At 34.8% G+C, this 70,610-nt stretch overlaps 8 protein-coding genes across 12 annotated transcripts in view; 6 read left to right on the top strand and 2 right to left on the bottom strand.

Moving 5' to 3' along the window:
• The window catches only part of LOC144567438 (RNA helicase family protein), a 10,865-nt gene extending 5,240 nt beyond the window's left edge, over window positions 1–5,625 (top strand). Inside the window, exons 10-16 of the mRNA XM_078317575.1 lie at window positions 185–399; window positions 1,245–1,404; window positions 2,434–2,707; window positions 3,464–3,656; window positions 4,150–4,336; window positions 4,708–5,076; window positions 5,253–5,625. Coding sequence (XP_078173701.1) covers window positions 185–399; window positions 1,245–1,404; window positions 2,434–2,707; window positions 3,464–3,656; window positions 4,150–4,336; window positions 4,708–5,076; window positions 5,253–5,384 — 1,530 coding nt within the window. The 3' untranslated portion in view covers window positions 5,385–5,625. The remainder of the gene's footprint in view (window positions 1–184; window positions 400–1,244; window positions 1,405–2,433; window positions 2,708–3,463; window positions 3,657–4,149; window positions 4,337–4,707; window positions 5,077–5,252) is intronic.
• Window positions 5,626–5,904: 279 nt separating this feature from the next.
• On the bottom strand, window positions 5,905–7,020 carry CYN (cyanase). Its single transcript, XM_078317576.1, has 4 exons — window positions 6,648–7,020; window positions 6,450–6,521; window positions 6,244–6,352; window positions 5,905–6,115 (listed from the first exon to the last, which is right to left on the bottom strand). The coding sequence occupies exons 1-4, from the start codon at window positions 6,914–6,916 to the stop codon at window positions 6,071–6,073; spliced, it is 495 nt and encodes a 164-aa protein (XP_078173702.1). The 5' UTR covers window positions 6,917–7,020; the 3' UTR covers window positions 5,905–6,070.
• A 9,710-nt stretch (window positions 7,021–16,730) lies between these two features.
• Window positions 16,731–19,494, top strand: LOC144567437 (uncharacterized). Its single transcript, XM_078317574.1, has 2 exons — window positions 16,731–17,267; window positions 19,126–19,494. The coding sequence occupies exons 1-2, from the start codon at window positions 17,020–17,022 to the stop codon at window positions 19,196–19,198; spliced, it is 321 nt and encodes a 106-aa protein (XP_078173700.1). The 5' UTR covers window positions 16,731–17,019; the 3' UTR covers window positions 19,199–19,494.
• Window positions 19,495–31,676: 12,182 nt separating this feature from the next.
• LOC144567436 (very-long-chain aldehyde decarbonylase GL1-5-like) lies at window positions 31,677–39,225 on the top strand. The gene is made up of 10 exons (XM_078317573.1): window positions 31,677–31,763; window positions 32,346–32,569; window positions 35,073–35,305; window positions 35,949–36,168; window positions 36,877–37,252; window positions 37,336–37,443; window positions 37,872–38,072; window positions 38,151–38,249; window positions 38,511–38,684; window positions 38,837–39,225. The coding sequence occupies exons 1-10, from the start codon at window positions 31,704–31,706 to the stop codon at window positions 38,996–38,998; spliced, it is 1,857 nt and encodes a 618-aa protein (XP_078173699.1). The 5' UTR covers window positions 31,677–31,703; the 3' UTR covers window positions 38,999–39,225.
• Window positions 39,226–39,803: 578 nt separating this feature from the next.
• Window positions 39,804–43,301, top strand: LOC144567396 (uncharacterized). 3 transcript variants are annotated; one of them, XM_078317521.1, is made up of 4 exons: window positions 39,804–40,165; window positions 40,863–41,194; window positions 41,475–42,397; window positions 43,001–43,301. In XM_078317521.1, the coding sequence occupies exons 1-3, from the start codon at window positions 40,070–40,072 to the stop codon at window positions 42,358–42,360; spliced, it is 1,314 nt and encodes a 437-aa protein (XP_078173647.1). In that variant the 5' UTR covers window positions 39,804–40,069; the 3' UTR covers window positions 42,361–42,397; window positions 43,001–43,301. The 3 variants fall into 3 exon arrangements, with proteins under 3 accessions (XP_078173647.1, XP_078173648.1, XP_078173649.1); XM_078317522.1 differs by having other exon boundaries at window positions 39,824–40,165; window positions 41,475–42,387; XM_078317523.1 differs by lacking the exon at window positions 43,001–43,301 and adding an exon at window positions 42,420–42,901 and having other exon boundaries at window positions 39,824–40,165; window positions 41,475–42,387.
• Window positions 43,302–45,900: 2,599 nt separating this feature from the next.
• Window positions 45,901–51,951, top strand: LOC144567395 (protein unc-13 homolog). Its single transcript, XM_078317520.1, has 7 exons — window positions 45,901–46,671; window positions 46,849–47,382; window positions 48,011–48,373; window positions 49,054–49,524; window positions 50,085–50,271; window positions 50,548–50,918; window positions 51,064–51,951. Exons 1-7 carry the CDS (start codon window positions 45,976–45,978, stop codon window positions 51,709–51,711), a joined length of 3,270 nt encoding a protein of 1,089 aa, XP_078173646.1. The 5' UTR covers window positions 45,901–45,975; the 3' UTR covers window positions 51,712–51,951.
• A 300-nt stretch (window positions 51,952–52,251) lies between these two features.
• On the top strand, window positions 52,252–54,522 carry LOC144567591 (uncharacterized). Its single transcript, XM_078317754.1, has one exon. It carries the CDS (start codon window positions 52,285–52,287, stop codon window positions 54,406–54,408), a length of 2,124 nt encoding a protein of 707 aa, XP_078173880.1. The 5' UTR covers window positions 52,252–52,284; the 3' UTR covers window positions 54,409–54,522.
• Window positions 54,523–58,457: 3,935 nt separating this feature from the next.
• Window positions 58,458–62,689, bottom strand: LOC144567435 (RNA-binding (RRM/RBD/RNP motifs) family protein). Of its 3 annotated transcripts, XR_013515410.1 has the most exons (5): window positions 62,274–62,689; window positions 60,618–61,637; window positions 59,771–59,860; window positions 58,580–58,891; window positions 58,458–58,531 (listed from the first exon to the last, which is right to left on the bottom strand). XR_013515410.1 is itself a non-coding variant. In XM_078317572.1 (3 exons), exons 1-2 carry the CDS (start codon window positions 62,493–62,495, stop codon window positions 60,618–60,620), a joined length of 1,242 nt encoding a protein of 413 aa, XP_078173698.1. In that variant the 5' UTR covers window positions 62,496–62,689; the 3' UTR covers window positions 58,458–59,860. The 3 variants fall into 3 exon arrangements, 1 of the variants encoding a protein (XP_078173698.1); XR_013515409.1 differs by having other exon boundaries at window positions 58,580–59,860; XM_078317572.1 differs by having other exon boundaries at window positions 58,458–59,860.
• Window positions 62,690–70,610: the final 7,921 nt, after the last annotated feature.

The following is a 70,610-nucleotide window of genomic DNA, read 5'->3' as shown; positions in this document are numbered from 1 at the left end:
AATTTCAAACATTTTTTTTTTGAAACACCGAGAACAGCTGTATTTTATGATGCAAACAAGTATCAGAGGTTTTCTTCTGGTATTCCTTTTTTAAAAAAAAATATTTTAATGGTATAATGAAGATGTACCACCTATCCTTTACATGAAAAAAAATCATTTATTATTTATAATGTGAAATTGTCAGGTGGAAAGTACGATTGAATATATATGTCGTAATGAAGGTGACGGTGCAATTCTTGTTTTTTTGACTGGCTGGGATGAAATATCAAAGCTTTTTGACATGATGAAATCAAACAATTTTCTTGGAAACCCTAGTAAATTCCTGGTTCTTCCTTTGCATGGTTCAATGCCTACTGTCAACCAGCGTGAAATTTTTGACAGACCACCAAATGGCATGAGGTAAGTGATATTATCTTTACTTCTACTCTTTATTTTTCCTGACATGTGTATATACTTGGTATGGTTAGCCTATCTTTGCAAAATGTTATTTTTATGTTGCTAAGAAAGTTTATTCAACTTAAGTTATTAAACAGAACTGGCGATGAATTTGAGGCACTTTTGGGTTTTGGCAATGCAAATGACCTGGACAGGAAACATCTCTCACCGAGAGAGAATTTTTATGTTAAATTTTTTGTCATTTTTTACATTTCAGAAGCATCACAAAACATGTTATTTGAAAATTTTGAATATTCTATAATGAGTTACAAATTTTTTTGTGCCTTTGATTGTCACTTGGTGAAAGCTTATTTTGGAGTATAATACTTGTTCATGAGCTTCTACATATCGTGTTGTATTACCGCTACATCTCACTTTATCGTCCTTTGGAGTGTACCGCATGAAATATACAAATTTAACAGTTTTTGCCAAATAGAGGAATATAGGGGTTTTTCTCTCTTCAGTTTTGGCTCTCTTATACCAATTATTGTCTTTATCTTTCATTTCATCTCAGAATCAGTAAAAGAAAGCATATCTTTGTGTCCTTTTCTAATGCTGTTATAACGAATTTATGATGGTAGGATTGATATATAATATTATTTATCATAGTTTGTAGTGTTTAACATGAAAGAAGTTGATTTAGAATTCGTGCAGGTACTATGGTTTATCAATTGTTTTATTGTTACTAAGCCACTAAATGCTAAATGACTCGCTAAAGCTTGGTCCATATCTGACTTAGTGAATTTTGAATGTAATTAATTTTTCTAACTTGTGCAATTAAATTTTTAATATATTCTTTTTAATGATAGGAAAATTGTTTTAGCAACAAATATTGCTGAAAGTAGCATAACAGTAGATGATGTCGTGTATGTTATTGATTGTGGACAAGCGAAAGAGACAAGTTATGATGCCTTGAATAAACTTGCATGTTTACTCCCTTCATGGATATCTAAGGCTTCTGCACATCAGGTACATGCACTATTTCAGATTGTTACCTTTTATGCATTGTTGAAGTGATAGTTCAGTGCTTTTAGTTGCATTTGATGGAATATATATGACATGAGGAATCTTGAGACTGATGAGGTTTTATTGTAGAATAATTTCATGTGTAATTGTGTACCACTACTGGACACGGTCTATTATGTCCGTGTACAGTGAGGAATATCTTATATACGAAAAAAATGGTAAATAACATTGCTAATGTTCCCATCCAATTTTCTTTAAAATTAAAAATAGCCAAGAAATAAAGAGTGAGGGACGTGAATGTGCTGCAGTATTTTCCTACTTTTTGGGGGATGGTGGATTTTTTTAGAAGAAAGCATAATTATCATGTTTTAAGGGGTATAATGGGTATAGTCTATGCTTTATAGGGGTACACATGATATCTTTATTTGGGACATATACATGATATGTGATATTTTGCAGGGTATGCATTAACTTGTGTTTAAAATAATTAAGGAAATCGTCTCTTTCTAAGCATCTTGATATAGATCCATAAAAAATAAACAATAAACAAATTAATTTCGTGCTTTTAGATGGTAAAAAAATTAGGTTCGTTGCTTTGCTTTCTGTTCAGAAAGTTGCTTTGCAGAGGGTTAATCTGCCACCAGCATACCTGTTCTTCACAATTTCACTCCACCGCCACGGCCTACTCTTTATAATAAACTCTTCTTTAAAGTAACTCCTGCAGTTAGCTCAACATTATAGTAGAAGCCAATAATTAGAAACCTTAGTTTTCTCAGTATATTACTTAATTTATGGTTGCAGCTAGTGTGAATTGATATGTTTTTCTAACTATGAATATTTCTAAAGTCAATATGAGAGAAAAAAATTTGAGGTCCTTTGAAGGAAAACGGACATATTCCTTTTTAAGGTCAATATTAGAGGATATGTTGAGTCTTCTATTGAGTTTTAACTTTCTGTTGGTTATCTGCTAATTTTGTTGCCTTATTTGTTGAGATCGATGTAGATTTGATAAAGTAATTTATTTTTAAACAGAGGCGAGGCCGTGCGGGTCGGGTTCAGCCAGGAGTCTGTTACAGATTGTACCCAAAAGTAATACATGACTCTATGCCACAATACCAACTGCCAGAAATCCTTCGGACTCCTCTGCAGGAGCTGTGCCTCAATATTAAAAGTCTCCAGCTTGGTGCAGTGGGCACCTTTCTGGCTAAGGCTTTACAACCGCCTGACCCATTATCTGTCCAAAATGCGATTGAGTTGTTGAAAACTATTGGTGCATTGGATAACATGGAGGAGCTCACTCCACTCGGTACGTGCTTTGACGCAACATGAGATTTTTGGTTGGTACAGTACCTAGAGGTGGTAAGTGGCGAGAACATGTTAGGCAGGTTCTGGTTTGTCGAGGTTTTTTAGGTTTGAGTCAGAATAAATTAATTTTAATCAAATTCCCCATCTTGCCTAGCCAAATACAAATTGATGCAAGTAAATCTTACTGGTTCTGGTGAGAATTTTTTTATTTATAGATATTATTTATTAAATAATAAAGGGAAACAGAAAGAGTGCTGGGGTTTTTTGAAGGCATAGATGGATCCGGAAAAAACAAATCGGATTCAAACTTTGTGGAGCAGAAATTATTTTTCGGATCCGAAATGTTTTCTGTTTCAGAAAGAATTCTAGCCACTCTTTCTGTTTCAAAAAAAAATCCCAGCACTTTTTCGGTAAAAAAACCCAGCCACTCTTCCAGAAAAAAAAAGAAACACTTCAGATCCGAAAAAAAAATAGGTTCCAAAGTTTGGATCCGAATTTTTTTTTTTTTCAGATCCATCTATGCCATCGAAAAACTCCAGCACTTTTTCTGTTTCCCTTTATTATTTAATGATAATTTGTATAAATAAAAAATTCTCATTGTTATAGAAGTGTTTGACCTGACTGTTAATAATGACGCACTTCTCAACCAAAAATTTGGACCATGGAACTAAGCCAAATAGAGATTATTAAACAGACCAAAATTAATAAATTGAATAGAAGGGTCTCATGCTTTTCTATAATATTAATTAATTTGCAGGTCGACATCTCTGTAAGCTTCCATTGGATCCGAATATGGGAAAGATGTTGCTAATCGGGTCCATTTTTCAGTGCTTAGACCCAGCTTTGACAATAGCTGCTGCCCTGGCTTACCGGAGCCCGTTTGTTCTCCCTTTAAATATGAAGGAAGAAGCCGATGCTGTTAAAAGATCCTTTGCCGGTGATTCTTGCAGGCAAACTTTTAGTTTAACCCAAAGAGTTCTATTAGGTTTGCTTATTAATGTGTAGTAAATGCAAATGCATGACAAGCAAGGTCATCGAATGATGTAGTATGTACAACATTAGTGTCTAGCACATGTCGGTAATAGTATGTATAAGCACTCCCCAATTTTACCTGACCTGACTGATATGTTGTGTTCATTAAGAGTAAAACCTGGTACATGGTCTTGGAAAATTTGGTAATTTTAGAAGAAAATTAGAAAGCTTTGGTAGACTTTCAAAGTGCCCGGATTCAAACCTTAAGTTAATTAATTAGAAAGAAACCAATAAAGTGAAGAAACTGTACCTTTTTGCAACCTAAAATTTCAGAAATGTCTCAGCATAATTACCAAGATGACCCTAGATAGTTTTAGAAACTTCAGCTCTGAAATTATGGGCATAAGACGGTAAGAACTTTAAATGGCTAATTAATTGAGTCAGGTTTTGTTTATTTAATCAATATTTCAGTGATCATATAGCTCTGCTGAAAGCTTTTGAGGCGTGGAAGCAAGCAAGGAGAAATGGGAGAGAGAGGTCATTTTGCTGGGAGAATTATCTTTCTCCTATCACACTTCAAATGATTGATGACATGCGAAACCAATTCATTGATTTGTTATGTGGTATTGGCTTCATTAGCAAGGGCAAGGGTGTTAAGGTAAATTATATATAGTACCAGATTGGTGCTGGCTAGATCATAATTGTATCTTTATTGGCTTGCCTAAAACTTCTTGGTAGCATGCCACTTGTGTTTAGTATTGGTGTATATTGGTGGATCTAGGAATGGTGATATATATCTAATTATACGGGGAAGAATCACTAATGTCCCTCCAAAACACTGCAAGTATTTATGTGATGCTTGATTAATTTTTATCTGTTTTCAAGTTCGAATAGACATTTAGCCCTGAAGATGTCAATAAAGTCAACAAAATAAAAAAAATAAAAAAACTGGACAATCACCTTAATATGCAACCAGTACCGGCAAGTATGACATGGTATTTCTCAAATTCTACAACTTTGATTTTTCAGGCGTACAACCAATTCGGAAACGATCTTGAAATGATAAGTGCTGTATTGTGCGCTGGTCTCTATCCGAATGTCATCCAGTGCAAGAGGCGTGGTAAAAGGACTTTTTTTCACAGCAAGGATGTTGGTAAAGTTGATCTCCACCCTTCATCAGTCAATGCCGGGACCTACCTCTTTCCCTTGCCATACATGGTGTATAGTGAGAAGGTGAAGACGACAGCTATTTTTGTAAGGGATTCGACAAACATTTCGGATTATGCATTATTGCTGTTTGGTGGAGCCTTACTGCAAAGTAAGAATGGTGAAGGAATCGAGATGTTAGGCGGGTACCTTCACTTTTCTGCACCAAAGACAGTTATTCAACTGATACAGGTATTGCTTTTTTTCTAATTACACAAGACCTTATACCTCTTGCAACAACTGCAGCAATTGCACAATTCTCGTAATTATCAGTTAATTTTGTGAAAATGTTTATATTATTACAACTTAAAAGACTCATTTGATTGGTTAATTTTTTTTTTTTTTTTTTTCTATAAAATTTCTAATAGAGGTTGAGAGGAGAGTTGGATAATCTACTACAGAGAAAAATCGAAGACCCAACACTCGATGTGTTCACTGAAGGAAAAGGTGTTGTAGCAGCAGCTCTGGAGTTGTTGCACAGCTCAAATGTGTACCAATAGATGTCTGATTAACTATTTCTTCAAAATTTCCATATTTTTATTTATTATTTCTCTTTTTACGTTCTTAAATGTGTTACACTTGGGGCAGAAAGGGGACCAAAATGTTGTTCTAATAGGTCTTGTATTGTGTACAATGAAACTAAACTATTTAAAAGGTTTAGAAAGTACAGAAAACTAGTTTAATATATTTAAAAGGTAGAGCAAGTCCAGAAAACCAGACTAATAATCTCTTATATCTGAACTTTATCCAATTGACTTTCAACTTTTTTATTTCAATTGTTCAATGCGGTGCTTGCGGAAAAGGTTGAGTTTTTTTTTTTTAATTTCAATTGTTCCATGTGGTGCTTATGTCTGCACTCTACAGGCATATGTTGCAGTAGTTAATACTTTGTTAAACAAACAATTCCATGTTGTGTTGAACAATTATTTCAGATAATGAGTTCAGTAGATATCACATGCCAATCACAATATATAGCATTACAAACAAAGAAACTGAATTCAATAGACATGGTGTGAGCACTGAACAAACTGAAGCACACTGGAATATATATATTACAAGCATACAAAGAAACTAGAAAGGACTTTATTTCTTGTCTGGCATGCCCCTAACTAGTTCTGTCATTTGCGTGTCTGCCACTGGCAGCACTGCTTTATTAGGTACTAGCATTACACATAATCCAAATTCTTCAAGGGGCTTCACGTCGCAATTTTGACACCATATTATCAGATTTCTGCACCAAAAGGGAAATTAATGTGAATAAAGGGATAATTACGGTACTAAGGCTTTTGTTTCCAGTCAAAAACCTGAACTCAATCACAAAAAAGTTACATGCTGGTACAAATTCCTACAAGCACATACCTGCTCAGTGTGAGATAGATACTTCCCGTCGAAGGTAACAACCACACGCGCATTTCCGTCTACACCTTTAACTTTGTCAACTGAGCAAAAGAAGTCGATGCCTGACATGCTTAAAAAAAAAAATTTACCAAAGGAAAGTGGTTAATCTATGATCATAATAATTAATAGAATGGGAATTAAGTTGTAAAATTTGAGAAGATCCTTACATGCCATCACCAAACTCTTCATTTATAATTTCTTTAATGCTCTCTCCAAAGTGCAACACAGCTTCATTTAACCTGCATGTTTTACTCATTAATAATTTAATGCAAAAACTTTATAAACCACATTGGCATATTCCGACATGATTCCTCCCAAATCAATAATCAAGCAATAAATATTAAATACCGAAAGAATAAATTTACCGATAAATGGCTGGCTCCTGTATAATATCAGGATGAAAGGACCTAAACGGTGGCGCCATCATGAGTTCTACTAACTCATCGGACAGAGCAGGAATGGCCTTGCGCAGCTTCGGTGCAGTATCGGGTTTGAGCTGGGCCTGGCGACGGAGCAATTGCGCCACATAGACATTTGTCAGACCCGTCTCAGCGGCAATCTCAGTGTAGCTCTTCCCGCTGAGCTCTTTCGCCTCTGCTAGGCGCCTTACAACCGACACTTTGAGGGTTTCCATTGGTGAAATGCTTCTCAGTACTTGTGACGTCTGTGGAGGAAAGAATTCACTGAGAGGGAGTAATAAAGGGAAGAGATGGGAGACGATACTTCTTGAATGCGTGGTCTGGATGGATAGCAGATTAGCAGCCGGCTGCTGCAATCCGAATTCATAGCACGAATGTAACATAATATTTCAGTTTAGATCCGGTCCATCCCAACCGTTCGATCATAATTCGCACGAATATTGAAGGCTTTTGTGGATTTCATCTCAGACTGGATTGATACGGATTCTAATTGGACGGTCCACATCTAAAAAGAAAGTTTTTGTTACCTCCGAATTTATGGTTTAGGGTTTAGGGTTTAGGGACAGGATAATATCCGAATTTATCACTATGGTAACGTAATATTTCTGTTTAGATCCTGACCGTCCGAATAAAATTTGCATGAATATTAAAGATTCCAGTGTATTTTACCTTGGACCGGATAGTTCGGATCTAAACAAAAAAATTCTATTACCTCAGAGATATGGACTCGTAATTCCCTCATCGCTTGCAGGTGCAGGGTTCCTTTCTTTCGTGGCTTTTTGTTAGTTGTACGTCTTTTCGTATTTTTGTGTCGGCTAAAATATATTTATTAAGTCATCTTTTTTTTTTTTTTTTGAGGAGATTATTAAGTTAACTGAAACACGGAACATATTGTTTTTGTTAATTGTTATTAAGTTTAAAGTTGATTCTATTCCAAAATATACTAAAAACAGGATTTTGTTTCAAATTTTATAAATTTATTCTGATTTTAATTTTTGTTGGTTAAAAATATTTTGGTATGCAAATGGAGTGTAAGGTTGTGACATGCATGTTGTGCAAGGGTTATCAACGAGCCCAACCGAGCTACACATAGCTCGAACTCGACTCATGTCAGAACGAACCAAGTCGAGTCTTATTTTACACAAGTTAAGTTGAGCTAGCTCATTAATAACTCTTTAGAATTGTGAGATTTGTAATAAAGAGTAGTTTTTGTTAATTTGATGTTGTGATTTGTCCACAAATCACAAGTCAAAAAAAAAAAAAATCATTTTTTTTTTCAACGAGCTATTCGCTCATTGTGGGCACAAAAAAAGATATTGAAAATGTCAAAAAATAATTTGACCTACTTCTCACAACAAGCTTAGAAACGATCTGAGTCAGAATTGAAGGAGCTAATTATGCATTTTTTGCTACAAATATTTGCCTCCTACAAACGAGACGGTTGAAATTGCATGAGCTCTCAATCTAGTGCAGGTCCGATGACTTTATGTCAACATCTCCACTCCATATCGTGGTCCTTGGGAGCCATACGCCTCGACATCTGTGTCGAACGGGGTCAGCTCATCCACGGAAAAACTGGGATTGACATTCCAACGAGGTGCTCCATCCTAGATTAAAATAATGTTAGTTTTGCTACATACAAAGAACTCTGCAATAAATAATAAAAAACAGTGTCTGACCGTGCCAAGCTCTACTGGAACTCCGTATTTATTTCTATAAGCATCCCACCCTTGGGTATTCAACACCCAGTCGTGGAACGCCCAACCTGAGTCATCAACTGCATAATTGGAAGTTAACTGAGTTAGAACGAACAATTCAACAAAAATAAGAATATTGTGTGTGTCGTACTTTTAATATTAACTTGTAATTACCTACAGGGGGTGGCGGCATATCGTGACCGTAGATGGCCTCTAGTTGGTAGTCCGGATTTCGCGGTGCAGACTTTATCTCCCGCCAATTGATGTTCTCCCCAGCATCGCGCAGCATACCAACGAGGCGGCCTTCAAAACTGCCTGTCTCCACGATTGGTGCAGTGTGCTCGAGCATCTGGCGTCCTATATATCGCCAAGCATCATTCGCCATGCACACCAAGCTGTGTCCAACTCCTCTCATAGCGGTCAACAGCTGCACACAACATGATTATGCCAACAGTAAGTAATTAAAATTTGCAATTTTAAATTAAAGTATGTTTTGGTTGTACTTACCGCATGAGCATTGATCGGACCCCAAGGCATATAATTGCTGGATGAATCCATCAGTCTACGTCGAAGGGTCTCGCCATAATGGCCCGTCAGGTAGACTGACGGCATGCTCCATCTCTGGTACCATACGACATATCTCAGATCCCCGGGACCAGCACCCAACGATGCAGTATATGGCGGGCTCCATAAGTGCTGCTCCACCCCAGTTCCATCTCGATTCTTTCTCCAGGTCCCTCAGCAGGGAGAGATACATCATCGGAACCGCGTCACCGCTGGAATCCTCGAACATGACAGCACCGCACAAATCCAGCACATACGCCCTAGTATACCTGCAATATAAAATAATTAATGTAAATAATTGAGATTGTTGAGGAACTACTAAGTTAATTTAAAGAGTGTAATAGTACCTCCTGACCGCCTCAATGTCAGCAGTCTCAGGAAATATCTGATTCTGGAAGAAGTGAAACCGGAGTGCCTTTAGAGAAATACAGTACCCGGAATAGCGGAACTCCTCCTCCTCCCCCTTCTTCTTCTTATATTTCTTCTACAGAGTCTTCGGATCACACCCTAACAACTCCGGTATCATCCTTTGCAGCTTTGGATGGTATGAGATGCCACCTATGGGGTCGCCATCAATACGTAAACCCCATAAGGCGCTCACATCACCAAGGGTGACTGTCATCTCCCCGACCGGGAGATGAAATGTATGAGTCTCAGGTCGCCATCTCTTCCTTTAGACCATGCATCAGAGACACATCGATCTTACTCTGCGGCATGGTGGCAAGCTGATACAACCCGAGGTTCAAGATATATCGCTGCATTTCTTTATGGGGAACGAATAGAATCTCAGACCTGCGGTGCCTCACCGTAAGCATGACATCATCATGTATTTATTATCAATTTGTCAGACTCAAAATCGTGCCATTTTTTTAGTAACTCAACAGATGTCATTTTTTAAGTATAAAAATCACGTACCTCAACAAATGCCAATGAGACGCAGTGCTTAACATGATGGGTCCATAGAAGATGACTAAATGTGTCAGGATCATGCACACCATCTGGAAAACCGGCCTGAGACGACGGATCCGCTCCAGTCGGATCCTCAAAACCCCTGCCAGTTGTATCATCATATGACGATGGGCCCTTTCCAGTCGAATCCACCGAGGACGTGCACGCTCCACTCGGACCCACAACATCTGCACCCACTACTGTCGAACCCGCTGCAGGCTCAGCTCGTACTCCCCATCATCTAACTCTAGGCATACTACATTTACCAAAAATTCATTCGCAATTTTAAACAATTTCTTAATATTTGCTACCAATTATTCAAACCCTAATAATTATTTAATATATTAAGAATAATTATTCAAATCCTAATAATTATTTAATATATTAAGAATAATTATTCAAACCCTAATAATTATTTAAAAATTATTCAATAATTATACAATAACTATAGTATATTATTTAATATATTAAGAATATAACATATTAATTAAATAATTATATATTAATAACTATTACTAATTATAACACATACTAATTGTATAATTATAATTTACCAATAATTATTAATCAAAACATACAATTTATATAATATTTTTATAATAAGTATTTAATATATTAATAATATATAATTATTTAATTAGAGTGAGTCTATGGTACTATGCATATCACGGGTTGGTACGTGCTACGGCACAATATTCGAGTTTTCAAAATTCTAATGGTCGATCCGAACCGTTCATATTGTTCTCCATATTAATATGTGTTTGGAGACCAATTTTTATATTTTTTGAAATTTTTTGACTATTTTTTTAGATTTATTGAAAATCACTGTTTTTGGATGGTCCAGAATTTTCAGATCAAGTAATTTTCTAAATATCTAAAAAAATAGTAAAAAAATTACAAAAATATAATATTTGGTCTCCAAACACATATTAATATGGAGAATCAGATGAATGGTTCGGATCGACCATTAGGATTTTGAAAACTCGAATATTGAATCGTAGCACGGACCAACCTGTGATATGCATATTTTTAAATCATAAACCCTAAATTTTTAAACATTTCAACCAATTGAACCACAAATTATAACCGTAAATTGAACCATAAACCCTAAATTTTTAAGTAATTCACAATTCACAACCATAAACCCTAAATTTAACTATAAATCCTAAAATTTTAAAGCAATTCACAATTCATAACCATAAACCCTAAATTGAACCATATCACATTCAAGCAATTTTACCATAAATCATAATCCTAAATTTGAGCAATTGAACCAATTCAAACAATTCAAGCATCCCACAATTTAATCCCGCAATTCCCACAATTTCCACAATTTAATAGTATTTATAAATAACCCGCAATTCTCACAATTCGTGAAATTTGACCAATTCGACCAATTCAACTAATTACTCACATTTAACCCTAAACATCGAATCGAATCAAACCCGAATCACATTAGACAATTTACTCACATTTAACCCTAAACATCGAATCGAATCAAACCGAATCACATTTAACCCAAACCCTAAACCCTAATCAAATAAAAAAAAGAAAACTCACTTGTTGATTGAGAGAGAAGCGAATCAAGGCGTGAGGTAGTGACGAACGTGGTGCGAGGCAGAGAGGGGACGGCCGGCAGATCTAGGGCGTTTTTCTTCTTTCTTTTTTTTTTTTTTTTTTTTTTTTTTTTGCTTTGGATGAAGGCAGAGAGGGGGAAGAAAGGGGTCTTCACGGGTTAATTTAGTGGGTAGTGGGTAGTGGGGCGCCCGTCCCTGGGGCGCTTCACTCTGCTCATGGGCCGCCACACTGTGGGGCGCTTCATGATATATATGGGCCGCCCATGAGAGTGGCGCCTCACAGGGTTTTTGGGCCGCCCGAAGCCCAGGCGGTCAGGGCAAAAATAAAAAAAAATGGTAGATATGGGCATTGGTAAAATTTTCATTTTTTAAGGGATATTAATAAAAATGGCCGCTCGAGGCGCAACATAATTAATAGTTTTGAAATGAACAAAAAAAAAAGAATCCAATCATCTTGTGTTTCTAAATATTGGTTATAAATCGAATAAATCTTCATTTAGTTGCTCTGCTTAAAGACTCCAACATAAATAACTTTAAAATTTAATATGGTTATAGATATGAATGCCGATTTTTTTATTTATATCTAAAAAATAAATCAAATTACAAAAAATAACCACTTCGGCGTTGAATTTCGAAAAATATACAATCCGGTTTTCCAGTAACCGGATTTTTATTTTTTTTCCGTTACCCAATTCCCGGATTAGTGAAATGGGTCCGGTTATTGGTTAACCGGAAATGAGCAAAAAGTTTGGTATGCTATATGTCCGGTTAATGGTGCACCGGTTTTGTGTGTTTTTTTTAAAAAAACAGAAATTATTATTATTTTTTATATTTTGTATTAAAATATTAGAAATGTTGAATATATTTCTTTGAAAATAGATGAAATACAATATAATTTGATTTATTAGAAAGACTGCAACAAATAATCCGGATCAATATTTTTCAGGTCGGATTTTTCGCGGCTGTAAGAAAAATTAATATATTTCTTTATGTGTTATTGGAAAAAAATAAAAATGCTTAGATTCCGAGTTATTGATCCCGGTTCAAAAATCACTTCTAGGTGATCTAGAAAATATTATGATCTTTCTAGTACATTTAATTTATTAAAAGTTGTATCTATTTTCTTTGTATTAGAGATGTCACCATAATCCAACTTCTCATACAAAAAATGTAACAGTCAACATTAAAAAGAAGAATCTAAATTCAATGCACGGAGAGGTTGCTTTTGTTGTTCTATCTCCATCTAGGGTTATTATCATTAGCAACTCCACATTTCTCTGATCTATCATCTATCTCATATTCTCATCCACATAATTTTCTGTTAAAAGTGATATTAAAAAATTAAGTATTATGTGTTGGCGCTGTCTACTTTGTATTATCAGGCTCTGAAACCTATAGCAAAAGGGCTAGTGTAAAATGGATCTTATTGCCTTTGCCAACCTTATGGTTACAATTTTATTATTTTAGTCTAAAAATAGACAAAAATGCCTCAACACCTATATATTTGAATGAGATCTTACTCCGATTTTTTTTTTTTTCCAGTAACATAAAAAAGAAAATATTAAACCGATAACATCAAAATTGGAAGTTTATAAATTTAGCACGACTGCTGCAGTTTGCAGTGGCTTCTAAACTGTTTTCAAACCGTTATTGTATAATTTAAATATTAAATACATTTTTATGATATTTTTGAGGAAAATATATAAACAAAAGTTTATTTTTGAAAAAAAAAAAATCGAGCCAGAAGATATAAGCATCATAGCTCGATATATATATAGTTGTTGTAGTCTGTAGCAATTTAGAAGCACTATAGACTACAACAATCAGGTGCAAAGTTAAACTTTCGAGCTATGAGGATTAAAATGAAATATAACTTAAATAATAATTTTAGAATATAAAAACAATTCAACAATACTATTCGTGATTTGCATATTAAAAGGGTATAATTTAAGAATAGTTTCTATTTTTGTAATATTTTATATACTAACATGTTATTACTTTTAGAAAGGAAACAAAAAGTACTCGTTCGATCGAAAAGGCCCCAGAAAATTTATTTCGGATATCATTCGTAAAATTCATAAGATTAATAAATAATACAGGTATTAAAATGATTTATTTACGAATTATGTTTGCTTAGTTCGTCTATTTGTTTCTCCTGCTCCTACTTTGAAAACACTATTACTATAATCAAATGTTATGAATGTAAAAATGAAAAAGGAAAAAGAAAAAAACAGAGAGAAAATATTATTAGATCGTGTAAGAAGACGATATTGATATACGTACCTATCTGATTTTTAAAACTAAAATATAATAAACAAAAAATAAAATAAACATACCTCTTAATTTTATAGTTTATACAATGCATTTAAGTGTGCCATATGATTTATATTATTTTCTGAGTCGAAAGTCTTTAACTAAATTTTGAACCATGCATTTTTATCAGTTATTTACTATTGAAAAACTTGGAAGAATAACTCTTTCCGATTTTTAAATTTGTTTAGCGAATTATTTGGCCTCACAATTTCTCTCACAAAATTTGCTCCTCATTTTGAAGTGCATAATCATGAAAAAGATTTAAAAAAAAATTCATGTACAATATACACTCCACGCCACATCACGCCAAGGAAGAAGAAAACAGTTATAAATAAGTGCTCTAATTTGTCACATCAGAATTCAGATCATGCCATATTTATCTGTTGGAGATGATGTTAAATGCCGAATATATTCAAATTATTAGGTCGGAAAATTATAAACAACTTAGTGCGCGCAGAGGATGTAATCCATCGAGAGGCCGCGGAGGACATACAGAATGATGGAATGCTTGGTATCGATCTACTGTTGCTTTTGATGCTATGTGAGCATGTTGTTAGATATTCTATGTGACTTTTCTTGCTTTGTGAGCATGTTTATTATTTCAGTACATGTATGTCGTTTTCATGATATTTGTATGTCTTTTGTAAGTTGTTACTAGCTTCCTTTTTGGAGTTGGTACCAGCATAACTTCTATTCGTTTCAATGGAAACTGGTGGGATTTTTTTTCCCACTTTATCAAAAAAAAAAGAGATGATGGTGGCGCCGTTAGTGCATGATTTTTACACATTCTTGGTAATTGTTTCTCTACTTGTGCACTTAATAATATTAGTTCTATTGTTTTGTAATCATCAAACATTTTTTATTACGACACTGGATCATTTTTGTTATGATTTTAGCAATAATTTCTTCTTGAAAGCAAACAAATTTAATCAAAGGAGGACTCAAATTAATTTATTACATACATATATAGTATTTCGACGAAAAAGATTCTAGTAAAAATAAATATAAAATGCTATAAACCTTTATATGAAAAAGATGATGCATATCATATACGATTCATGTTGTTATTTAAATTATTGAAGTTTTAAGTTTTAAAGATGTAAATATATATAAGATAGATGCGAAAAATAAAAACATATAAAGATTCTTTTGTTGATGGATAATGCACTACATCTAGTGGTGTCTATTATCTAAACAGTTGAATTTATTTGTTTTGATTTAACCCAATCAAATTTATTTAGGATATAGTGGTATCTATTGTGTAAACAGTTCATTTTGTTTAATTTATTTAATTTGAGTCGGTTTAAAATTATAATACTTCGATTTTTTTATTTACTTTAACTATTAAAAATAAAATAAACTGAATAAATTAAATGAATAAAAGTATCAGTAAATATTGTCTAAGTATTATAATATCATACATACTAATATGTAAATTATCAAGCTAATACTTATGCTATTACTTATAACTTAAAACACCCATACTAATTCAGCTTAACATGATATCTACGTTAAAATGTACTTAGAGATCAAACTTTATATTTTTTGAATTTTTTTTTTGCTATATTTTAAGACAGATACAAAATTACAGTTTTTAAATGGTCCACAATTTTTTTAAAAATATTAATTTTGTACCTATCTTAAAAAAATAGTGAAAGTTCCAAGAAATTTAAAATTTGATCTCTAAATACATTTTAACGTGGATATCATATTGAGTGGTTCAGATATTTTGTTTGAACTTTGAAATCAAAGATAAAGATGTTGAAGTATAATTGGAGTATAAAGCAATGAGGCATTTGAGCTCTCCTCTTAATTTTATTTGATTGATTAAATTATTTGGTGATTTCATCAGTTTGATATAGTGGTTTGCTAACGGGTTACCCGTGATCCATTCTGGGTAACCCGTTAGGGGTAACGGGTAAGGCGGGTAGGACGGGTACGGGTACAACCCGCAATGGGTAGACGGGTAGTTTTCCCAAAACCACTACCCTACCCGTTTATTACCCGTACCCGTTGCGGGTTGACGGGTACGGGTATTCCGGGTACGGATCCGGGTATCCGGATACGGGTCCGGTCCGCCCGGTTTTTTTTTTTTTTTCTTTCTGTTTTTCCCTTTTTTTCTGTTTTTTTCAAAAAAATTCAAATTTTTTTGAAGTGAAACGGGTCGGGTACGGGTAACGGGTACGGGTATGCGGGTAGATGGGTACGGGTAACGGGTACGGGTATGCGGGTAGATGGGTACGGGTAGGCGGGTACGGGTAGACGGGTAGACGGGTATGGGTATAACGGGTTTTTTTTCAAATTAGATTGTCCGGTCCGTTTATTACCCGTACCCGTCTACCCGTCTACCCGTTTGTACCCGGGCAACGGGTACGGGTACCACGGGTAACGGGTACGGGCCGGGCAAAACGGGTTCTACCCGTTCCGGGTTTAGCAAATGCCTAGTTTGATATATACTTAAACAAACTTAAATAAAAAATTAATTCATTCCATTTGCTCTTTTGCCTCTTGCTAACCGTCATCAGCTGTTGCATTTGCTCCAGTGTGAAATTAAACCATGCACCGTAATCCGAGATATTTTCTTTAATTTTTTAAGTCGAAAAGCAACTTCAAATACTTGGTCAAATATAACAAATACATCATTAACTATATTGAATAGTAAATACAGTACAAATTTAAAACTAAACCGTGTTTATTGATCTTCCATGAAAGTTAAGAACCATTAAACGGTGTGGCAATTCTCTGAAATACTCCGACATGAATCACCACACGGTCTCTTCTCAATTCACCGCCACAGGAAATCTACAGTTATTGGGGTAGCATATTAGCATCACATGGCCTGGGCTACGATCTGACTTGGTAACACGGGTCTACCTAACTTTTATTAAATACATAAATAGCAGATGCCGTTGCCGTTACTATCCCAGCCTCTCTCAATCGCATTCCCTTTCTTTCTCTAATCTCTCTTACAATTCAATCCACAAAATGATACAAAAATTGTGAAACTTTTTTTCCCAAATTAGCTTTCTTTTCGGGTTCGTTGAACATTTTAGTTGTGGGTGTTCTCCAATTCAGGGTTCTTTTGGATTATTTTTCGTCATCTATTCTATCCCCAATTTTATTGGGAATTTATTTCGAACTCTATTGGATTCTAGAGAGAAGGGAATAGAATCCAATAGAGGAAAAATTGAATTCCCCTTTTGAAATTCAGATGCAACCATGGATTGGAACAAATTGAAAAACAAGAGCTTAATTCCGAAAACTGAGAAGGCTTCTTCTCAGATTGTTCTACAACCAAGCCAAAATTCTAGTGAAGAAAATGAGGTGAAACAATCTCTTTTAGCAATATGTGAGAAAGGTTGTCTTGTGAAAAATGTTGATAGAAAGAGAGGCGATTCAAGCCGGAGAGTTCGGTGGAAGGATGATTATGGCAATTTGCTTGTTCAGGTCAAGATTTACCAGCCCGAGTATGTTTCTCTGTTCTATCCTCTTCGTTTTTATTAATCTTTCATAATTTTAAATTTTGAATTCTCTGTTGGTCATTTTAAGTTCAGGTCCCTGATATTTTGCATGTATTGTCGCATAAGTTTATTTAAAACATTACTTTTGATGATTTTCAATATCACGGAAGCTGGAAATTTTATTTTGAAATGGAGAAGGTGCAAGATACAATATTTGGATTTTCATTTGAGGTATTTTAAAACTGAAATGTTCAATTGCACCAAGTAATTAATTAACTTTACAAATAATTAATTAATGGAATAATGTACTTTTAACGTCTTTGTTTAATGTCCGTCTGTTACTTGAAAGATGAAACAAAATTATATGCTTGGGAATTAGAAAGCTGTTAATGATTGTGTCCACAGAGAAACAAAAGGTAAAAAAAAAAAAAAAAAAAAAAAAAAAAAAAATCAGAGAAAGAGATCATCCAATCCTGCAAATTATTTTTGATGTCCAATTTAAAACAAAAAAAGAGCTGTTGGAGCAGGGAGAACAATACTATAATACATCAAACTAATGTATAGTCGAGTTCGGCTAGTATGATATCAGTGTCATATGACACAATATCTCAAATTTATTGGATAGACTTGAAACGACTAATCCAAATCATTCAAACCGATTTACTTTATGAGTGATGCGTTTACATGCAAAAAAATATTTATTTTGAGCTATTTTAGTATCAAGTAAAGCAGTAAAAAACATTGAAAATAAATGCATTAAAATTAACTTAAAAACTTCCACATTTGACCATTTGACTTGATACTAAATAAATTCGAAAAATTATAAATTTTGCACGTAAACACACAACTAATGAAGTAACTTGGTTTGAATTCACTGTTTGAAGACAATATAGTCATAGTGTAGTATGTAACTATATACAAACTATATGGAAGGTGACCAAAAAGGTATACTATGAAAAAAAAAAAAAAAAAAAATCTGAAATGGTGGTTGTCCTTCTCCATATATATGTATATATAAAAAAAAGTGTTCTAATGTTAAAGATAAAGCACAACTCTTGAGTTTGGATTCCCAAAATAACTCAAAATGTTAGTTTAAATTCGGACTGTCTGATGAGCTTTAACACGAATATTTAAAGAGGCCCATAAACTTTCAACTTAGGCCGAATTAGTCTGAATTCTAAGCAAACGGTCCGAATTAAAATTCAAAATTTAAGTTACTTTCCGGATCCGGATCAGGATCCCAATGTCTCTTGGGTTAGGCTGTATAATCTAGATTTTGAAGGCCTCATATTGAGCTCAGATTAGACCTATAGTGAGCCCATATTGGCCCATATATGTTTTATTGTCGACAGACTCTACACATATAATTCAATCCCTGTAATTTCCCTTTGTTGCAACGTGTCTTTGTCACATAAATTTCAAAAACTACTAGAATTGAAACATTGATTTTGTCTCACTAGGAGTCCTGTCCTCTCTTTATTTTTCTGACCTCCATCCGGGTCCCATTGATTTTTCATACTGTGTAGTGTGGTAAATTGTGGAAATAAGTGGGGAACCATTGATTTAGTTCCAGTGGCCCAACCGAACCAAACTATTAATTAAGTGTAATTTATTTATGGAGAAAAAAGTTACCAATAAATTGATTTTTAAATTTCTAACACAGAAATCCGCTCGAATTACCCATTTAAACCATACTGGTACCAGTTGAAATTCAAATCAGGATGCTGCCTTTACTTGCTCAAAACCTGTTTTATTTGGAATGTGTCCCGAATACTATTTGTTTATAGTTCTGTTGATAGTTTTGTGTGGTCAATTATTATTTCTTTTAAAGTCCTTTAATGATAATGCTTCTTTTCTGGTGTAGTATTGATTTGTATGATGATTCATCAGACGACGATGTCGACTTCACAGATTTCTGCAACTGTAGGATCATGTGACTTCTTTAACACTCTTTGTATTCTTTTGCACATCCTGTCAATAGTTCTGATACTACACTCACACCTGCTATTTCAAAAGACATCAAAGAAGCACGGTAAATTTGTTAATCAAACCGAAAGGTGCACTTTGTGTTGAGACTAAAGGAGTTCTGGTAAAATGCATCTGGAAAGAAGACAACTGTATTTTTCTTGGTACAAACACAATACATTTTTGTTCTTTTTTGATACAGAGAAAGATACTTGTACTGCAATTAGCATACTTCATAAAGAAAATGGGTTATCAAATTTTCTATATATATATTTTTTGAAATAGAACTGTATATAACTGCAGATGATGCCTTTTCTTTTCTTAAAGAACATTAAAATTTCACATATATGTAATCACCAAATGAACGGCTAGGGTAAATTGTGATGGGTCTAATTGACGGCTTAGGTAAGATTAACGGGCAAAATTCTAAAAGTCAAACACACTGTTACCACTGTAAATAATTGACTATGATTTATCGTTTTTTAACTTACGATTATTGTTTCGAGTGTAATCGAATTGTTTTAATTTTTTTTAATACGAGTATAGTCTGAGTAAGGCAATGGTAATATGTATATTACGGATTGACTCATGCTATAGATCCATATATCTATTTTTAAAGTTTAAATAGTTGATTCAAACAATTAAACATGATCTCTATATAAAAATGTACTTGCATATCAAATTATATATTTTTTGAAATTTTTTATTATTTTTTTTAGATAGGTAGAAAATTATTGCTCTTGGATGGTCCAGAATTTGCAAATCAAGTGATTTCCATTCATCTTTCTAAAAAAAATAGTAAAAGAATTCTAAAAATGTAAAATTTGATTTTCAAGTATATTTTCATGTGAAAATCACATTGAACGGTTCAGATCTACTGCTTAGCCTTTAAAAATGAAAAAAAAATGAGTTCATGCGCAGGAGCGTGTAATATACATATTACCATAGCCTCAATTCATTATATTTTTGACTGAGAAAGACAACATTTTATCTCTGCATAAAAACGTCGTCAAATACAACGTTTGTGTTTTGTTTCAAATTTGTTTGATTTTAATAACATATATATTTTTTTTTAAAATCTACTTATAAATAAACTGATAATACCTCATTATTATTTCTCAGTGTGCCTCATAACTATTTCCAGCTGTCCACTGATTGGCCATTGATCTTACTCTGTTTTTCCTTCTCTTTCTGGCAAATATCTTACTCTGTTTCTGCTGGGTGCAGTGTGCTGTGTGCTGTCTGCTATTTTATATCCCTCTTTAAATGAATCCCAAAATCATTTGTTACCTCTTTCTGGTAACCAATTCTACTAGAAGACAATGATAGGGGGCCCCACAATACTCTTACTGGACCCTGGAAGGAACAAAAATGGTGAGGCCCACCAATCAGTGACCTGATACTTCTTCTAACGTAGGAATTCTCTCACAGAGAAACTGGACTCAGTGTCTCCTTATGAACTGAAAATAAACAGAAACAGGACTTAGTATGAAGTGAAGTCAAAGCACTACCTCTCCGGTCTTATCAACTCATGTGTATCATTGATTCGATCCCCAATTTTATTTATTTATGAAATACTATTATGATTGCTCAAAATTTTGATGTATAAATGATTTCTCGGATCCTATGTGGTCAAGTCAAGCTATGTGTGATGACTGATGACTGATGAATTTATTGGATATAAATAAAAAAAATTGACTCCAAAGAATAGAGCTGAATTTTTTCACAGTTCCAAACCTTAACTCACTGTAAAATTCTATAGTAATTCTATAAATAAAAATATATGTTCGATTTCTGTTATGAAATAAAATGATAATTTGTTTTTATTAAATTTCGAAATAAAAAATTCTGATCAAACGTGGCTCGTTACGAAACAGACATATTGTCCGACAAATCAACCATCTTTCTTCAAGTCATAATTATAAATGTCCCTTATAGTTTCTTCTACTTCTGTAACTCCACATCTGTACCCCTGAGATTAGACGAGAAGATGATTACTGATACTATCATTAAAATCTATTGTTTGTGTACTGATAGAAGTTGACAAATTGAGATTTGATGCAGAGGTGCTACTTTTACCCGATTACCCGAATCCGATTTGGAACCGAACCGGATCCGATTAATTTGAATAGGGTATGATTTAAAAAATATAACCGGTTAAATTATGAGTATGGTTACAAAATTAATAATTTAACATCCGATCCGGATCCGAACCGGAACCGATACTCTAATGGGTAGGATATGGGTTTCATTTAATTATCCGACCCATAACCAAACCCAACCCGATACCCGTATAAATGCCTGATAAAACATATATCAATAACTATTAATATATAAAAAATATAACTTTGCATATTAATTTCTGCATAAGCCGTGGTGAGTCTAGTATTTTTTTTTAATGTGAGAAAATAGATTACAGTCACATATTCACTATATTTATACACACAGATGTATGCCAAATTTATTCCTTCCATAATAGCCGCATTAATTTTTCAAATAAATTTTATTGCTATGAATACATCCTTCAATATTTGCCTTGATATCATTTGCATAATAATAAATTTTTTTGCTCTCATTGATATGTCATTTCTACAAATTATTAGTATTTCATTTATAGATTTTTTGAACCACAGAAAAGAAATTCGTCATCTCTAATATTTTATTTTCTAAAAGTTATATCTCTTCTTCAATATTTTTATTTTCAAAAGTTATTCTCTCTATCCTCCTGATTTTTTTTGTGACATATATCCGTTCCGGATCTGGAACCGCCCCGTATCCGAATCGGACCCGATAATCTACAAACAAGTTATGGGTATTTATCTACCCGGAACCGAAAGACTGGACCCGAAATATCTACGGGTAAGTAGGTATCCTGCTCCGAACCCGACCCGATTTGAAACAAATAAGTATATGAATCGAAATTCGGACCCGGACACTTTTAGGATACAGATCCAAATATAATAGTATCCGGGCCTGATCCGACCCGATAGCACCTCTAATTTGATGTTTACTGATACTATCATTCAAATTTACCGTTTGTGTACTTAATGAAGTTGACAGCTCATCAAATTTTATCCTACGTGTAATAGATTTTCCTTTTTTGTTTTAATTTGGGAAAAATAATGCTGAGCTGCTTTTAGAAACATGGTAAACTCAAATTAGGTTTTCTTATTTATTTTAATATTTTAGACTGCATTTTATTTTTATATCAAATTAATTTGATATCAAACAAATTTATTTAATTTAAAAAATATATAATTATAGATGTAGTTTTATTATATTAATAGTGTCTGTAGTATTTTTTATGGATGATAATTAATCAAATTCTCGATTGACTAGAAATTAATATATGCTCTAATTAATATTGAGGATTGCTAATAAATGCTCTTAAATCATAAAGAACACAATATTTACAAAATGGAAATAATTATTTGTGTAATTAATTAAACTTATCTAAGAAGAGAAAAAATTAAGTTCTTGAAAAGATTTTGCAATGGTTTTTAAGGCATGCATCCTACCGACATGAGCTAAAAAATAGCAAAATTTAAGGAATAAGGAATTTCCTAACACCTAATTAGAAAATTAAGTTTTTAATGCACTTTCATTCAGATCACGCCTTAACCGGCCATTTTTATTAATAACCAAAAAATAATATTTTTTTTACAAAAATACCCTCAAAATATGAGTTTTTTCAAATATAACCAAACCGCCCGGGACACGGGCGGTTTGCTCTTTTTTTTTTTTTTTTTTTGAGAGATCTGATTTTTTTCTTAATATTTTTATTTGTGAAGTTTTAGTTTTTGTTTAGGATATTTGCCAAAAAATAAAACATTTGATATATTTATAAGTGGTGTCGTAACTCTTTATAACTTTGATTTGATTTGCCAGTTGAATATCACAAATATAAAGATAACACTAATTAAGGACTAGACAAAGGTCCACTTATTTGATTTGTCAGTTAAATATCATCAAGAATCTTAACTCATATGAGAATTAAGAAAAATAAAAATCGAAGAGATTAAAGTGAAAACCCTCTGTACTATTCTTTTTCTTTTTCTTCTTTTTTTTTTTTACGGGAGAGAAGGTCCCTTAATTAAGGGTAATAACTTGTTGTTTCACTCAACACACACCACGTGCCACTGGCCATGTGGCCATTCTTCAATTTTATTTTATTATTTAAAGTTAGCATTTTTATAATTTTGACCTTAAACTTTTCAAACTTTATAAATCAGTCCAAAAACTTATAAAGAAGGATATTAATTATAACTAGGTGTTTATAATTGGAATTTCAAATTAATTTGTCTAACTGTCGAATATTAATTTGTCTGACTTTTGAATATTCAAATAGTTTGGAATTTCAAATTAACAACATATAACTGGACAAAGTAACTTAAATAGATGTTATGCTTAATAAAATGATACTTGACACTAAAATGCAATTTATTCTATAAAAATATCTTTAAGCATTTTGTATATTACCTTCAATCATTAATTCCATTTACATATTTTGCATAGTATTACAGAGTTAGTTCACCATAGTTCAAATTTTTTTTTTTATAAACTCATATACATACACATATATACACATAAACACGTATACATATACATATATACAATTTTTTTTTTATAAACTCATTTTTTTTATAATATATGTATATTATAAATATATACATATATTATATGTATAATATATAATATACACATATATACATGTAAAGTAAGGCTACGCTACTTCATGAATTAAACGGAGCATTTTAATTCGCGCTCATATCTCTAGTTTCGATGTCTAAATAGTCGATCCAAACCGTTAGATGTTTAATCTATATTAAAATGTGCTTGGAAACCAAATTTTACATTTTTTTTAATTTTTTTACTATTTATTAAGATGGTTTGAAAATCGCTGTTTTTTAATGCCTACCATCGAACGAAAACTTAAACTGGATTTTTGAGGCACTAAACGATATTTTTTTAAAATTTTGATGCTTCCGATGCCCGGTGTTTCACCGGGCAAAATCAGATCCGTCTTGTCTTCCCCTTTCCGAAGTGCTCATACGCATAAATTCGACTTTTCTAGCCAAAGTTATGGGTGTTTAAAGTTTTTTCGAAAATTAAACTTTGGAAATTCATAACTAACTGTAGAAAAATCCAAATAAGTTGAAATTTATATCAATTCTATGTATTTTTGAATGCTCTACATGCTGTATCAATCCATACTTGAACCCTTTATACATACAAAATTTTGTGTGTGCTGAGTGAAACAACAAGTTATTACAATATATCAAATGTTTTATTTTTTGGCAAATATCCTAAACAAAAAAAAAACTAAAACTTCACAAATGAAAATATTAAGAAAAAAATCAGATCTCTAAAAAAAAAAAGAAAAAAAAAGCAAACCGCCCGTGTTCCTGGCGGTCTGCTATAGAAGCAGACCGCCCATGTCCCGGGCGGTTTAGTTATATTTGAAAAAACTCATATTTTGAGGATATTTTTATAAAAAAAAACTTTTTTTTTTGGTTATTAATAAAAATGGCCGCGCCTTAACATCAAATAGGGACCTCTAAACAATATATAAATTAAATATGGATGTGATAGAACAATACTCTAGTTTGGGATTAAAAACACTTAATATTGTTTAAGAATAACTTAAAAGTACTATTTCCTATGATTAATGATGTTACTGATAGCAATGCACGCCGGGGCTCCATTGATTATATATTATATGCAAAATGGTCAGAAATATAAAAGTACGATGAACCCTATACAAATTTAAATTTGTACCAAGTTTACACTTACCCGGTGTGCTAACTCAAAAATAGCACTAATCCGGAGTACTGTATATTTCATGTTTGGACACGCTATACGAAGCGTTCTCACTCTTGAGTCAGATTAAAAATGCGGCCATGCGGTCCGAATATGCGGCCATGCGGACTGAAATATGCGGCCATGCAGTCCTTCCATGCGTTTTTGATAATTTGATTGTATTTTAATTAAAATTTATGTAAAAAAAGTAAAAAAAAAACTATTGTTGGTTATGTCATTATGTGAAAATAAATTCAAATATATAAATATGAAAATAAATTCAAATATACAAACAATATTGAAGAGAAAAATTATCGACAGAAGGGAAACTTACACAGAATTTCCCATAATTTTGAGTTAGTATGTAGCCTTCATCTTTGAAGAGCTCAAATAATGCAACTGCATCCTGTTTGTTATTTATGACTTCACTTAGCTTACAACCAAGTTTTAACCGACGATAAATGACAACTGCTGCATCCTTCGCTTCTGAGGACTATATCTCAGAATGGCCCTTTCACAGCACCAATAGAAAAAAAAAAATAAACAAAATCAACAATCATGTCAATATCTTGAGATACCAAAGAAAGTGTGAGATAGAAATGAATTCAAAAATGAGTAAATAACCATTGGGCAGCTAGTAATTTGTGCACAAGGTGCTCTGTAAGCAATGGTATATAATGAGGACAGCACAGAACCAAAATGAAAATAATTTCATTGTCACTAAAGGTAAGTAGTAAAGTGGGGATACCTTGTGTTGTAATAGGCATTTCCAACCCCGTAAAAAAAGAAAAAGAAAAAGAAAAAGAATAGCATGAAACTACAGGGTTCCTTTTCTATTCAATAAACCTTTCTGTCCAGCTAGCCATTTTAGTTGTAATGTATTTTTTTTTTCATCTCATACGCAGAAGTGCCTTATTATGCTACACAAATAAGGTATATTTCAGTGATCCATTTAACAATGATACTCACACAGTTACACAGTACTTTCCTCAGCTATCAGGAGCACATGAAAGTTGTGTAATACTCCAAGATATCCATATATCATATATGGATGAAATTAAGTTATTTCAGCTAATTAAGTGCCACGTGATCATGAGGAAATTAAGTTATTTCAGCTAATTGGAACTTCTTAAAATTCAAATGTATTTCACAGATTTATCTTCCTAATTGGTGAAGTGTTGCAATTGTTGAATTGGTGAAGTGTTAGTTGAATTGTTGCAATTGTGTTAGTTGAATTGTGTTAGTTGCATTGGTGCAATTGTGTTAGTTGAATTGGTGAAGTGTTGCTTTGAAATGGTTTAATTTAGTTGAATTGCATGAATTGCATGAATTGCTTGAATTGCGTTATTTGGAATTTGGTGTGGATATGTATGAGATGTAGATATTTTAAATGTGGTATATGAATTGCTAACTTGTTAGGGGCTATATTGCACAATTGCAAAATTGGATATCTTGGAGCCTTGACAAGTTGTATTGAATTGCTTGGATTGCATGAATTGAAATGTTTTATATGCATGGTTTATGCATATTGATATGCATAATTTGATGTGGTGAATTAAAATTGAATTGTCTTGCATGTTAGAGTTATGCCCTCAATCTTATTTTGTTTGTAAATTATCGTTGTTATATTGCTAAATTGAGGGGGAGTGCATAGTTTGAGGGGGAGCACTTTAAATTAGTGCTAATTTTTCACCCTTTCGTCGATTTCCAAAAGGGGGAGAAATTGGTACAAATGGCTTGATATGCAAAATCAAAATTGGATAAACTAATTTTTAAAATTTTTTGATTTATGCACTTACTCACATTGTATGTTTTTGCAAATCGCCAAAAGGGGGAGATTGTTGTTCGTACAATAATCTTTTACGTCTATTTGACTAATTTACAAAAACATACAATTATTGAATTTTACGATTTCTTCTATTTTGAGATTATGTAGGTCTAAGAAGAGTAAGAACTGCAGTATAATATGCTTGGACTGAAGAAATCACGAAGACTTTTATCAAAAATACAAATTGTAAAATCAAAAACTTGGTAAAGTATGTGTGAGGTTAATTAAACTGGGATAAAACGTTGGTAACGTTTTCAAAACGTTGGTAACGTTTTCAAAACGTTGGTAACGTTTTCAAAACGTTGTAACGTTTTATATTGGTCAGAAACAACAAACTGGTCAAAAGAAGAATCAAGTTATAACGTTATACAACCGTTGTGACATTTTACAAACGTCATAACGTTATACAAACGTTGTAACGTTTAATAGCTACAGAACTACTGAAGCACAGCTGTACTGTACCAACATGAAACGTTGTAACGTTTATAAAACGTTGTAACGTTTCAAGTATATTTAAGCTTCAAATAACTTCTATTTTGATCAAGTTTTTACAGGTTAAAATGTCATAATGTTTTGCAAACGTTATAACGTTTTGCTAAGCTGTCAGAAAATTAAAACCCTAAAATCGCATTTGAATTAAACGTTGGTAACGTTTTATGTCAAATAGCTCATTTTTGAGCTGACACTATAAATAGAGTGATGGGATCTCTTCCCAAACATGTCAGCCGACCCTAATCATTTTAAAAGTGATTTTCTGAGAGCTTAGCCTACTCTATTGTTGTGAGAGCTTAAAACTTCAAAATCCCTCAAGCAACCTCAAACCTACTTCACTAATCTTGATATAGATTAGGTTAGAGTGATCTATTGAGTGTTTCTCTTGTGTTTCTAGACAATCGAGACCTTGTTCTCATCTCTTTGAGTTGGCCGTTTGACTTCCCGCTTGGTGTGTAAGGGCTCAACGGTTCACAAGTTGTAATCCTTTCGTATTGAGTAATAGAAAGGCGCACCACACAAGGTTGCGAAGCCCCGGAGACGTAGGCCTTTGTTTTGCCGAACTCCGTTATCATCCCGTGTGTCAAATTTCTCTAAACTCATCTATTTACTTTCAATTGCAATTTAATTTCAGTTTTTGAGCAATTAGAGGTGCCCCTAAGTGTAACAACATGTAGCGGATCCAATCTGAACTGAATTTAGACTTCTACACATATAAAGGATGCATTTAATCAAAGGAAGAAAGATTATTTAACTGTAGGGTTCAGATTCAATCCGAATTGAAATCAATAAATCTCAGCCACACGACTTTCTGTCATCCAATTCAATTTAAGGTGCATAATATAGAGGAGATATATATATATATATATATATATATATATATATATATAGAGAGAGAGAGATGGGCTATGGTGCATTGCAATGCATGAACCCTCTTATGCATTGCACTATTAATCATGGATTTAAAGTCCAAACAACCAATCTGAACCGTTCATCTTGTTCTTCATATTAATATGTGCTTGGGGACCAAATTTCACATTTTTTGGAATTTTTTTACTATTTATTAAGCAATTTTGAAAGTCGCTGATCTGATGGTCTAGAAAATTTTACTGTTTTTTACTGTTCACAGCAAAACAGCAATTTTCAAAAATGCTTAATAAATAGTAAAAAAATTCCAAAAAATGTAAAATTTGGTCTCCAAGCACATTTCTATATGGATTAAACATCTAATGGTTCGGATCGGTCATTTGGACTTTAAATCCGTGATTATAGTGCAATGCATAAGGGGGTTCATGCATTGCAATGCACCATAGCCCATCTCTCTCTCTCTCTCTCTCTCTCTCTCTATATATATATATATATGAGTTAGGCTGGGGTGCTATGGATAGCATAGTGGCCTCTATGCTACGGCTCAATATTCGAGTTTTCAAAATCCAAACGGTCGATCCGAACCGTTCATCTTATTCTCCATATTAATATCTGCTTGGAGACCAAATTTTACATTTTTCTGAATTTTTTTACTATTTATTAAGTATTTTACAAAATTGTTGATCCAACGGTGGCTGCACAAAACAATAAAACCGTTGGATTAGCGATTTTCAAAGTGGCTTAATAAATAGTAAAAAAGTTCAGAAAATTATAAAATTTGGTCTCCATGCAGATATTAATATGGAGAATAAGATGAACGGTTTGGATCGACCGTTTGGATTTTGAAAACTCGAATATTGAGCCGTAGCATAGAGGCCACTATGCTATCCATAGCACCCCAGCCTAACTCATATATATATATATATATATAATTTTGTACAGGAAATATATAAACTCAAATAGACGAAGATATAAAAATTATAGCGGTGCAACAGAATTTATGAACAAAATCATAATAAAAATCATTTATGACTATAATTAAAAGGCTTACAGAAAACAAAAATCTAGATCCAATTTGGGATCATATCATGTCATGATCTCCTCAATCCCCTGAGAAGTTGTGAAACCTTCATTGCTATACTACAATTGAACAATATCATGCACCGTGATATATTGTGTTCATAAAGAGCAAATAATAAATCCTTAATAAAGGAAGAAGTGCAATATTCATATAACTAACAAATATCTTCAAATAAAATAATAACAACTTTTCGTCACCCACGTGATGTTGTTGAGTACAGATTTCTGTTTTGTAATACGCCAAGAGTCGTGCATGATTCACCAAACCGATTCTCCTTTCCACATTTGTTCATGTTCATTTATTAGGCCAGCTCTGGTTTGAATGACCTCTTTTTTTTTTTTTGATAAAAAAATTTGAATGATCTCTCTCCAACCTTTGATTTTTGCTTAAATGATTCAGTCATAGACTCATAGACACATTAAATGATGTAGTCAGAGATATCTGCAAATTTTATATTTTATTTTATCCAATAATTACAGCATGTGCATCCTTCTTACAAATTAATTAAAATGCTGACATGATAAATACAATGTCAATTACGAGGATGTGAAATAAATATCTAATTGATAATTTAATATTTTTTAATTTAATAATCTGGCTAAAATTTCCATATTAACACTTTCCAATTGATTTGTAAGACGTGTAGTAGGAATATACAAATAAAAACACATAAAATATTATATCTCGTAAATTAAGAATAAAGAAGTCGGAATTAAATGCAAGAATAAATATGGTTTGAAGATAGTTTGACATTTTCTTAAATTTTTGATAAAGTTGCTTATGTGACAAACACAAATTTAATAAAGTGGTTAGGTTTAATTACACTTTTAATAATACTAGGTAGGTGTTAGTTGGGAGTATGCCACGTCTTTAGATGGTTTTTATTTGATTTTAATCATTGTTAGATATGTTATGAATTATTTTAGCAATGAAAATTGTAAACCCATCAAATTCAACTGTATAAAAGACAACAGGAGTTGCACATTTGCTAAGTTATAATTAATTAAGTAGTTATATATATATTATTGCAACTTAGCTACATTGAATTAAAAATCAACAGTAGTTAGGCCAATCTATGTACATGCATACAGTCTTAATTAATTGGGTAGTTGAGATTGATAGATATTTCATGATACCTTTTAGTACTTAATGCGGGACTGGGTTCATCTGATTAGACAGTGGAGATACTTAAGAATGTATGGGGCTAACCTCACCTTTTGATAAGAAGAAATTCAGATGTTCCAACTCCATAGCATAATATATAGCGATCTATTTTATAATAGAAAATGGATCAGAAAACAAACTGCAAACTATTATATTATGGAAAAATGCCACATAAAAGCTTATCCTTTATCCTAGCGGTAAGAGCCACATATATCATATATGGATGAAATTAAGTTATTTCAGCTAATTAAGTGCCACGTGATCATGAGGAAATTAAGTTATTTCAGCTAATTGGAACTTCTTAAAATTCAAATGTATTTCACATATTTATCTTCCTAATTGGTGAAGTGTTGCAATTGTTGAATTGGTGAAGTATTAGTTGAATTGTTGCAATTGTGTTGCGCCATAACCACACATATCATAATCAAACATAACATAACTAAGTCATAGTGAATTAGTTGCGCCATAACCACACATATCATAATCAAACATAACATATCATAATCAAACATAACATAACTAAGTCATAGTGAATTAGTTGCGCCATAACCACACATATCATAATCAAACATAACATAACTAATCATGTTCAATCACATTAGTCACTTTTTTATCATGTTTAAGTATTTTTTTGTCAAATTTTAATTTTGTTTAAGGCATTGTAAAAGCATAAAAAATGTAAAAAAATTATAAAAAAGAAAAGAAATACATATAATATTAAATATGAGCTGACCACATGTCATGTGTCGTCATTAAATTGATTTCCGTAATATGTTATATTTTTTTAAAATAATCACGACATATAAATAAACACAGCACAAGACACAAAAGAAACATGTGACCAGCCGTACTCGTACTGTACCGTGCTATTCCGTTGTACGTCCGTTACTTTATTACGTAGTAGAGGTGCATTGATATTTCAGTCACTTTTGCTGGATTAACTTTACACCACATATTCTTAATAAAATAAAATAAAAAATTTACACCACATATTTGATGCAGTAAATTGACCTAGTAAAAAATTATTTTTAAATAATTTATCTCAATCGAATTTATTGTTTTTCGGCCGATTTAAATGAGAGCATGTGAGTATGTGACCTCTAGGCTCACTACTAAAAAGATAACAATTGTATTTGCTACACCGAGTCTATTCAAAAGTCCATTACACCTTCAGACTGCAGCTATAAAAGCTGTGAAAAAGGCCAATGTAACCAAGCAAAGAGAATACAGAAAGCAAAAATTTGATATGGCTTCAAATCCCGGTCTACTCACTGAATGGCCATGGCAAAGACTTGGCAACTTCAAGGTACACCCCTGAAATTATATAATTTTACAAAACAGTCCCTACTCAACTACATTACATATCAAATATACAATGATCAATGTGTGTATATATATATATAGAGTTAGGCTGGGGTGCTATGGATAGCATAGTGGCCTCTATGCTACGGTTCAATATTCGAGTTTTCAAAATCCAAACGGTCGATCCGAACCGTTCATCTTATTCTCCATATTAATATCTGCTTGGAGACCAAATTTTATAATTTTCTGAATTTTTTTACTATTTATTAAGCCACTTTGAAAATCGCTAATCCAACGGTTTTACTGTTTTGTGCAGCCACCGTTGGATCAACAATTTTGTAAAATACTTAATAAATAGTAAAAAAATTCATAAAAATGTAAAATTTGGTCTCCAAGCAGATATTAATATGGAGAATAAGATGAACGGTTCGGATCGACCGTTTGGATTTTGAAAACTCGAATATTGAGCCGTAGCATAGAGGCCACTATGCTATCCATAGCACCCCAGCCTAACTCTATATATATATATATATATCTAGAATTTAGTATGGCATGTTAATTTACTATACTTTCTTTTCAAATGTAGTATGTTGTGTTGGCACCTTGGGCGATACACGGCTTCTACGGACTGGTATCAAAAGGCTGGCGCGAGGCAGATATGGGGTACCTGATGATTTTACCGGGTTTGTTGGTCAGGATGCTCCACAACCAGATCTGGATTAGCTTGTCGCGATTTCAAAATGCGAGAAGCAAACATAGGATTGTAGATAAGAGCCTCGACTTCGAGCAGGTTGACCGCGAGAGAAACTGGTACGTACCATTATAAACTTCGAGAAATACTTGGATTATATATGCAGTTTAGTAGGGCACTTAGTGCCACATTATTTTATTCAGAGCACAAAACTTGGATTGAAACAGTTTTTGTGTAAGTTAAAAAAACAAATAAAGTGAGCCATTTTAATTTCATTAGTACTTGTCTTTTTTGCTGGAGCTCAAATTGGTACCAAACTATAAATTGGGGTGTCAACGGAGGGCGAAACGGGTCGGGTGAAAGCATTTTCATAACCTTACATGCATGTTATATATGTTACCAAAAAAATCATTACCCGTACCCGATAAACTAAATGAAAAAAACTTTATCCGTAACTGTCTTATCGAATTAGTTAGGAGGGACCATCTTAGGAGGTAGAGGGTCTAAAAGACCATGTACATTGTGATCCTTGTAAATTTTTTTTCTTATAATATATTTGTTAACTCTGCACTTGCCAGTTAACCATAAAAAAAATAAAGAGTAGAACTAGGGTGTTCACCAAGTTCTTTGGTGAACTTAAGTCTAAAATTCATCGAATTGGCTTTAAATGACGAATTTGAACTATTGAAACATGCCTACTTTACGAGTGATGCATCTACATATAAAAAAAAATTAATTTTGCATAGAGTCAAGTGGTCAAAATACATTCAAAAAATGAATGCATTAAAATTAATTTATTAACATTCTAATTTTGACCGGCCACTTGACTTTAAACTAAATTAATTCAAATGTTTAAAATTTTCACATGTAGACGTATCACTCGTAAGGTAGGCGGATTTCAACAATTCGGATTCGTCATTTGAAGCCGATTTGACATGTTTTAGAGTTAAGTTCACCAAGAAGCTTGGTGAACTTAAGAACACCGTAGTTCTACTCACCAATAAAACTATATCATATTACTCATCATCTCCATATAAATATATACCTATATATATAATTTCCATTTTTAATTATTATTATATATAATTTACAAAATTGACCTTTCTTCACAAAAAATTGAAATCAAATGTCCCTCTCATCAAAATATTTTCAAGAATGCCCTTGTTGGCCCACATCTTCTCTCCCATCTCTAGCATTTATGTATATATAATTAATTATATTCTGCTTCTCTGATAATCTGCATGAAACAATGAACATGCATGCCATTTTCCTTCATGATAGGCCAACCTTATGAATTAGCTTATAAAACAAGAGAAAATAGACATGCACCTAAATTATACGGCCACATTGAAAATTCTCTAAAACATGATTATCAATTGTTGCAAAATGAAATATACAGGTTAAAAGCAAACATTACTAATTATTAAATCTGTATGAACTGCACCATGGCAGAACTAGAAAATTTAGAAAAAAATTAGATTGAGAGGGTTGAAACATAAAATACATAATACATGCAAATGCACAATGTGTTGTCATTGGAATTTGAACCAAGTCTCTATAACCATAAAATAAAATTCTACCCGTAGGGCTGATTTATTTAATAAATTTTATAAAATGAAGTTTCCATTAAATTTCTATACACACAATGAAAATTTTTAAAATTCATGAGAGGGACTAATTAAGCACTTCATGGATAAAGAAGAGGTAACACAGTTGGCTAAAAGAAATTTGTGGACTGGTCATCATGCTCGGAAAAAGACAGTATCTACATAATATATAGAGTATGGAAAATTAAATATGGCTGTACAAAAAAGGAAATTGTACTTGTTAATTTGTGGATCCCATACCATGATGCCAATGGTACGTCTAAACTTGTCCCGGACGTACAGAGCATCCAAAGTCACGTGAACAAATTAAAATAGAGCAGATATATATACATATAGTCACAATAAATACAAAGATGATAAGAGATCTTTTGCAACCATTCATTAATTATTTGTATTTTCTAAGCTGTAACTAACTTATTTATTTCCTGTAATGTGGTAAAAGGTTAATTACCTTCTAGCCCTAATATATAGTTGTCAAACTTTCCAAGGAATGGTCAATAGCACCATAAATGAAAGCATCCCCAGCTAATTAGGAGTCCGCATTGCATGCATTAACTCAAAATATCATCTTTTATTTAGGCAAATCAAACTGACCAGAGCCTATAATTCAGGGGCTCTTTAATATTAGTGCAAATCTAATATGTACGGATCTTAATGTAAATCATACGGTCTAGATGTATTAACTCAAAAGATTCTTTTTTGAGTTCATGCAGAGGATACGAATTTGCTAATTAGGTCGGGTAAATATTTTAACATGCAACTCACTAATCACATGCAGCACTGTTTTGTTTCTTTAGTCCATGCGCTGCATGAAGCCATAACTGTTATGTTAAATTTTTTGCCCAATTAGGTACCCGTTGTACATTGCATTAATATTCAATGTTGAATATATTGAGGCACGCCGATGCAATTCTGATTTATATATGTTCGATCTCAACATTTTACAAATTCTGACTATATATGTTTTACGATTCTAATCGATATATACACACAAACACAAATGATATATATACAGGGATGATCAGATAATATTCAATGGCATCCTCATGTATGTTGGTGCTTATTACATCGAAAAGGCAAAGTACCTGCCATGGTGGAACACTGATGGGGCCATACTAATAGCACTACTACACATGGGTCCCGTTGAGTTCCTCTACTACTGGTTTCACCGTGCGCTGCACCATCACTTCCTCTATTCACGGTACCATTCGCACCACCATGCATCCATAGTCACTGAACCTATTACTTGTGAGTAAATTTTTTTCTTAAATTTTTATTTCATATATGTACTAATAAAGCGAAAACTTACAGTAGCTTTTTTTTTAGGTTGGCTGCTTATAAAACCGAATGCAATTAATTTGAAGATCGTTTAATCTTTAAGTTTAGTATATAAAAGCTTAAATGCATGATTAAGTGATTTTCAAATTGCAACAAAATTATATCCGGCCAGTCTTTTTAGATGATGGGGAGCATATATATAATTTTATTCATTTTGAAAAAGTGTTGACAATGGTTGTCAAGATTATCAGATAAGCTGATTATTAATTTAGCATATTTAACTTGATGATTCCTTTTGTAATACCATAATTGAAAATGCTTTTTTTGTTCTATAAATGTATACTTTTACTAAACATCATTGTCAAAATGCTTTTTTGTTCTACTTTAATTGATTCATGTACATTGTATTTTCCAAATACATTTGGCCACCTAAGAATTGATTAAGCCGAAATATGTGCCCCAGTATAACTTATTGTCAGGAACTAGGCATGTGTATTAACTTTTTTCTTTTAAGCTGGTAAATCACATTGACTTCACAGATTAAAGCAAAATAATTGAATATCACATCATCTAACAATGTCAATAATTTTTTCATTGATCGATTAATCTGCAGCTGTGATTCATCCATTTGCCGAACACATAGTCTACTTCGCACTCTTTGCAATCCCATTGCTGTCAGCAGTTTTCACCGGGACTGCATCGATTTTGAATTTCCTGTTTTATCTCATATATATTGATTTCATGAACAACATGGGACATTGCAACTTTGAACTTGTGCCTGATTGGCTTTTCCATGCCTTCCCGCCTCTAAAGTATCTCATGTACACGCCCTCGTAAGTATTTTTTTATTTCATTGAGATTTTTGACCGTTCATAATTTGTCAATTGGATCGGATAGTGCTCCAATTAGGGATAAATTGTACCAACTTAATTCTACTGGTTTTGCAAATAGCAGTGACAATTTAATTTCCTGCTCACAACTGAGAGCAATTGTAAGTATCAAATCTAGAGAAGCATAAGATGATTTTTTTTTATTTTTTGAAATCCTTGGTAGTGACTACCAAGTTATATAAATATAAATGTGTTTAATACAACTTTTTCTAAAAAAGCAACAAAAAATTCTCAAGTTACATTAGGTTACATTTACACCACCAGCAAAATTACTATCCCTACCTCCCCTGCAGAACTTCAACCAAAAGATGATTTTTGGATGCCTCAGTTTTTTGTTATTAATTGAGCTAACGTAATTCATGACCAACATCTCAGTTTTTGTTACTATCTCAAAATTTTTGTTAAAAACATATAGTTGGACAAGATTTTTTAAATTTGATAAACGTGATTTTTGCATTTCCAAACAAACAAATTTGGTATTATCTGCGTTTACTGGCAAAATGTTTTGAGTGTTATTTCCTATCTGAAACTTTAGGGATAATAAATTAATTGTAATTTTGCAAACTCATGGATAAAATACAGCACTTGATTGCAAAAAATAAAAATAAAAATTTACCAGGGATTCTGACACATGGAATTGTACTATACCAGGTACCATTCCCTTCACCACACTCAATTCAGAACAAACTATTCTCTGTTCATGCCTTTCTACGACTACGTGTATAATACCATGGACAAATCATCTGACGATCTCTATGAAAGAACTCTCGAGGGCAAAGAAGAAAATATAGATGTGGTACACCTCGCACATCCTACCACATTACAGTCAATATTTTATTTTAGACTTGGTTTTGCATCCCTTGCTTCCATGCCTTATCACTCGAAATGGTACATGATTGTGTTGTCACCAGTATCATGGATATCAATGATGGTGACATCAATTTATGGGTCGACATTTACCGTTGAGAGAAATACTATGGACAAGCTAAAGATGCAAACTTGGGCTATACCGAGATATGCTTTTCAGGTATCTAAAATTTTCTATTTTGCGTTGTAACATCTAAAGTTTTGATTAAGAAAATTATAATAACTATATACTTTACATGGCAGTATGGCTTGGGATGGGAGAAGGAAGCAATCAATGACTTAATTGAAAAGGCGATATTGGATGCCGACAAAAGAGGCGTCAAAGTTCTCAGTCTAGGGCTCTTGAACCAGGTAAGATAGTTTCCCTTGTAACCCCAATTTAAAGTACTTTTTAATTACAAGTAATTTCAATTTTTAGTTTTGTAAAGTCATTTTAATGTACCTTTTAATTAGCTTGGCACACAACATGACCAAATTGTCCAAAACCTTTGGATACTAGCTTACAACAAGCTGTATTTACTTCATCATAACGGTTACTCATTACTCAAATTACTAATTCATCAGGTTAATTTAGTACAAAATCTCATTTGAAGGAGGTAAAAAAACACTCCTTGGGAAGGCTAAAATTGTCATCATCAGGCCATTGATTTTTTTTTTTCTATATACTATATAATTATGTTTTCAAGTATCATAGAGTATATTTTTAATGTAATTCACTATGGAGAACTGCATTCGGTATAACTATTTTTGCAATTTTATAACTGTTTTACTTGCTTCAGACAAGGGAACTTAACGGAAGTGGCGAGCTATACCTACAAAAGCATCCAAAATTGAATGTTAAAATTGTGGATGGTAGTAGCTTAGCGGCAGCCTTGGTTATCAAAAGCATTCCTCAAGAAGTAGACCAAGTTCTCCTCACAGGAGACCTCTCCAAAGTCGCTTGTGCTATCGCCACATCCTTATGCCAGGGGGGTATCCAGGTAATATCACTAATTTAAATAAACTTGATGTTACAAGTTAAGAAATTAAGAACAACTGACCAAATTTTTTTTGAGTAGGTGATCATGAATCAAAAGCAAGAGTATCATATCCTAAAGCCGCAATTGCCAGAAAATATAGCTTCGAATCTTCTCTTTTCAAGAACCTCAACTCCGGAGGTAATTCAAATAGACTTCTTTTCTTTTACACCTTTTTTATTATAATTAAGCTCGTATGAAATGCACTATTTTATTCCCTAATACCCCAATTTGAACTTAGTCCTTGCTGGAATTTGAATGTAACCTTCACTGTAAGAGACATATATCATTATCATTATTTGAAAGACTTGGTGGAATGGAATTTAGAATTCTGATTTTGAGCTTCAGTTTCTTTGTTTTTTTTGGGCTGAAATTTGAGCTTTTCATTTGAACAATACATAGGTTTGGCTAGTTGGAGATGGAATTGAAGACAAAGATCAAAGAAGAGCACAAAAAGGAACAAAATTTATCCCGTTTTCACAGTTCCCACTGAAGAAGGCACGCAAGAATTGCACTTACTACACCACACCTGCCATGAAGATCCCAAAATCACTACAAAACATGCACTCGTGTGAGGTAAATTGGCTTAATTAGTTAATTTTAAATTAATAACTTGTGTTTCAATAAGCGCATTTGATTTATTTTCCTTTTCCTTTCATGACTTTCATGACAAGTTTTTTGCAACAATTATGTATTTGGGGTTAAAAAATATGCTCTTCTCTGTTTAGAACTGGCTACCGAGACGGGTGATGAGTGCATGGCGTGTTGCGGGGATAGTGCACGCACTAGAGGGTTGGAGTATGCACGAGTGCGGTGATGCTATTCTCGACATGGAGATGATATTATCAGCTGCTACTCGCCATGGATTTGTTCCTCTTCAACAGGCCTAAATGCAAAGTTGCTTTTGTTGTTGCAATGTCTTGCTTGTTACTATATAATAATGCATGCATTGAACAAAGGGTCTTAATTCTCTTCTAAAATACTCTGCCTACTTTGTCTATGGTAATTGTATGTGTATAAACTATGAATGTTGAATGTACTTCGCATGTAATCTTATTTAAGTAATTATGAAAAGAAATGATGTTAGCAGATGTTTTTTTGCTAAATCTTAATTAAATTATATTGTAATATATGAGACATAATTATAAATGGGCCATAATTTTTATGAAAGGCCCAATATGCAGATTTAAAAGCTCATAATGTATAGACCATGGTCAGCAAACGGGTAAATATTTTAACAGAGTAGGTTTAGCTTCATGCAGCGCACGGACTATAGAATCAAAACAGCGCTGTATATGGTTCATGTGCTGCATGAAGGTAAATCTACTCTGTTAAATCATAGCCCAGCAAACATTGGATTCCCTTTTCCCACTTAGCTGTCATCCAACAGTAACATTAATTCTTCAAGTAGGTCCCACATTTCAGCCATACTAGCTTTTGTACAAGGAAAGTTTTGAAGAACGCCCTACCCTATCTCGAGTAGATGAAATGACATAGCTTGTGGCGTATCTTGATATTACTCTTCGTGTGTGATATCATAGACAGGACGATAGCCCGATACGTTAATAATAGTTGGTCATCCATGATGTCAGCGATCTCTTATACAGAAACAAGTTTGAGATACGTCGTAGAGGATCTGAAATCTGAACGAAGGCTCCAACGGTCATATTCCCCGGAATTCAATGCTTAAAGAGTAAAGAATTGATAAAATAAAAGGAAAGAAACCCTATCCCAACTTCTTGACCGTTTTACCCCGCAAGAGAAGAGACCACACCTCTCACCATTAAATCTCTGCGATCGCCATTAGCAATACAGGAGAGGAGAGAGAGAGAGAGAGCTTGTTGTTCTCATCTTTCGATCCAAATTCCATGGAAATAACAGCATTTAAAATTTGAACCTTTCTCAAAATTCTTCGATCAGAACTAAACCCTAGCGACTCTTGATCTAGCACTCCTTTTCAAATGGGGTGCTTTCTTGGATGCTTCGGTGGAGAGAAGGAGGAAAGGAAGGAGAGGAGGAGGCGCCGCTCAGCCAAAAGATGGCCACATAGTGAGCGGGTATGGCATAATTTGGGTTTTCTAAGGTTTTTTTTGTTAGCCCATATAATGTATACAAGTTTGCAATTAAACCACTGTAAACTTGAATTTTTGCGTAGATACCCTCTAAAATGGTTTCTTTATTTTACCTTTAGGTTGACTGCTGATTGTGTAAGAATTTACTGTTTGAGCTGTCTCATAAGTTCTCAGTGGCTTGAGAGTACGTGAGATAAAGATATGAGGCACGTGTAATTGTAGGTTTATGTTGGCAAACAAACTACCCAGAATTTGAAGTGTCTTTGTCAAAATTATATTTTGTTGGGGCTATATGCATCAAGAAAAAATCTTCTCAAATTTACTCCTACCTTGTTTATTATTCAAGCAAATATCTCTTCAGTTTATGTGGGGGTGCCATAATTGTTAGTTAAACTGGATTGATTAGGTCAAATAAATATCTATCAAATTATAAATGGACTGTTTGGACTGAATCAATACCAAACTGTTGCCTTTTTTTAATAATGGCACCAGATGCAAGTCAGTATCTTCCAGTCTCAGGCTTACAATAAGAGAAGGTTCCCTGATTTGATTACTTCTTGCTTCTAATTTGGTTTTCTCTTTCAAAATTACCAGAAAAATTAAGCTCTAAGCTGTGCAAAGTTCTCTCTAGATTAGGATTTCTTTGATATATTCTAATATTTCTGTTTTTTGCACTTTTCAGTTGAATAAGAGAAATGCAAGCTCTAGACCTTCTCAATTGGTGGCAACTCAGTCGAGACAACCTTCCCTGACACAGGTCACACCACAACTATCTCCTGAAAAGCTGCCACTGGATCCTGCAGTTGAGTCTGCTTATTGTGAAATGACCTTTCCACTGGACCTATCTGTTGAGTCTTTTTCTCCCGAAAACATCCTTCCTCCAGAATCAGCAGTTGAGTCTATTTCCTCCAAAAAGAGCCTGCCACAGAACCCTCCAGTTCACTCTATCACTCAGGAGAAGCCTCCATTGCACACTCCAGTTGAGCCTGCTAAAGCCCAACTCTCTGAGATAAGGTACATTTTAGTTATTTTCCCTTTAGTTCTTATATTTTCATAGTAGGGGTATTGGATATTTTCTCGTGAGATTGTTGTGTAAGCCCTGTGTATATTTATCAAGGGCTTGCGCTAATTTGTGTTAAGGTGATTACAAGTAACCTTGTTTCATAGATGGTACAGTACTGCCGAGTACTATGCAACTGGTCTCCTAGACTTGCCTAGTCAGGTAAATAAAGAGAAACATGCATGTTAGTTTAAAAATGGTGTAAGATCATTCTGTGTATTTTCTTATTTGTAGAGGGGCTGATGATAAGAAGAGTAGTAGTCTCCCTAGAAAGAAAGTAACCTTTGATTTGAATGTAAAGACATATGAACCAGCTGGAGAAAGATGCTACTCGTCAGACGATGAGATTGAAGAAGAAACACATCTAAAATCTCGACTTCTACTGAGCCCAACCTGTGTCACCTTCCCCTCAAACCACCGGTACCAAAATTGTGATAGCGATGATGAAATAGAATTGGATGATGAAGAAGAGGAGGAGGATGAGGATTATTACTATTCTGATAGTGAAGAAGAGGGAGGTTTAGATGAATTAGATGAAGGAATAGGATTAGATGAACTCAGAATTAGAATTGAAGGAAATGACGAGGAGTCATACGAGTCGTTTTTTTCATTGTCAATAGATAAGGAGAAAGAGTTATCTGGTAACAATGCTAATGAAGAAGTAAGCAGCCTGAATAGCAAAAGTAACCCTGCTTCAACTGACATACCGGGTCTCCACACACGAGACCGGAGTCAGTTTGTGTACCCGGTTTTGAACCCGGTAGAGAATTTATCTCAATGGAAACAAGCCAAGGTGGTCAGCGTTTCAGAGAAATCAACAAGCAAAGACAAAACTGTAAATTCCAACCTCTACAAAGAAAACAAGGGGGATGAGGTCTCAGTTAATACGAGTCTTTCTACATGGTTGGTTTCGTCAGATAATTCAAAGTTGGAGAAGGGGCAGGTTGGTAATTTGCCACTTAGTCAGGAGGAAAGACCAATTTTGGGTGCACTGACAGTGCAGGATATCGTCAAACAAATAGAATCATCGGTGAATTCTTCACCAAGGCGGTCCCCAAGCCGAAGCCCGTCCCATGATGACGTACCAATTATTGGTACAGTGGGAAGCTACTGGAGCTGAGCAAGGGAATTGGTATTGCTCAACAAGGTTTGGAGAGGTATGATTTTTGTTTTGTCAAGGTCTATTTGTCTCAGCTTATCTTTGGATCTTGATTTTAACAAACTTTATGGTAATAAAAGGAAATGAGAACAGAGAAAAAATATCCCAAATAGAAAGTATAGCTGATAAAATCATAAAAGACAATGTTATAGTAGACCAAATAGTCAAATGAATCCAAAGGAAATAGGGGATGTTAATTGGAGCCAATATAATTTGCACATGGATAAATAATTGAAGGAAAGGGATTGTTTAGTTATTTACAAAAGTGGACAACTGTGGAAAGTGACAACAAAATTTACGGAAATACAAATATATGACTATATTTTTTCATAAATGTGTTTGATAAATGGCCAATCTATAATTTATTTATTTTATTTTGGCAAGTCGTACTTTATTGCAGTTGTCACTTGTCAGATAGGTATTGCAGTTGCTCACCTCAATAGGGTATATCCTATTATTAATAAATGCCAAAAGTGCACTATTTCGAATTGGGTTACCCAATTTGGGTACATTACCTGTATCATATTGGTACATTTCCCGTACCATATTGAGGTGAGCAACTCAGTTGAAACTTTCTTACACCCTTCTTGAATCTTTGTAGGAGAAGATAGGAAAGTGGCGCTGGGTTCTTCTCTGACTTGTTTGGTGCGTGCTTGGGAAAATACTTTTGTGTTGCTTAGTCTTCTGTAGAGATTTGAGAGGATAGAAGGATTGAAATAGTTATAGTATGTTTTCTTTTATTGGGTTGGTTATTCTTTTATTTGTTTGTATTATGAAGCTAAAGGCTTTCTATTGTACTTTATTAATGGTGTGTGCTTTCTTATTGTGTTTTTGCTTGATTATAGATAGAACTCTGATATTCATTGGCTTATTGTTTAATTGAGGGTATATTACCATTTAAAGGCAGTTTATTTCAAAATTTGAAGAAAAAAGTTCGTTTTGTGCTGGTACAAACTCTCAATCCTGATGATATATGAAAAAATGGTTATATTTCGTAGCTATCTGTCAATTTCGAGCTTTTAACATTCCATAATGAGTGAGGCTATGGTAATATACATATTACGGATCGACCCGTGCTATGGATATCTCTATTTTTAAAATAAAAACTGTCAATCCAAATTGCAAAAAACGTGTGGAAAATTGCAATGTGACAGGGAACGATGTGGATTCAGGTTATTAGGGCAAAATACTACCCTAGATCGTGCTTTTGGGCATCCAATCGAAGGCACAATAGCTCCAAGTTCTGGAAAAACCTGATTCTGACACATTCATATTGGGAGTGGTCAATGGAAAATTGGGAGTGGTCTGAACATTCATATCAACTCTCAACCGTTGTTCCAAAACTGGCAGAATCATAGAGCTGACACAAAGGAGCAGAGAGAGGCTGAGGCTGTGGTAGCTGAGCTCATAGATCCTCAAACATGTAATTGGGGATTTTGAAGCTCTTCTCACAAGATTTGGAGTTCAAGATGCACTCCATATAGCTACATCAGAGGTAACAAAACCAGGGCCAACTGGTGCACGTAACACATTACTGTTCACAAAGGCAAAGAATGACCAATTTTCTGTTGCAAAAGCCTATCAGCTGATACGAGGTAACATAGGGGTGCAATCTGATAAAGCTTTTTGGATGTGGCTGTGGAAGAATCAGGGTCTGCTACCTAAGCTCAAACTCTTTGTGTGGAGATGTGCCCAAAATGCCCTTGCTGTGACTGTGAGAGAGGTTTTAAGCATCAGAATACCAGCGGTTACTGCCATCTGTCTTTTATGCAACTCCTGCAATGAAACAGTAATGCACGCTCTCTTTGGCTGTCATTTTGCAAGAACGGCTTGGTGGGCCTCTCCTCTTAGCATCAGATAGGATACCTTCCAAGGCAACTTCAAAGAGACTATGCAGGCGATAATCAGCTCATTGTCTGATGCTGATATCAACTGCTTTGTCTGTATGGCTTGGGCGGTATGGAGGTCAAGGAATGATGCAGTGATGGGGGGTAAACAGCAAAACACCCAAACCTGTAACCGCTATTTCAGAGAGGCTAAACTGGCATGTTCTAATTTAACCCCTTCAAACCGAGACTCGACTGGTACTCTAACTGAGAACATGGCAACACATGAGGAGGAAGAAGAATATGTGTGCTATGTTGATGGATCCTGGGATAATAATGGGAATGGGGGAGTTGGAGTAATCCTAACCAGACAAGGCTCGCCTGTTAGATGGATATCAAAGTCGGTTAAGGCCATGGGGGCAGCACAGGTGGAAGCAATGGGTGTGCTTGAGGCCTACAAGCTCATGCTGCAAGGCTCTTGCAAAAAGGGTTGTGTTTTCTCTAATTCTCTTGAAACTGTGGACTCCCTGTCTCATAAACAGCCACTAATTCATGACTGGAGATCTTTCGACCAAATCTGGGCGGCCTGGATGCTGCAGCACCAAACTGGAGGCAGGTTCAGGGTGGTGTACCGATGAAGGTTAGACCAGTGGATTCAAAAGGCACATGTACTGGCAAACCAAGGGAGAATGTATGGCTGGGAAAAAGAAGGAAGCACTATGCCAGTATTCTTGCTACAAGAACAAACCTGATGTAATTTCATTAGGATGCAAATCATGTTTAGAGAAAGGAAAGTAGGTTTCAGGAAACCTATAGGCCTACGGGTCATGTTAGAAACCAAAACAAAAAAAATGTAAACATGATCTCCATATAAAAAATGTACTTGCAGACCAAATCTTACATTTTTTTTTTAAAAATTATTATATTTTTAGATAGGTGAAAAACCATTGCTTTTGGATGGTCCATAATTTTCAAATCAATTGATTTTTTTTATCTATCTAAACAACATAGTAAAAAGTTTGAAAAAATATAGAATTTGGTCTGCAAGTACATTTTATATGATATCATGTTGAATAATTTAGATCGACTGTTTGGACTTTAAAGATTTGAGTTCATAAAATGCATTTTTTTTTTTTTGGAAGGAAAAGCGTAATTCTTAGTAGTTTCCGTGCTTTTATATAATCTGCGCTGCTTTTTGAAATTTACAGTAACTGAATTATTGAACTACTGAAGTTTTAAAGAATTAAAAAACCTCCGAGTCATAGGTCAAGTTTCTTTCTAACAACCAACGGAAACTACCAACTAAATAACTCTTTAAATTAAATCTTTCCTATAGTCCAAGAATTTTTACTTATTGGAAACAGAGTTGACAGTTATATTTCATATATCCTCTTACAATGTTTTTGCTAAAATTGTAAATAAATTCCTCATTCGGGGTGGATAACTACTAAAATCAGCAAATCTGCTAAAAGCGCCAGGTAAGTACTATGATAAATCCTGCTGCGATTTTTCACTGTAAAAGAAATTCTCTAATGAACCAATTCTATACAACAATATGCCACTTACAATTTGGTAACTACAAATTAGTACACTGAATCTGGACCCACTTTCCAGCCTCTCCTTTTTACCTGGTCCAATCATTAAATTTCTTCCCTTTTTACTCATTGCATGCCGTTTAGGAGCTGGCATTCAAACTAACCTCTCACCTTCCTTTGCTAAAAATATAGAGACACAAAAACCAAAACCGTGCATGAAATTTTCTTGTTGGTCTCATATCTCTCTTCATCCTAATTTCCTTGCTGTGTATCCCCATCCCTCCTATCCCTCACGCGTAGGCTCGCGCAATAAACGAGTCATGGGTCGCCGTCACTCAGGCTCGTCGGTCTCCCGGTCAGATACTGAGCCAGACTCCTTTCCTGATGTGGCCACAGTTGAACTCGACTGCCCTTTCGGACGCATCGAGTCCCTCTCCCGAACTGACCTGCGTGAAACCGCCTATGAAATCTTCTTCATGTCATGCCGCTCTTCTCCCAGCTTCAATGCAACCCGAAGCGGACCTATGAGTTATAACCATTCAAATTCTTCGGGGGAATCTAATGGAGAGGTATCGCCTAGCGGTGGGAGCCATATAGGAGGGGTGGGGCCCAAGGGTGGGACCGGGATGAATATGGTGAATAGTAAGATAAAGAAGGTGCTAGGGTTGAAGGCAAGGAGGGCGTCACAGCCAATGACAAGGACAATGAGTCAGTCTTCGGTGAGCTCAGGGATGGTAGGGTCCACCGGGTTAGTGGGGGCTACAGTAACGATGAATAGTTTGCCTGGTTCATCGCCTGGGAAGGGAAGAAGGCCAATGACTTCTGCCGAGATCATGCGACAGCAGATGCGAGTCGCTGAGTTGAGCGATGCTCGACTCAGGAAGACTCTAATGCGCACCATGGTTGGCCAGGTTAGTTGATTCATGCAATGTACAAATGCATGCTTTGATTCGTATAAATATATATTTTTACCTTTCTTGAGCATTTTTATTGCAATGTACTAATTAAGGTTCAATTTTGAATTTTCCTTTTGTTTTTTTTCATCTATGAAAAGACCTGTTAAATTAAATCTATTCATTACTTACCAGGTAAACAAAAGAGCCGATCTAATAGTACTCCCTCTAGAGCTCCTTCGGCAACTGAAATCAACCGAGTTCAATGATTTGCATGAGTACCACCTCTGGCAGCGGCGCCAGATGAAGATTCTAGAAGCCGCCCTTATCCTTTACCCATACTATCCTCTCGAACGGCCCAATCCAAATGCACAAAGAATCAATGAAGTCAGCCGTGCAGTAGAAGCAAGGCCCCTCGACATGACAAACAAAGTTCTCGAACCAATACGCCACCTACAAAGTGCTGTTCTCACTCTGGCATGGCGGGCCCCCGGAGGAGGCCAAGGTGACTCATGCCACTGGGCCGATGGGTACCCGTTGAACGTGCATTTGTATGTGGCACTTCTCCAGTCAATTTTCGACCTCCGGGAAGAGACTGTGGTGTTAGATGAGGTCGACGAGTTGGTCGAGCTTATGAAAAGGACATGGCCAATTCTTGGCATAAATCGGATGATACACAACATATGCTTTGCATGGGTTCTCTTCCAACAGTACGTCATCACCAGTCAGGTGAGGTGTCCAGTAGTGTTCATTACTTGTCTAAATATTTGTATAGAAAACTAGATTGAGTTAGGCTACGGTACTATGCATAGCACATATTGGTTCGTACTATGGATCAATATTTCTATTTTCAATGTCCAAATAATCAATTTGAACCATTCAATATAATCTCCTTATGAAAATGTACTTTCATATTAAATTTTATATTCTTTATATATATTTTTTTAGATAGGTAGAAAATCACTTGATCTAAAGATTTTAGACCATGCAGAAGTTTTCTACCCATCTAAAAAAGATACTAAAAAAATTCTAAAAAATATAAATTCAACTGTATGTACATTTTCGTTTAAAGATCATGTTGAATGGTTTAGATTGACTAGTTGTTGACTTTAAAAAAAAAAATATTGATCCTTAGTTCGGACCAATCCGCTCTATGCATAGTACAAGAGCCTCACTCAACTAGATTTAAAAAAAAAAAAAAAAAAAAAAAAAAACTAGATTTCAAGAAATAAATGGAGTGAAGTTCTTGAACTTGGTACAGTATCAAAGTACCAATATGTGACGAGGTTATGGTCAATTATAATCCATTCTGGCTTTCTATTTGTACAAATCAATTAATTATGTGAAATATTTTCAGGTGGAGCCAGACCTGATCAGTGCCACACAAACGATGCTTGCGGAGGTAGCGACTGATGCGAAAAAAGGGGAGCGTGACAGTTGCTACATGAAAATTCTCTCAAGTGTGATGGGGACAATGCAGGGGTGGTTAGAGAAGCGGCTCATGGAGTACCATGAGAGTTTTGAAAGAGGCTCTGTTTACACAATGGAATACATTCTCTCGTTGGCCCTTACCTCTTGCAAGATTATATCAGAAGATGTACCAAGTGCAGCTAGTTGTTTGACCAGTGGATTGATCGACACTAATGCATTGTTGTCTTGCATGTCGAATAACCGTGTCGATTATTACATTAGGTCTTCCATGAGGAGTGCCTTCACCAAGGTATGCAAATATTTCCTTTGTTAATTTATTGATTTTATGATGTTAATTGATAGGATTATAGGGGTATCAGTGTACATATTTCTGTTTAACTTTTGTTACACAATAGATCCATAGTATACATAAGTACATTTCATATATCTATTTAACAAGAGGAGAGTTAAAATACACCCTCCCTTTTGTGCTCCTAACGTGCATCCTCCCCTCATATCTTTATTTTCAAAGTTCAAATAGTCAATTCGAACCTTCCAATGTGTTCTTCATATTAAATGTGCTTGGAGACCAAATTTTACATTTTTTTGAAAATTTTTTACTATTTTTTCAGAATTTTTGAAAATCACTACTTTGCTGAATTTTTTATTATTGTTTAGTTTAATCAGAAATTCTGAAAAAATAATAAAAAAATTCAAAAAAAATGTAAAATTTGGTCTCCAAGCACATTTTAATATGAATAACACATTGGAAGATTCAAATCAACTATTTGAACTTTGAAAATGAAGATATGAGGAGAGGGTGCACGTTAGGAGCACAAAAAGAGGATGCATTTTAACCCTCCTCATTTAACAATTCATGCTAGTTTTCTGTTCTTTGCACAAATTATCCTAGTTACATATACCTGGAATTGTATGAAGTACCAAGAAATCACAAAGATCACCCCAACTGTGCCATGTTGACAAATACAGATATTAGAAAATGGAATTGATGTCGGTCACAATGAGGGCGTGATGGTGGAAATGGAAGAGCAAGACCCAAGCACGATCCTTACACAACTAGCAAAAGACACCGAGCAACTGGCTGTTTTCGAGAAAGAAACTTACAGCCCACTGCTAAGGCGATGGCACCTGGCCCCGCACGCTATAGCTGTGATCACTCTTCACAACTGTTTTGGTGTAGTGCTAAAGCAATACCTAGCTAAGGTTACAAGTTTGACTAATGAGTTGGTTCGAGTGTTGCACTCAGCCGGCAGAATGGAGAAGGTGTTGGTTCAAATGGTGGTAGAGGATTCTTCCGAGAGCGATGATGGAGGCAAAGCGATCGTGAAGGAGATGGTGCCGTACGATGTTGAGTCAATTGTGGTTGGATTGCTCAAGAGTTGGATTGAGGAGAGGCTCAGGATTGGAAGGGAATGCCTCAACAGAGCTAAGGAAACCGAGGTAATTAACCAAGCATACCGAATTGGTGCACTATATTGGTATATATAAAAAATTTAGAAGCTTGATTCTTTCAATACCATTCATTAATTATTTTTATGGTAGACTGGGACCTGTTGCTTTGATTAGAGGTGCTCATAAAAGTTAAAACCGAATTAAAATAGTCGAACCAAAATTTTATTTGGTTTTCAAAAATCTAACCGAACTAACCGAATTAAACTTATCAACCAAATAAAAAAGAAACATAGTAAATTTCAGTATGTTTGATTGAACCGAAATAAGAGAGATTAAATTTCAAAAGGTCAAAACTGAATAAGAGAGATTAAACAAAACCATATACAAAAAATTGAAGTAATTCAAAAATTCAAACCAAACCATTTAATCCAAAATTTGTTGGTTCGATTGAAAACGAAATCAACCAGATTCAGTGAACACCCCTAGCTTTGATACCATGTTAGTGAACCAACTAGGTGCTATGAAGAAAGAGGCAATCAGGCACTCTGTATAGCTTAAGTGGTAGCCTTGTTATTGCTGGATCAGTGAAATGTTGTTTGATGTTGTAGAGCTGGATACCAAAGGCAAAGTCAGAGCCGATCGCACAATCGGCAGTCGACTTGATGAAGTTGGCAAAGGTAACGGTAGATGAGTTCTTTGAGATACCGGTGGGGGCGAGGGACGAAATGGTCCAAGAACTCGCAGATGGTTTGGGTGCTCTCATCCAGGACTACACTTCCTTTGTCTCATCTTGCGGTATGAACATAACCAATCATACTTTATTCATAACATTTACGCAAATAATACTTTTGGATCTAATTGAGAAACTATATATATGGATAATTCAGGCAATGGTACTACATGATTATTGTACTTTCTTTGAGACATTGTCCAAAAAAAAAAATTGGTTATTCCTGTGTACTTAGCAAAAGAACTCCTTACTGGCACCATTTACACAATTCTCTGTTTCAATATTGATACCTGGCACATGTTAAAATATTAGTCATTCATCTCTAAACAAACAATCTACAGGTACGAGGCAGAGTTATTTACCAAACCTGCCCCCATTGACAAGGTGCAACCAGGATTCGAAATTCATTAAACTCTGGAAAAGAGCAGCAAACCCATGCAAGAACGGCTCCGGGCCCCACCAGGGAAAATCCTCGAGCGGCTCAGATGGTCAAAACCCACGACCATCAACTAGCCGTGGCACACAACGCCTCTACATCCGCCTCAATACTCTCCACTACATCATCAACTACTTGAGCACACTTGACAAATCACTCACCTTCTTCTCATCATCAAACACCGCCACCGCAGCGAACCTCCCAAACCGCCGACTTGCACCATTCTCGCATCGCTTTGAGATTGCTCGCTCTGCCGTGCAGAATGCCATCCAACAGGTACTGTAATTTTGTTTAGTTTTTGAACTCCTTTGTTGCTTATATTTCAAACAATGAATTTTACAAAATAGCCAATTGCTAAATTTTGGAAAATGATCAGCCCAGTTACTCCTTGCTAATATATTGAACTTTTGAACAAGTATAGGTATCAGAGGTGGCTGCGTACCGCCTCATCTTCCTCGACTCACACCACTCCTTCTACGACGGCCTCTACGTTGGCAACGTCGAGAGCACTCGCATCCGCCCGAGCCTCCGCATCCTAAAGCAAAACCTAACCCTCCTTACCACCCTCCTCGTTGACCGTGCACAGCCACTCGCTGTCAAGGAGGTTATGAAAGCCTCCTATGAGGCGTTTCTCCTTGTGCTCCTTGCCGGCGGCAGTGAGCGATCGTTCACCCTTGCCGACCATGAGTTAATTGAAGATGATCTTAAGAGCTTGAAGAAGGCATTTTGTACATGCGGAGAGGGGTTGGTCGCCGAAGAGGCGGTTGACCGGGAGGCGGAGGTTGTAGAAGGTATAATCGGGTTGATGGGTATCTGCACGGAGAGGTTGATAGAGGAGTTTAGTATTGCAGCATGCGAAGCGAGTGGATTGGGTGGGATCACAGTTGGAGTTGGTGTGGGACCCAATGGACAGAAAACCAGCCCAGCAACAGTTGTACCAATGCCACCAACCACCGGCAAGTGGAACCGAGCCGATCCGAACACAATACTCCGGGTATTGTGTCATAGAAACGATGACGCAGCGAACCAGTTCTTAAAACGCAATTTCCAGCTAGCAAAGAGGAGATAATGTATTATTCTGCATTACAAAGGAGGAGAAAAAGAGAGCATTAATTTTTTTCGTTATTTGTTGTGGATATGCTGATTATATCACATGTAAGGTGTAGACAACATTGATTTAACTTGCTATGGAGTTTGATTGTTTTTGTTGTAAAGGAAAAGGTGAGGTTTATCAAATCCTGTCTCTTGAGTTTGACAGTTTCAACAAAATTTAGCCTTTTCTTTGTTACAGTAATTTAAGCTTAGTCAAGCTCTTCTTTCTCCATAAATAATAGATGAATTTTTTTACATATGTTTCCAATATATCCGAAATTTCCAAGCTTTAATTTTTTCGCTTTAATTTTTTTTTTTTTGGAGTGTGATAAGCAAATATTAATTTGGTAGCCGTCCAAATAGTTTGAGAGATGTAAAGCTCTTTTATTTCTTTTATTTTTTTAGTGAAGGTTGGTGGGGTGAAGCACACCTCTTTTGATTTTTTAATACTTTTGAAAGTGACACTCATTTTGACCAGCAAGGATATAATACATGTGATTTTCTCTTTCCCAAGCAACAGCAATTGCTGTCTTAATAAACAAACGCAAAAATGAAAAGGCACTTATATTACCTGTTCTTCCTCTTTCATCTCTGCTCTTTCCAAGCCAAAGGAGAAACAGAGGTAGAGGCACTCCTCAAATGGAAATCCTCCTTGTATGATCCTATTGCTCTCAACTCATGGTCTCTCTCCAATTCCACCAAATTTTGCAACTGGTACGGTATCATATGCGACTCAAACGGCACTGTTACCGAGCTTAATTTGCCGAACACAGGCCTTAATGGTACAATTAACAACCTCAACTTGATCTCTTTGCCAAACCTCACTCATCTCAATTTCAGTGGTAACCATTTAATACATGGAAGAATTCCTGAATCTATTTCATACCTCACTAATTTAGTTTCTTTGGATCTTTCTGGTAACGGATTAAGGGGTTCTATACCACAAAGTATCGGGGCCCTCACCCAACTAAAGTACCTGAATCTTGGAATGAATGGTCTCACCGGTACAATACCAGAGGGAATCGGGAATTTGGTTAATTTGGTTGAGTTGAATCTTGTTTACAACTATTTCAATGGCACAATTCCAGAGTTCATTGGAAAACTGACACAGCTAAATGTTTTACATCTCGGTTCAAACAACTTGACAGGAAGAATCCCGTCAGAACTTGCCAATTTGGGTTTCTTACGGGTTCTCAATTTGAGTACGAATTCTTTGTTTGTGCCTATCCCTTCTTTTATAGCAAATTTTTCGAAACTCGAGTCGCTTGATTTGTCAGGACTCAACCTTCATGGTCAATTGCAACAATTATTCATTGGCAATGACGGCACTCATTCGTGGAATTTCTCTTTATTGCCTAATTTGCAATATTTGTTCATCAGAGAGAATTTCTTGAATGGTATCTTACCTTCCTTCTTTTGTAAATTGGACTCTTTACTAGCACTTGATCTTTCAAGTAATCAATTATCTGGTGAACTCCCGCAATGTTGGTGGGAAATAAAGAACCTCGAAATGATGATTTTGGGAAGTAATAATTTCTCGGGTGAGATACCGATTTCCGGAGGACATATGCCACCCCTTCTATCTATTCATTTGGAGAATAATTCTTTGGTCGGACGGTTTCCTTCTGCGCTAAAATATTGTCGCAATTTGGTTGTTCTAGATCTCGGAAAGAACGATTTATACGGTGAAATCCCAGAATGGTTAGGATATAGCTTTCCTTCACTTAAAATTCTTAGCCTAAGATCAAACATGTTTAATGGAACTATCCCGGTTTTAGAAAACCTAGGTAAGCTTCAATTGATGGATCTTTCTAGCAACAACTTTTATGGAAGTATACCTCAAAGCATAGGCAACCTTACTTCCATGACTGTACAACAAACATGGAATAAACTTGATAGTTCGAAATTTACATATATGGAGAGTATCTCAATTACATGGAAAGGGAGCGAACTATCATTTCAGCAGAACCTTGCACTTGTTAATGGTATCGACCTTTCAAGCAATTCTCTGACCGATGAAATTCCTACTGAGTTAACGAGACTATTCGGGTTACTATTCCTCAACTTATCAAACAATCATTTCACCCATACTATTCCTGAAAGGATTGGAGATTTGCAAGCATTGGAATTCCTAGATTTGTCAAATAATGAACTATCAGGTCCAATTCCACCAAGCATAGCTAGCATTACATCTCTCAGTTTCTTGAATCTATCAAATAACAATCTTTCGGGCAAGATTCCCATGGGGAGTCAAATGCAAACTTTGGATAACCCACAAATTTATGCCGGTAATGATGGATTATGTGGATTTCCATTAGAGGCATGCAAAACATCCGACTTGACTAATCAAAATGGAAGCATAATAGATGAGAGTGAGGATACTGATAACAGAGAGATTGTGTGGTTGTTCGGATTTGTGATGTTTGGTTTTATTTTGGGAATATGGACCTTTTTTGGTATTTTACTCTTTAAGAAAAAATGGAGGTTTTGGTATTTCCATAAAATTGATAGGATGCAAGAGGTCTTAGACGACACACTGAAGAGCATTTCCTCAGCACGAAGTTCTTCATCTATGATTAATGAAGAGTTGGATTCATTCTATGAGTTCCCATCTACTGAGTTAATTAATTGGAGCTCTAGTGAGGCAACAACATTTCCAGAGCAAACTAATTGATGTATTTTCTTATGTGCATGTTTCCTAATTTATTTGAGTGATTTATTTATTTATAAGTTGAAATAAATGGATGTCTAGTATAGCGCTATTTTATAGAAGTTATTTTTCTTTGAAAGATTCATATTTCAAACTGCACTACCAAAAAAAAACATTTGTTTTGAAGCTAAACTCTCATTTTGGCCCCATCAGTATTCAAACTTCACAAATCAAAGAATTACCTGATTTGTCAAGCCTGCTCTTGTCGATTTGAGAACTATACTAGGGTTCCGCTTGAAGTGAGTTTGCCTCAATCTAGCAAGCATATTCCGTCTCGCCAGGCTGCATCAAACTTCCTCGGTCCTTAATCCGATTGCAGTCAAAGGTGCGAATTGAACCTTTAGCCATCCTTGACAGGAGGTTGGTGAAGAAGGGTAATGTGGGTACAACACAAATCCTGGTAAAAGAAAATGGTCTAACCTAGCAGATGAGGATGCCACCTGGGAGGATTATGAGTTCATGCGGGCTCAATTCCCTCGATCAAGGGTAGACTGATCAGGATCAGGATCCTGACCCCAAGAAGTGCTGTTACCTCTATCTCAAGATCATTGTTATGTTATCACTCCATCTCTGAGTGTATGGAGGATGGCATTGACATTTTACATTTCAAAATGTTGACAAAATCAAGAGACTGTAGGGACGATCCTGGCACCCATGGCTCCAGATGTTATTATGACCATGAGATGTGTGTGTGCGTGTGGGTGGGGGTGGGTTTGAGGAAGAGCCAGATGACAGAATCTGGTGACTGATACAAGATTGACAACCAGTACGCCAAAAAAATATGATTAGGATGAAGTTAGATATGTAATAATAATTTTTCCTAAATTTATAACTTCTACCACTTCATATTGTGTTTTTTGTAGGAATGCTATACTAGCTAATTTTAATTGCTTATTTTTTGTTAAATATAGCTAGTCCCAAGTCAGGAAAAGGGGGAAAAGCAGAAAATTTAGTTCTCATAACATTTTTCTATTTTAAATAATAATAAAAACCTTTTTTTTTTCAAAATTTAAATTCCAAATAACAATATAAGTTAGCCTCCTTTTTCCACATTTTTCATACTAATTAAAAGTTCTTACAATTTCCCCCTAAATTTGCAAGGTTTTCCAACGTATTTCAAGAAGGTATACAACAACCACAAACGTGCCTGGAACCGTTCTGAAACTGAATTCGTATCCTCTGAGATATCTCAAACTTTGCGTGACTTTATGGAAAATCCCAACCGTTTAAATACGTTCTGCACGAATCAAAGCACACATAATACTGATCCCCTACATCACCCCCGAATAGGCACCGGACACGTCGGTCACGCAAAAATTGAGATATCTCAAAGGATACGCACATGCCCAGTCCTGGGGCAAGGCACCCAGGGCGATGGCCCCGGACCCCAGGATCCAGAGGGCCCCAAAAAAAATTTTAGTATGTATATATTACAAAAAAATTATTTGTATATATTAAAAATAAATAAAATATTAGAAATCAAATTTTGTATATATAAAAGTTCTAAACTTTTCTATAAATAAGAATGATCTATTGGCATATTAATAAAATAATATATGTATATAAAGGTAAGGGTATAAATGGTCGGATACGGATCGAATAGTGATCAAACCGTATCTTTATCCGTTAGGATTTTTTGAATACGGATGCGAATATGGATAGTCTCGGATACGGATACGGATACAGATTGGATATTAAATGTATACGAATATGGATGAGATATTGGATGGATATAAATATAATTCGGATAATTAAAAAAAATACTAATATACATTCTAGTAAAGTATAATATCTAAATATAGTTTTTTTTTTTTCATTTCTTAATTAGATCTAATATTTTTCATAATAAATTTGTTGGATACAAAACATATATCATATTACCAAAATATTAGTCACTATTCATCTCCTAATATTATATTGCTAATCAAAAATATCAATTCAAGATCAATAATGTTTTTTTTTAAGCATACAGGACAAAAAAAAAAAACAAAGAGAGTCTTGAACCAGCTACATTAACGATCATATATCAATACCATGCAATTAAAATATAAGTAATAAATCATTGGTATTTAACAAATTATTTCTTGTGGAGTAGAGGTGTAAATGGTTAGATAAAGATAGTTACGGATAGTTAATTATTAAACTGTATCATTATCCGTTGTAACTTTTCGAAAACGAATATAGATGCGGATACAGATAGTTAATTATTAAACAATATTCTTATCCGTTATAACTTTTCGGATATGGATACAAATATCGATAGTTTTAGATACGAATACAGATCAGGTAATTTAAGTAATTTTCCTGATTCAGATCCGAACGAAATCGGATAATATCTGATTTATTTACACCCCTATATAAAGGACTCAAATTTTTATCCCGCCCCGAGCCCCAAAATCTTCAGGACCGGCCCTGAATACGCACTTCCTGAAACTTGTCTATCAAGTACATAGGTTGCCATTGCTGAAATTGGTTGAACACGAAAACAATAAGTAGAGCCGTAGAGGTGGATGAAGAGAGGCGTTGATCTGGACCATTGATTTCGAATCAACCCGAACATTTGGATATTTATGGATATGTGATAGCACAAATGCTACAATTCTTCTATAAATATTTATGCTAGACGAGTATGCTCAATGGCTGAAGACGGTTTTGTATCTAAAATATCCAGAGATTTGCTTGTCAAAAATGTTTTGCAATCAAGGTTCTAAATAGCGTTTATAGCAGCATAGCGGAAAGACAAAAAAAAAAAAAGTTATAGCAAAAACTATCATAAATAACATTTTTTTTATTTCAAAAATTATATTTTATATTTATACTAATAGTAAAAATGTTTCATCAAGAAAAAAAACACCAAATTGATTAAAAAGTTCTAATATTCATATTGAACCATTATAAAGTTCAAATTATCATTCAAAATATCCCGAATTCAAAAACTATCGATATATTTTATATTCAAAGAGGAGGGATCAAGTTACAACAATTTTTGAGTTATAACAAGTTACCATAATCATTTTTTACATTTTCAAAGTCCAAATCGTCGATCCAAACCGTTAGATGTGATCTCTACAATAAAATGTTCTTGGAGACCAAATTTTATATTTTTTTTGAATTTTTTTTTACTATTTATTAAGATGGATACAAAAACTAATCACATTCAGACCATTGAATTTTGTACCCATCACACCAAATTTCAATACAACCCAAACATTGGACAAACATTAACAAACGTGAGCATAAACACCAAAGAATAGGTATATGTAAAATTATTTTACTTCTGTGAAAAGATAATTTAAACTTTCAAAAGCACTGTAGCAACAAAAAAAGTTAATTTAAATAATCATTGTTTTACAATACTTAATAATGATTAATGAATCTGCAAATTTTCAACTGTTAATTATGCTTTCCTGCAAAACTGATCACAAGCCCGCATAAAAAGGGAAATTTGAATGAAGTTTCGTTGAAAACATAATTTCTTTATTCCTAAAAATATCAGTTTTTTTTCAGTTTCTCCCTACTTTCTAGTTTTATTAGTAACCTTTTAATAAAGTTTTACCATTGAATTATTTTTTCTCAAAAAAATAAAATTAAAAGATAACACATGAAGTGCATCTTTGGCTAATTTTGAATGAAAAATATTTTAAAGGAACATGCTGCACGTCCAGGCTGGGACACATGCACGACATGACACAGGTAATGAAGCATGTAGGCGAATTCACATCCTCTGCATTAACGGTACTGTTTTGAGTTCATTTCCAGACCGTGCGATTAGAATTTGAGGCAATCCAGCCCAGTCTATAATACACAGGGCTCTTTCATATTAGTGCGGATCTAAATCGAACAACCCAGATCTTAACTCAAAATTTGTGTCGACTCAGAGGATGCAATTCCATGTAGACCGGCATGACACCGGCCTGTAATGACAAGTTTGAAACTCATTAATATTCACCAAAATGAAAATGATGATGACAATGAAATATTTCTCAAATAAGATAACAAACTTAAAACAAGCATTTTAGAAAATATATATAAAAAGCAAACAGAAGATACTAAAATGATATCAAATTGTGGTACAAACCACTGAAAACTAATGACTTTGGAAACAAAGCTGTGAACTATCTCTTGATTTAATAACTAGAAAGCTTGGAAACAAAGCTGTGAACTATCTCTTGATTTAATAACTAGAAAGCTTGGTAACGATGTGATAATTACTACGAAATAACCAATGCAGTTCAGAAAATTAATCAAAACCCACAGTTAACATTCCAAATTACAGAAGGTAATAAAGAAGATGAAGAGAAAAATATGATAAATATTAGGTATCCACGCCCTTCCAGAAAAAAAGAAACAATTTTAATACAATCAATGCATAAGAGATGCATATGGTAACTCACTCCAACTGTAATGCGTGCTTGAATCCAACCAGGGTAGACAAATCAGAAAATTCCTGTACAGAAGGAAAAAGAGAAAAAAAAAAGGGGGGGGGAGGAAAAAGGCTCTGCAACTGCAATATGCTTATTCAATACATCTATCATATTGTAATTTAATACAGGAGATACCTACAGTAATGATAACATAAACTGGCTTATAAGAGAGAAGATACAAAGGAAGGATATCCAGAGGTTCTTAATCTAATTTTAATAGCTAACAATGATTGAACTGCTACTTGGATCAGAGAGAAAGAGTGTGAATATTGTTTGGTGATGCTCAAGAACCATTAATTTCAGACAGTTGAAAATTTATATCCCTCGATGACCAGTACAACATGAAACAGATCTCTTCATTTTTATAACCGATGTACACCATGTAGATCACTTCTGTAATGTCAGATGTGAAAGCTAAATTTTATTTTTGACAATTGCCAAGATAGTCAATATAAATAGTTGTCCAGTGATCCCTTCCCATAGGTAATTATATATTTTCAAAAGTACATTAAATATTCATTTACTGATAAACAAAAATAAAATTTAACCAACTAAACAGAACAGGCACATTCATTTCTCAAAAGTGTAAACGTGAAAGTGAGAAATAGAAATATCACATCCCATAGTAAGGCAACTTCCTAGTCATAGTCAGGATACTCTAATGTCAGAAACAAATACCTTGAACCTAAATGTTGGATTCTAAATTAAAGATCAATAATAGAAACTAGGGTCCAAGCTATGTAAACATAAATAAGTTAAAATATAAAGCTACTTTAACTACCAAGATACTTGTATAAAACAAAAGCTACTCAAAGTAGTTATCAGACCCTACATATATATAAAAAAATATACTTTAAGGGACCACTACAAATTCACATTGACTGGGAAATGAAGCAACATACCAGAGAAAAATCCGGTTGAATTGTCCATGTTGCCTTTTTCCTTTTTGAGATGCTTCAACCCATATGGGTAGAGATTAAGAGCAACATCCCCTGTACAAAAAGGTCAAATCCAGGACCAAGCAAAGGAGTAAGCCACAGTAAAATATGCCTACTACTTACGATCTTACTCCTTACTCCTAGTAATTAACCTACTTAATTATCTTACTCCTTACTCCTAGTAACCAAATATACTACTCACGAGCTGACCTATGCTGACAACTGAATAATTGGTGAAGAGGAGAGAAGTCACACTGATTAGAAAATGAATTCCTGTTTAATTATAATCCCCCAAAAACATTTTAGTTCAAAGCAATATTTTAAAGTAGAATCTACTACCCAAGTAGTATCCATGCCGTTAGGTTATGTGGCAGCAGCAACTATTACCAAAAGATTTTAACTTTATGGTGCATTATGATAAACATTATAACCTTTTCATAATCAACCCAAGTAGAGACATTATTAAGAAAGGAAAACAAGAACCAAAAATGGAATGGAACATTAGACACGACAATAGCTTCTCTAGATTGACATGACTAGAGTTATAGCTATGCAATAATAATTCATTCCCAATCATACCCATAATAAAATATTCTAATTCGAAGCCAAGTGTTGCGAGAACCAAGCACACCTACAACACAACATTTAAGAACAAAAAAGCAAAAAAAACATTCAAGATACTTAGAAACCAAATAACAGCTACTTTAAATTACTTAACCAGATAGATCTACTAGTGAACAGAGAAGATCTCCTCAAGCCTGTATTTGCCTATGTATTGCAATTCATCCGTCAAATTCAACACAGCCCTTACCTACTGAGCCGGCCTTTGCTGGGGTACACCGTATCCTCCACCATAGCCAGCAGACCCCCCATGGGGCCCATTAACCTGTCCAGTTCCATAACCTCCGCCTTGAGATGCGTCAGGTTTCCAACCGCTTCCATAAGCTGATGCATTCACCCCTGCACTGCCGTACCCTCCCCCGTACCCACCAGTAGTCTGCTCGCTGCCATACCCGCCATACCCACCATATCCCTGACCACCATACCCAGTATTTGCAGCAGCTGGCTGACCAGTGGGACCGGCACCACCTGATGGCGTACTCCAACCGGTGCTCGTACCATAAGCTGCTGTATTTGCACTGTAGCCACCAGACCCGTAACCTGTCTGAGCCTGGCTGCTCCAAGCACCACGTGGAGCACCAGCAGGCATACTTGGATACCCATATCCTCCATAGCCTGAACCAGCATTCCCACCTCCATACCCATAGCTAGCAGTACCATAACCCGACCCATAAGATGGGTACCCACCGCCACCGCTGCCCTGTTGTGCCGACATGTATCGATTACCATCTCCCCTGGTGTCATAACCACCTATGTTAGAACCAGTATACCCGCTACCCTGATACCCCCCGCCACCACCCGTGGACCGACCACCACCACCTCCACCACCGGCATTATTAGAATTTGATTCTCTTGGCAAGGCACGCTTAACCTCAACTGACTTGCCGTTCAAATCATGGAAATTCTTGTGAAGGACGTGGTCAACGGCTTCCTCGGTGTCAAAAGTGACAAAACCGAAGCCACGGGGCCTGCCGGTGTTCTGATCTATCATGATGACAATATCAGTGACGTCACCGTAGGTCTGGAAGTAATCACGGAAGCTGTCTTCAGTGATGGTTGGTGGGAGCCCACCAACAAAAATTTTCTTAGTGCGAATGTTGCCGCCACCACCACCATCAGCCCCGCCCCCGCCGTTCCGGCCAGTTGAGTTAGGGTTTGTTGTCTTTGATGCTTGTTGCTCCTCTCTTGACATGGCTCGTTTAGCTTCCACCTGCCATTACAAAAGATTTAATAGTGTCTATTAAAATAATGAGGAAGGAGATAACTTATATCAGGAGGAATAGCTCCATGAATAATAAACTGCGCAAGCTCAGATATTTAAATTTACTATGATATTGTCAACCAAGGATACCTTTTGCATAACCCCAGGTCAACCCTCAAATATAGTAGCTGCTTACAGAAATAAGAAAGAAATTGCCTAACTTTGCATGATGCAACCACTCTATAGTTCACGTTCTCAGCAAGTTAATGCAGGATATTGACAAAATTGATACTTTGTATGCAACCTCATGCTCAATTTTAACAAAATCTTGCTGTAATTTATATTACTTGTTCAATTTTGCTGCATTTTTTTAACAATTTCTAGTAGTTCAAATCTATATGCAACAAACATGTAAATATAGGATCTAATCAATATGATTCCAAAAAATCGTACACTAAGAAGTCCCAATTTTCCAAATAAAACTACAGAAGTTCTCATCATCCATACAAATAAGTGCAAAATTTCACTTTAAACTCAAAATTGCACAACTGCCAAATCAGGCAAGCAGCAGTGGCTGGCAGCAGCTTTCTGACGACTCTTAAAGTAACCAAAGGATTAATCTAACAAAACTAAAAGGACACTCACCGTTCGTCCATCGATTGTGTGCCGATCTTGCAGTACGCGATCCAAAATCGCCGGATCAGTAAAGACGACGAAGCCAAACCCTCTTGGCCGCCCCGTCGCCTTGTCTCTCATTATCACCGCCTGAGATACGCCTCCATACTGGCCAAAGTGCTCCTTCAGCTTGTCCTCCGTCGTCTCCCACGAGATCCCGCCGATAAACAACTTCCCTTCGTCGGAATCCATAATTTCGCTCTACTTGTATATTTCGTCTCTCTCTCTCTCTCTCTCTAGAGAGTAAATTCAGTGCGAAGAGAGAGATGGGGGCGGAGGCACGGAGAGGGGGGCTGGAGAGACGAGAGCAGCAGAGTGAGAGGATGTATTCGGTAGAGAGATGGGCTGGGAATGAGAGATCTCTAGATTCGGTGGAGATCGGACGGATCACAGTTCACGTAGGGTTTAGTTGGATTTGGGGAAAGATTTCGGATCGTTTTCTGCAAGGACTCGGTGTACGATTCTTGAGTCAGCATACCTTATACAACTTCCGTGTGGTGATTCACTTTTAACTACTTAGTAAGAAGTATCATTGACTCGCTACAGTAATAAATTATAGAAAGTATCTCTGGAGAAGTTAAGGTTTCACAGCACGAGGCTGAGGTACTGTGCCGTTGTTTTGAAGCATTCTTCACCCGAGTCCAAACGAGGCGTCGCATGGTGCGCTTTTCTCCGACTGACCTAGTCTTTTTGATAGATACCTGACTAAAAAAATAATTCCCCAAGTTCTCACTCTCCTGATTATATTAATCATTTTTTAACAACTATATGTTAACAGTGTGTTTACATCATGTTTAAAGAGTGAGGCTATGGTAACGGATTAACTCATATTATGATTCAGATTTCTATTTTCAGATTTTAAATAGTAAATCTGAACCGTTTAATGTTATTTTTATATTAAAATGTATTTGAAGATCAATTTTTTTTTTAAGAGTTTATGATTTCAAAATATATTACGTAGTCAAACTCGTGTAAGTTATCAACATATGTATTTTTATTAAAACGCAAGTGTATATCAATACAATAAATTAGAGTGCAGTTACACAATATACAAGTGTGCATTTTGTGGTGCAAAAAAAAGTATTTGGAAGATGATTATTTCTTTAAAAATTTTAAGAGTGAATTACATGAATAGACTTAAATAACATTTTGTTCTAACTTAGCCTCTAAATAGTCACAAATTTATTTGTCCATGGAACATTAACATTTTCAAATTGATTAAATAAGAAGAAGAGACTTAAGAAGTTAACATGATAGTTTTAGCTTTATTTTGTGTATACACTATACACTAAAGCACTGTTTGTTTTTAGAACTTGTAGACTGTAGTTGATCTTTAAGTCTGACATTTAGAACTATCTCCCTTTAGCAGAAAGGGCTGTGTTGACCGTTAAGGCAGACAACAGACAACCTCGTAGCCTTATTTAAAAAAAAAATGATTAAATAACATATTGACCTCTTAAAAATGAATCGGACAATAACTTTTGACTGTGTTTTTTTAGGCTCGTTTAATGGAGGGGGGCGGTCATTGAATCAAGTTTGATTCAATATTCGACATGCGTCGTTGGATCAGCATCAAAAATTTAAACGTTTAATCCGTACAAATTTTAAAACTACATTTGAGCGAATCAAGAGCGGAACTCAACTTTTGTGTATAGGAGAGACTAACCGATAAAATATATTTAAAATATATTTCAATAAAAACAAAAACCTATATAACACAAACTAATATGATTTTTCACAATTTAATATGAAAATAAAACATTAAAAATTAATATTTATCTAAAAGTTATAATAAATAAAAATTAAGTAATGCCCCTAAGTATTTAAATTGAATTTCAAAAAATTGAAAAAATTAATCCAATAATTATAATTCAATTTTCTTTTCTTTCGTAATAGTAGGAAAAAATGGGGTAAAAAATTAAGTAATTAAAGAATAAATAAATTTGATATACATAAAAAATAGTAATATTGAAGTATCCACCTTGTCCTGAATTAGTTGGACGAAAGTTTTGAGCTTGACTGTTATGACTCTGAGGAGATAATTAATTAATTAAAATTTGAGAAAAGGTTTTTGTCCACAGCCTTCTGTCCACCATTTGTCCACAGCGCTATCCATCCCGTGTTTAACTAAATTTAACGGACACCGGTCCCCACTTCTAACCACTTACTCCGCCTATTTAACCTTCCTTCCGTGCCTCTATTCTCATTTTCAAAATATTTCTTCTCCGATCAACTTGTTTCCTTTCTGAGGCGATTTCTTTCCAATTTCTGAAGCGATTTCTTTCCTACGGAGATAAAAAATTTTGAATCTAAAAATCGATCGATATCTGAAAAAGGATTTCTTCTCCGATATCTTAAATTTCTGAGGCGATTTCTTCTCCGTAAAGCGGCTAAAAATTTCTGAGGCGATTTCCTTGTTTTCGTTGTTTCTCCGATTTCCTTGTTTTCATTTGAAAATTTCTGAGGATTGGACCGATTGATATCTTCCGATATCTTAAATCGATTGAAAAAGGATTGGACCGATTTCTTTGTTTTCATTTGAAAATTTCTTCCGATATCTTCCGATTGATATCTTCCGATTTCCTTGTTTTCATTTGAAAATTTCTGAGGCGATTTCCTTGTTTTCGTTGTTTCTTCGATTTCCTTATTCTTCCGATATCTTAAATCTTTCTGAAAGTCAGTAAGTTATATCTGAAAAAGGATTGGACCGATTGATCGTGGAGCGCGATTGAATAGAAGTTGTTTTTGTTGAAGAGCACGGCAAAATTCAAATCTAGTAAGTTATTTCTGTTGAATTTGTTGTTTTCGTTATATGCAGTAACAGATCTAGCATTTCAAATGAAATCTGGAGGAAAGAGATGAGATATGGAGTATTGATCTGTTAATTTTACTGTATTGCCCCGTTAATTTTACAGTATTCATCTTGTGGAAATCTTGAGGAAATAGATGATAGAGAGGCGATATAAAGTATTAATCTGTTAATTTTACAGTATTTCCTTGTTAATTTTACAGTATTCATCTTGTCATTTTACGGTATTCATCTTGTGGAAATCTGGAAGAAAGAGATGATAGAGAGGCGATATGGAGTATTGATCTGTTAATTTTATAGTATTGCCCCGTTAATTTTACAGTATTCATCTTGTCATTTTATAGTATTCATCTTGTGAAAATCTGGAGGAAAGAGATGATAGAAAGGCGATATGGAGTATTGATTTGTTAATTTTACAGTATTTATCTTGTAATTTTACAGTATTCATCTTGTAATTTTACAGTATTCATCTTGTGAAAATCTGGGAAGAAAAAGATGATAGAAAGACTTCTTACTCATCCGAACAATATTCAATTGAAAATTCTACTGTATACAAGATTCAATTTTACAGTTCTGCTGATTCAATTTTACAGTATACAAGATTCAATTGTAAATTTTACTGTGTAGAAGATTCAATTTTACAGTATACAAGATTCAATTGAAAATTTTACAGTATACAAGATTCAATTTTACAGTATATAAGATTCAATACAGTATACAATATTCAATTTTACAGTATACAATATTCAATTTTACAGTATACAAGATTCAACCCAGTGTTAATAACCGCTAATAACTAACTCTAACTGCCTATAACTTCCTATAACTGTAATTTTCGAAAGTACAGTTTGAAAGTACATTTATTTTGTCATGTTGTGCAAGTTGCAATCTTTTTCTAACTATCATGGGACCACTTCAAATAGTTGCTGGATGTTTTGTGATTAAGTGATATATTTTATGTGATATATTATATAATTATACAGCATGTAGAAGTAATTTTACAGTATTCGCGCAAGTCAAAGCTGTGGACAAATGGTGGACAAAAGGCTGTGGACAATTAGACGCCTCCAAAGGGAAAAAAAATTGTCGGCGTTTGTTCTAATTTCATCTTGTTGATTTTGATTTTTTTTCTCTCTATTCTAAATGTGCTTCTAGAATTTCAATAACTTTCTATTTTAGTAGCTTCATGTTTTATAAAGTAATTGTGTCTTCCAAAATAAGTTAGAAGCACTGCTATTTTTTTATATTATCTTTTACTTTCATTTTTCATATCTTTCCAAAATGGTCAAAAATATTTTTATTTTCTTTCACATGTCAAGGCTAGAGGACACTTGGAAAAAATGACATATGAATATTACGTTGAAGTCCTTTATATTTTTCTATTTTACATAGAGGTGGCTAATATATATAATATAAATTTTAGTTGAATTTATATGTACTTCATAAAAAAATTTGGAAATATTGGAGGTGGCTAAGCTACCTTTAAAATAACTTATGTTCCGCCTCTGGAGCGAACCTTGTGCATATTGAACAATTATAATTAAATAATTGATCAAATTGAATTGATGTCCATCTGACTGCCTCTGAATTCTCATTTAGTACTTTCTTGTAAAACGCTTCATAGGATAAGAAGAAGAAAAAGAAAAAGAAAATTCAAAATATATGTCAGTATGCATGATTCATCTTATATTTTAGGAAAAATTTCTAGTGTACCTATACAAAATTTCAAAATAGCCAATTTTCCCATCAAAACACCATAATATCCAATATCCCCATAAAAACTTATAATTCATCAAAACACCATAATATCCAATATCCCCATAAAAACTTATAATTCTTTCTTTCATCCCATTTTATTTATTCAATCTATTATTTAATTAATTTAAAACAAAAATGGACAAATATACCCTCCTTCCTCCTCCTCCTTCATGAAACCAAATTTTAAGAAAATACATTGATCAAACGATTGGTGAAATTTACAAATATATCTATAGAAAATTGGGTGCTAATTGCAAATAAAAGTTGTTGTTATGACATGCAATTATTAGAATTGGGGCAATTTGCAAGAAGATACAACTCTCAGTAGCTACCTTGTTAGTGGTGCTAAACTAAGCGCGAGTTCTATGACTCACTTCGTAGTAAATGTTACAGAGAATAAATTGTGCCAATGTTTTTGAAGAATGAGTCTGAAGCATAGCAAAGAAAAAAATCATGGACATTACCAGCATGGCCCATATATTGTGTCACTACAGTCAGTCTTGTGCTACTAAAAACAAGTGCAATTTGTGTTATGCTGATAACCACTATTCCAATTCTTGAATTTACTGCTTAGGAGAATTCCTTTGAACGATTTTGCAGAAAACTGAGAAATTTTCTAATTTTCTAATTTAAACTTCTATTAATAATTAATGAGATGTTTACATACAGTACAAGCAATTCCAGATCGGCACTAATATATTAGTTGGATAAAATTTGTGCTAAAATAGACCACCACGGGAAAATGGTAATCAAAGTTAATTTTATTTTGGAAAATAAAGCTTCATCCTTGTTCTTTACAAAAGGTCGACAAACAAGAATTAAAATTAGAGAACCCTCCTAGTTGCTACTGTGACGGGAAGGAAAGAGGAGGGAGGAGGGTATTTTGTCCATTTGAGTTTTAAATTAATTAAATAATAGATTGAATAAATGAAAGGGATAAAAGAAAGGATTATAAGTTTTTATGGGGATATTGGATATTATGGTGTTTTCATATGGAAATTGGCTATTTTGAAATTTTGTATGGGTATACTAGAAAATTTTCCTATATTTTAATATGCATTCATGCATGTGGTCTACCTAACTTATACGAACGGATCATTTTATCATTATTGTCTATTTGGATTTTGGAGGTTCAACATCCAACAAAGCAACTATGCTGCCATTTTTATTAATATCCCTAAAAAAAAAAGAAAATTTTAAAAATAACCCTGTGTACCATTTTTTTTTATTTCTGCCCCGACCGCCTGGACTTCGGGCGGTCCAAAATACCCTGTGAGGCGCCAGTCTCTGGGGCGCCCCATAAGGCCAGTGAGGCGCCAGCCCCCCGGACGCTCCATGTGGATTTTTTTTTTTTTTTTTTTTTGAGAAATCTTAGTATTTTGATTTGAATAATTTTGTAAAAAAAAAAGTTTAGGATTTAGGGTTTATGTATATGTGTGTATGTCAAAAAATAAAATATTATGTATATGTGTATGCCATATACACATATACACATATATACATATACACATACACATACACATACACATACACATACACATACACATACACATACACATACACATACACATACACATACATAGTTCTAAAAATAGTTTAACATAGTTCAACAATAAAAAGTTCAACAATACAATCAAAAACGCAATTAAAGTTCATAACATAGTTCAAACCAAATAAATCAATTCGCATAAGCAAAATAGCAAGTTTATCTGCCACCACGTCTGAATAAACCTAACAAACGACTAGTTCTTCTGGTACCAGTGGAAGGTGCGGCATTACTTGTAGAGGCTTGGCTACTAGATGATTGGCTTACAGGAGGAGGGGGTTGTGTTCTACCGGTTGCTTCAGCAACAACTCTGGCATTTTCTCTTTCATTGTGTTCGTTTATTGCAACTGAATATAACAATGCAATTCAGTTAGTAATATAATTAAAGCATAAATAAATTTTGAACAATTCTACGTACCTGTCCTGCGCTTGTCGGAAACAGAACGGCGAGCCCGATTTCCCGACGGTCGCCTACCACCCATCTCGTCCATGGTCATTACAATACGCTTGTGTCTCCTCCTGCCCTTTCTTATCCATCCTTCTGAAGGGAGTATTCTATCACCGACATATGCAGGCCACTCATGCTGATCGGGATAAGAATGGAAAGATCCACCCCAAGTGGAAGCAAGGTAATCGGTACGGTACATGTCAGCAACATAGTGATCCTCACAGTAGTTCCTCACTCGGCATACCGCCATCACGTGACTGCAGGGTATATGACTTAGCTGGGGTCCTTGGCATGTACAGGTTACCGCCCTGGCATCTCCGAATTTAACCACGTACTTGCAAGCCCTCTTGACAAATGCCATAGTGCCGTCTGGTTTACGGCTGGTAGGAACGTACTCATTTGGATTTTGCACTTCGAATTCTATTCCATCATTACCCATCGGGATCACGGTCATAGTTGCACCTTTGTCCCTGTGTCGTCTTAGTTTCTCCTCCACCCTTGTTGAAAATGACTGGTTCATCCTTATTAATTCTGCGGCCTTAGCACGCCGTTCCTGAAACCAGGCATTAAACTTGTAGAATGTGTCCTCTACAACTGCAGCCACAGGCAACATCCGGCTCTGCTTGAATACTGCATTCAGCGACTCGGACCCGTTGGTGGTCATAATTCCCCAACGCCAACCTCCATCACGGGATTGATATATTTTCTCATATGCTGGATCTTCGTTGCCATCTCGGGGATTATTTTTGTCCACCTTCATTAAGTAGAGATTTGCCTTTGACATGTACTACATAAAAAATAAGGAAATAGAATAATGTAAGTAAACAATTGTACTAAAAAAATTGGTTTTCTTAAAGTACAATAATATATGTAAACAATTGAAATACATGTACCTTTGCAAAACTACTAGTCATCTCTACCACCCTTCTCGGCTTTTTCTTTCTGCAATTCCATCTAAATGTATCAGTAACCCACTTGTCGCCCCCGGTTGCCTTGGAAAGGTTCTCCGCAACGTGTTGCATACACAACCTGTGCACACACTGGCCAGTACGGGTTGACCAACCGTAATCTTCACGATCAAAAACATATTTTATTCCTTTGTGCTGGTCTGATATCACACAGAAAAACTTCCCTTCCCCAATCCCCCGTCTTCTTAAAAACTGCATAAAGAATCCCCAGTTCTCGCCGTCCTCTTTATGAACAATTGCAAACGCCAAAGGCAACAGCTGGTTCTCAGCATCATATGCACATGCTATGAGTAGCCTCCCCTCGTAACGGCCAGACATGAAGCATGCATCAATGCTGATAACATGTCTAATGTATGGCACAGCTTGGATACAAGCACCAAAAGACCATGCTATGCCCTTGAATTGTTTAGCTCCCTCTATTAGTACTCCATCTTTATCAAAAAAAGGGCCATGCCATCGCTCATATACGGTGCCGACATTTGTACTTGCCATGGCCTGGAGCAATGGTGCCAGATAGCCATATGAATCCTTCCAATTACCGAATATCCTGCAGATGGCAAGTTCACGACCTCTCCACAGCCTGTTGTATTTTGGGATTACATATTTGTATTTGTGTCTGACGGTCATAGCCACCGCCTTGATGCTCATCGTTGGATCCAACTTAATGTCCTCCTCAATTGCATCGGCAATTAATGATGCCGTCAGCTGCGCATGGTCTCTCCTTGTGGACGTAGACTTGCATGTATGAGGTGGTTTACACTTCTTAATCATCCATGCT

The sequence above is a fragment of the Carex rostrata genome, chromosome 16 (assembly GCF_964058835.1).
Source record: "Carex rostrata chromosome 16, lpCarRost1.2, whole genome shotgun sequence".
NCBI classification, from domain to species: domain Eukaryota; kingdom Viridiplantae; phylum Streptophyta; class Magnoliopsida; order Poales; family Cyperaceae; genus Carex; species Carex rostrata.
This window is presented reverse-complemented; position numbering and strand designations above follow the sequence as displayed.

What these genes read in the sequence shown, in the direction of transcription:
- CYN (XM_078317576.1), bottom strand. Translation starts at nt 6,916, where the DNA reads ATGGAAACCCTCAAAGTGTCGGTTGTAAGGCGCCTAGCAGAGGCGAAA. An exon ending in CAGGAGCCAGCCATTTATCG is followed by an intron (nt 6,522 to 6,647) that starts GTAAATTTATTC and finishes TAAAACATGCAG; the next exon opens with GTTAAATGAAGCTGTGTTGC. An exon ending in GAAGAGTTTGGTGATGGCAT is followed by an intron (nt 6,353 to 6,449) that starts GTAAGGATCTTC and finishes TTTTTTTTTAAG; the next exon opens with CATGTCAGGCATCGACTTCT.
- LOC144567437 (XM_078317574.1), top strand. Translation starts at nt 17,020, where the DNA reads ATGGATTGGAACAAATTGAAAAACAAGAGCTTAATTCCGAAAACTGAG. An exon ending in GTCAAGATTTACCAGCCCGA is followed by an intron (nt 17,268 to 19,125) that starts GTATGTTTCTCT and finishes TTTCTGGTGTAG; the next exon opens with TATTGATTTGTATGATGATT.
- LOC144567436 (XM_078317573.1), top strand. Translation starts at nt 31,704, where the DNA reads ATGGCTTCAAATCCCGGTCTACTCACTGAATGGCCATGGCAAAGACTT. An exon ending in AAAGACTTGGCAACTTCAAG is followed by an intron (nt 31,764 to 32,345) that starts GTACACCCCTGA and finishes TTTCAAATGTAG; the next exon opens with TATGTTGTGTTGGCACCTTG. An exon ending in TATGCCAGGGGGGTATCCAG is followed by an intron (nt 38,073 to 38,150) that starts GTAATATCACTA and finishes TTTTTTGAGTAG; the next exon opens with GTGATCATGAATCAAAAGCA.
- LOC144567396 (XM_078317521.1), top strand. Translation starts at nt 40,070, where the DNA reads ATGGGGTGCTTTCTTGGATGCTTCGGTGGAGAGAAGGAGGAAAGGAAG. An exon ending in GATGGCCACATAGTGAGCGG is followed by an intron (nt 40,166 to 40,862) that starts GTATGGCATAAT and finishes TGCACTTTTCAG; the next exon opens with TTGAATAAGAGAAATGCAAG. An exon ending in GCCCAACTCTCTGAGATAAG is followed by an intron (nt 41,195 to 41,474) that starts GTACATTTTAGT and finishes TCTTATTTGTAG; the next exon opens with AGGGGCTGATGATAAGAAGA.
- LOC144567395 (XM_078317520.1), top strand. Translation starts at nt 45,976, where the DNA reads ATGAAATTTTCTTGTTGGTCTCATATCTCTCTTCATCCTAATTTCCTT. An exon ending in TGCGCACCATGGTTGGCCAG is followed by an intron (nt 46,672 to 46,848) that starts GTTAGTTGATTC and finishes ATTACTTACCAG; the next exon opens with GTAAACAAAAGAGCCGATCT. An exon ending in ACAGAGCTAAGGAAACCGAG is followed by an intron (nt 49,525 to 50,084) that starts GTAATTAACCAA and finishes TTGATGTTGTAG; the next exon opens with AGCTGGATACCAAAGGCAAA.
- LOC144567591 (XM_078317754.1), top strand. Translation starts at nt 52,285, where the DNA reads ATGAAAAGGCACTTATATTACCTGTTCTTCCTCTTTCATCTCTGCTCT.
- LOC144567435 (XM_078317572.1), bottom strand. Translation starts at nt 62,495, where the DNA reads ATGGATTCCGACGAAGGGAAGTTGTTTATCGGCGGGATCTCGTGGGAG. An exon ending in ACACAATCGATGGACGAACG is followed by an intron (nt 61,638 to 62,273) that starts GTGAGTGTCCTT and finishes TTGTAATGGCAG; the next exon opens with GTGGAAGCTAAACGAGCCAT.